The 72,089-nt window shown below is 42.1% G+C and overlaps 1 protein-coding gene across 4 annotated transcripts; it reads right to left on the reverse strand.

Moving 5' to 3' along the window:
• Window positions 1–13,166: 13,166 nt before the first annotated feature.
• On the reverse strand, window positions 13,167–31,652 carry NDUFAF6 (NADH:ubiquinone oxidoreductase complex assembly factor 6). 4 transcript variants are annotated; one of them, XM_044424270.1, is made up of 9 exons: window positions 31,104–31,652; window positions 27,297–27,396; window positions 25,030–25,152; window positions 20,102–20,158; window positions 19,372–19,474; window positions 17,555–17,688; window positions 16,681–16,782; window positions 13,488–13,544; window positions 13,167–13,311 (listed from the first exon to the last, which is right to left on the reverse strand). In XM_044424270.1, the coding sequence occupies exons 1-9, from the start codon at window positions 31,322–31,324 to the stop codon at window positions 13,183–13,185; spliced, it is 1,026 nt and encodes a 341-aa protein (XP_044280205.1). In that variant the 5' UTR covers window positions 31,325–31,652; the 3' UTR covers window positions 13,167–13,182. The 4 variants fall into 4 exon arrangements, with proteins under 4 accessions (XP_044280205.1, XP_044280207.1, XP_044280206.1 ...); XM_044424272.1 differs by lacking the exon at window positions 31,104–31,652 and having other exon boundaries at window positions 27,293–27,396; XM_044424271.1 differs by lacking the exons at window positions 27,297–27,396; window positions 31,104–31,652 and adding an exon at window positions 27,070–27,278.
• Window positions 31,653–72,089: the final 40,437 nt, after the last annotated feature.

Raw genomic sequence — 72,089 nt, forward strand, 5'->3', positions numbered from 1 at the left:
TGCTTGGCATATTTTTTGTGAGTTCCCCCCTCAGCTTGTAAGACCTGAGGTCCGTTAAAGTGAATAGCTGGTGAAGCCTGCATAGAGGTAGCCAGGCAGCAGGAGCGGTGCTGGGTACTGAAAAGCTGAGGAGCTCAGGTTTGCTGGACAAAAGTAACGTATAAATTTGCATATGCTAATTTGCATATGCTCTAAACTGTCGGGGGCTTTAAAGGACCATGTGTTCTAAGGACACTCAGACTTGTAAAAAGGGATGAAGAGACGTTTGATTTCAGGGGAAAAAACTGGAGGAGGGGAAGTGAGGCACATGTGGGGAAAAAAACAGTTAATTCAGGGGATCACATGGCAACAGAGATCATCTGAGCCCCAGTCCCTTTACTTTGGCAAGTCCTCATGGGCAGCCCCAAATGGAAGATTCGGGACTCAAGCCCTAGTAAGCCATCTCTGAATAGCACTTCAGCTTGGCAAGATAAAAACGTACAGGTGGCATGGCAGGATAAAACGGGGGTAGTTAATAGTGAGATATGCCCAAGTAACCACATAAAGAACTGCAGCCTTGGTGTATGAAGAACTGCTATATAGCCTGCTTTCTACATGTGCAGAGTTAGAATTGAAGACATTCAGAACTTGATACACAGCTGAGCTAGAAATGAGTTTGCCTTTATGTGGGATTGGGGTCGGTAAGTAAAAGCTACAGATGTTGGTGTGGTAAATGCAAATCAATTTGAGTATTGGAGTCAGCAAGTAAGGCTATGAAATTTGGGCAAGCGTGTTTAAAGCAACCATTATAGCTAACTTCTTTTAAAACTATATCTTACAATTCCAAACATGTTTGGATCATGCAGAAACCCACTTTAAAGGTGACAGTATATGGTTAAGTATCTGCTATGCCTTGCTTGCAACAGTAAAAACAGTGGGAAATTTCAAAATAAAGCAAGACTGGTTTTCCTATAGTATAGCCTAAGAATGTGTAGACAGATAGACACAAATTGTCATCAGCAAGACAATAAAGCTGAAAGTATCTTTTCCTGGAACAACCCATGGGTTCCACCCACCTCCCACCCTCACCGTGTTCTGACAACACAACAGACCATGCGTAGTGAAGGTAATTTGGCAGCACACACAGGGCAGGAAAAAAGCTACAATGCTTTATTTTCCTTCCCCATTTGTGCAAATCTAGGAAATGTGCTCAAATTCAGGCATCTTCCTAAGGAGAATTACTTTGATTTGACCTTCTAGCATTCTCCAAATCTTGATTTGGGTGTGAGTTTTCTACCTTCAGAATCGAGATGCCCATTGTTGCATAAATAGCACAAATAAAATACTATTAAAGCTATAATAAACATCTAGAGTAAAGCACAAATTAATAGAATCCAAAAATTGGCAAGAAAATAAAAACCTAGGAGCCAAGAACAAGCATACCCAGAAAACTATGGAGCAAAAAAGACTTATTGAAATGATACAATATTTTAAAAGTATATTAATTGTCCAAGTAAAAATAAAATAAGGTGCAATCATAAGTTACCATATACTGAGTCATACCATTCGTCCATCAAGCACAGGATTATTGCCATCAAGTGACAGCTGCTCTCTGGATTTCAGGCAAGATAGACATTCTTGGATTCAACCAGTGTTGGCAGGAAATAAACATAGACTTTTTGCATGCTGGTCACCTGGTCTACCACTAAACTGAAGCCCCTCACAGTATCAACAGTCACCTGACAGTAGGATATAGACAGATTTACTTTTGAATAAACTTACATAAGATTGGGTTTGAAATAAATTATATGGTAAAGCATATATGGGAAAAAGCAGAATATGAAGCATCACACCCAGTCAAAATATTAATCCTGGCTACCAAGTAAATGTGATGCATTCTCAGATTGTGTTAGTTTTCTATTACAAAGTAAAGGATAACAGGAAACATAAAAATTAACTTACATTAAAACAAAATGCAAGTATTTTCTCAAGAGAAGTGAAGAACTATGAATCCAGGAAAGAGGAAATGGTGCAAGAAAATTAACTGCAACCAGTCTAACCACATGTGGCATCATTTAGCCAGGATATCCTGTGGTACCTAAGTAGTCATTAGAGGAATTCTGGGATTGTCATAGTTGTTTGCAGGAAAAGATGGAATTATTTTTCTAGCATCTGGAAGAATATGAATTAACAGGCAGGTGTTTCATGGGAAAATATGGCAGGAAGAAGCACCTCCTAGAAACATTCGCTGCAAAAAGAGTTTTTCATTGATTATCCTTCCCTCACAAAACAATACAAAATAAGTTGCTTATGATCCCAGTAACATGAATTTGGCTTCATACAGTATTCACATGATTAAAACCAGGGGTAGATTACCTAATTTGGTTTGGAGGTAGTTGGTAGACTGGCTGACAGCTCTCATTACATTACAGGATCTGCCCCCTTCTACCCACCCACGATTGCTCTCCGGACAGAAAAAACAACTCAGCCAGGTTTGCAAGACCTGTAAGCTCCAGCTAGGTTATGCAGCTCTTTCTTGGTCTGCTGATATATACAGGCAATGTAGAAAGCACTTAACCAGGATCTGCAGGACCCAGTCTTTGCTGATGAGTGTGTGAGAGGCCTTTTGTTACCACCAATTTCAGATCAGAGAAAACAAAAGGATTCCCCTTTCTGTTACTTGCTTTCCCATTGGAAGAGATGGCACACAGGACATTATCGCCAATCTGGACATTCTCTACAGGACAGGGGGTAAGATTGAGGAAGGTCAGCCTTCTGCAAACCTGATTGAGCAATACCCTGCATTGGAGGTTGTCATCTCCTGATTTAAATCAAGTGCAGCTTTGTTCAATCAACACTATACTAACTGTGACTCACTAGTCGTGTACGTTCAAAATCTTTTGTTTTTGCAGTCCCAGGTAAGCAACAAAAACAAGGCTACCATGTGTAGTTCTTACTGGTTTGATGAGTCACAAATTATGTACTTCTGTTCAAAATAAACTACATACTTGGGGCCAGATAAGAAGTGAAATAGGAGATCTATGATTGCATCTCCCAATTTATTTTTTTCATTTAGCTAAAAAGAGTTACAGAAGAGGGGAAATTTGGATCAGAATCATAGTGCAGAGGAGAGCAGATTTTAAACTGGGGAACCAGGAATGAAACAGAAGCATTTATAAGTCCTTGTCCAGTGCCATACTTTATTTATTTATATTTTTCGATTTTATATCCTGCCTTTTTCCTACAAAGGACTCAAGGCAGCTCACATCATTCTCCTCCTCCATCTTATCCCCACATCAGCAACCCTGTGAGGTAGGTTGGACTGAGAGTCTGTGACTGGCCCAAAGTCACCCAGTTGGCTCCATGGCCGAGCGGAGACTAGAACCCAGATCTCCTGAGTCCCAGTCCCATGCTCTTAACCACTACGCCACACTGGCTCTCTACCTCAATCTGGTTTCCCTTGCTTTTAAGCAAAGATCTATTTATGGATCCCCTGTGTCACATCAAAAGATGGCTGTTCATATATCATGAGTCCTAGCATCTTGTTTCAGGTCCCACCTGTAAATACTCTCTGTTCATATTAGCCCTGCATTAGCACACATTTTAGCAACCACAGGCACATCACACAGCCTATACCACAATGACAAGCCGCACAGAGACTGCTTCCAACCTCAAACCACACTGAGCAGAGCCAGAACCTTACATACCCCTGTATGGCTCACCCACAAAGCCCAATTCTAACAGTATTTTTTAAAAAATGTCTACAATTATTTTGAAAATGGTCCTGATCCATTTGTCATTTGGACACTCTTGAAAAACACCTAAGAGTGTGATCGTTTTGCCTCCATGACAGATGCCTCCAAACTCAGAGGCTTATGAGTATTCAATGCAGGTGGGGCAACAGCAATCTCCACTGCTGCTGCTACCACCTTGTGCCCTACATTTTTTTAAAAGGGGGGGGGAGGAAGGAGGCTGGGGCACCAAATGGAGCAGGTGTAACTTTGCAGTCTCAACCTCCTTCCCTCCCCACCCTCTGGCACACCCTTTTTTCTCCCCTCCAAGGTGCATTTGCAACTTTTGTGGGAGAGTGGTTCAGTTCTTTCCCTGTTAGCTGTGAGGTGGCACAGCTCTGAAATCCTCCAATCTCAGAGGATCCCGTGGCCTCCCAGGCAGCATAGGACTGTGCACACACCATTTTGTTTGTTTATGGTGTTCTAAACCCATGCTGCCTTGCCTTCACATTGTTGGGTCTAAGCAGGGCTTCCTCTGTCCAGTGTTCCTGAGCTGTGTTCCGGTTATCACATTTGCTTTACGTCTCTCAGTAGCCTCTTTCCTTTCCCCACCCCTGCCCATATCTTCCTTTCTAGTCCCTAAAATGGGACATGCTAGGCACTATATTTTGCAACCAGAAACTATTTAAACAGATGGTGTTTTGCTTTAGGGAATGTGCACTTCCGTGTTGACAGTTCACCTTAACATTGCTTTAACAATCAGTTTAGATACCAGTTAAGGATTTTACCACCACTCTGCATAAGCGTCAGCATATCAAGTTGTTTCAAACAGCATTGCAATATCATGTATTATGCTTTGCAATTTTACTTTTTTCATCTGGTCTTCCGTTTCAGTTCTCTTCTGGCTTCCTTTGATGATTTCCTTTTGCCACTTCTTAATGGGCAAGATGCCACATCTTTCACGCTTCTATAACCACCTCTGACAGCATGCCATCTAGCAGGCTGTACCTTAAAAGTCTACTAAAGTTCATCTTTGAGCATAGTGTCATGAACATTGTTGTGGTTTGGTCTGTGATGTAGAGTTCAAGCTTGTCAGCCCTGGAGTCCATTGTGTTTGCCATATTTTGATCAGAGTTCTCTGTTGTAGCAGAAAATAGTTAAAATTATATTCAGCCTTAAAATCAAGCCCAGAAAATTGCACCATAGTGTAATGTTAAAGCTGAATACAGCTCACACTTTCTGCTGATTTGGGAAATAAATACCTTTTTAAATATATACATTGGATAAAACAAAACTATAGCACAAATATATAATGGTTACTTGTTTTGGTGGTTTGAAATGTCAGCTGTTTCTAGCATTTTGAATTATAGGTACTGTGCCTATTCTTTCTTTTGAGGCATCTGTAATAGAGCTAAGATCCCCCTCCTAAGCAAAGCAAGAGAAAGCTTTACTGTAATGTTAAAGGGAGGAGAAGGTTTAAGAAATAATGCCTTTAGATGTTGGGTAAGAATTTGCAATAAAATATGAAAGGGGTCTAATAAATGAGAAACTTTTTAAAATATAGCCAGAGCCTCCCTTAATGGAAAATACTGATAAAGATTCACTGAGCTGGTTCCCATGACATCACAATCCCCCCACCCCCATATTGTAAAGGTATTACTGCATCCATAAGGGCGCTACACTAATTCCAATTAGCAATTTGGTGTGTGTGGAGGGGGTGGGCAGGAGGGATTCCCTTGGAAGCTAGTAAGCCCAGCCAACCAATTGCAGAAAGGATGCTAATTTAGGAGATGAGAATCCTGCTGCAAAGCTAGATTAAAAGGCCTCTTTGGGGAAGAGTTGGCAGGTTAATCAGCAAAAAAGGCCTTGCTCCTTGTCAAGAGACTAGCCCCTGACAACACCAGAAGTTTGAACACAGCCTCCATGAATAGCCTCAGGGCACAGAGAGCCCCATACTCTTAACATAGCATCCCCTTGACCTTCGGCCATGTTGACTGGGGGATGATGGTGTCATAGTTCAGTGGCTCGGAACCCAAAGTTGAGAAAGATAAACTGAACCAAGGATACTTAGGGTGCAATCCAATGCCCTCCACCCTCCATTCACATCCATCCAATGCAACATAAAGCAATAGCCTCAGCTTCCTCCCCTTGCTGCACCTGGCATGGTCCTTTTCCCACTCTTTGATGGCTCTTTGCAACCTCTGAAGTTTTTTCTGCACTGGCTGTGAGGAGGATGCACAAGGAATCAGACTTCACAATCTTAACTCCTAGGTTGCAGGATTCCAGAGCTGGAGTTCCAAATACTCCTTTAGACCTGCAGACAGCACTGGAAGTCCATAGCATTGCATCTGTTAAGTCAGCCACTTTTGTCTTCTGAAATTGATTGGAAGCCAATCCAGATCTCTTAGCTCAAGTGTTAAGCATTACCGTCAACTCATACCACCATTGAAAAGGTATCTGTGTTACTGAAAATAAAACAGGAAACTCTGAAAATACAAATGTCCAACTCAACAGAGGAATCTTTAGCTGCTACCTACCACCCATTTTCCAATTGCTACCCCACTCAGGTAGCTACGAAGAGGAAGAGAACTGACCAGTGAGATGAAACCCACACATTAGCCAACACTGTCATAGATATGCTGGAAAGTATTTTCTGAACATAACCATCATAATTATTGATGGGTATAAAAATCTATCAAACTACAAAGCTATTGCCAAATTCAGACTTCAGCATATCTTGGTTCTAGTCTCACCTTGATCAACATTGCTCAGGCAATGTTGTGGAATTCTGATGGAGACGAGAGTTGTGGTCAGGTTTTTGGGACAAACTGAGATTCTAGCTAAGCTGCCAGTTTTTATTCTCAGCAGTCAGAAAGCATTCCAGCTCAGTGTCCTATTTTATTTCATTTGGGTGATACCACAGTTTGTTAGTTACTGTATCTGCAGAAGATCTGCCCAAGCTGCATTACAACCTCCATTTCAAAGTGAAAGGTGCTTTGGTAGCAGTTTGAACACTAGAAACATCAAATTTGGTGTTTTTAAGCCCTTGGAAAGTTTCTCTCAAGTTTCCAAACATCAGTGCGTCAATAGTATTACGCTGAAGTTAACTTCAAAATGCGTGTCCTCATAAAATATCACTGAGAGAGAAAAAACAGGCACACATTTGTGTATGTGCTGCTAGAGGAGAATGAGGGAGAGAGCAAGACTGCGACTGGAAATGAAGATGGGGTGGGGGGGCAGCTGCAATGCTCATTTGAATGGAAGGGGAAATTATACTCATCACTTTCATACTGATGAGTTTATGAATGAACCAAAAAGAAATACTCTCACTTGCCACCTGCTACATACACGCAACTATTATTGATGATTTCATTGCTGTACTGCCCAATAGTGCACAACAACTCATAAAATACAATAAAGTACAAAAATGCTATAAATCTTACCAAAAACAACATAAAATTTTTACACAGCTAAAAACATTAGATTTTTGCTGAGTTCTTCATAGCATCCCGGGAAAGGCAAGATATTTATTTCAGATGAGGTAAGGCAATCTCTACTCTCATGGGTTGAGGGAAAGGCCATAGCTCCAGCTGGAGCACAAAAAAGTCATTCCTGAAATCTTGGGGAGTGCTTACCATTCACGGTCAACAATATTAGCCTTGGTGAGAAATGGGCATCTTTGCAACCCTTCAGATGTTTTGGCCTACAACTCCCATCAGTCCTAGCTAGCACAGATGATGGCAAGAAGTCATGGGAACTGTAAGACAGAATATTGGAAGAACTGCAAACTGCCTTCTTCTGGGCTAGATGGAGCAATGGTCCGATAAGGCAGCTTTCTATATCTGTTATTGAGCGTTACAACTGCGAAAGCATTTCTAGCATACCACACAAGAAATAGATGTCTGAGTCAACTACCAGAAAGGCAATTTGCATTTTGAAACATTTTATTAGTCCATGTGACAATATAATCTTGCATGATTACACCCTGTTGTAACTCCTTGAAACTCACATCCTGTTTACTAACTCATTTCCAAGCATGTGCTTGCTCGCTCGCTCGCTCGCTCTCTCTCTCTCTCTCTCTCTCTCTCTCTCTCTCGCTCTCTCTCTCATAGGCTTTACTAATCACCTCTGTTTTCTCACATCACAAGATTCATTCATTCTCCCTTTTCCTTTTCTTTTGCAGCTCTGTCTTCCTATAGATGTGCATAGTGCAGACTTGCAAGTTCCCAGATATTATATGTCATCTGCACACTTTCTTCCATTTTCTGCTCCTCTTGGTTGATACAGTCCACACTGGTTAGCCATGACTAGTAGGGATGTGTGAGAAATTCCTTCAGGAAATGTGAATTTATCAAAATTGTGTTTCCTAAGCTAGAACGTAAGTTAGATGTCAAAATCAAAATTCGCAGTTTGCAAGAAAGTGCATTTACACGCCCCCCCACCTGCAAAGTGCACAAAGATGCATACATGAATAGTGCATATAAAACACATATAATTTGCAATTTGTGCACACTAATACATACAAATTTCTGTGAAGACTAAAAGAATTGCAACCTGATGCAGAAATGGGACAGAATGAATTCAGGAGTGAAAAGACTGATGCTCTGAGCAAAGTCAAGATTGACAGATTTGCCCATCCCGATTTAACAGAGTTTCAGGCTGGAGTCTTTCTTAGTCTTACTTAGAATTGAATATGGGACCTTTTACATGCAATATATCCACCATCAAGTCACAGTCCTTTCAAACTTCAAGTCTCCCACCTGATCAAGAATTAACAGCCACATTGGCCACACAGTCAAGTGCTGAGATCATTCTCTTGCACCAACTAGCATTCCTACTGCTGAGTAAGCTTTTGAATTACACAGAACTCAGAACTTCAGGCATTAGTGTTGCACAAGCAACTTTTTATTTAGCCTGATGTTACTACAATAAAGCTGAACACTCTGAAGAAGAAGAAGAAAAAAGGAAATGCGCAGGACTGTTTAAAACAAGAACTGCATTAACTTAATTTAAAACAACTTAGTTTCTTCAGAGTTCCCTGCTGAATTGCCCTGTGCAGAAATTTTCTGATACTCTGTTTCTAAGCAATAAGCAATGCCAAATGGGTACTATCTAAGGTATTTAAATATCTAAAGAATTTATTGATTTGATTTTTAAGGGGAAAGAAGGAACACGGTTTTTATTTACAGGTGTATGGTTTTCTATTTAAATCTACTGTAATGAATGCATTTTCTAGCAACCCACCCCTGCATAAAAACATGGCAGCAAGGATTAAAAATATTTTGACATCAATTTAACAAATAAGAACATTCTTGTTTCTGGTGCTACTGCTTACATTACTATCTATCAATCAATCCTGTTCTCCAGGAAATGTACAAATTGCAAAAGAAGCACATTTGAACTGCTTCAATCTCATTTGCACTATCAGTTATCTCAGGAAACAGCGCTAGTTCTCATCAACTGAAGATTTGTGGGAAGACCAAGGCCAGAACACAGCAAAGCCTCTTGGCAAGTATTCAGAATGGTTGCAGATAGTGACAGGGTAAATTTGCTTGTATCATCCTTCAAGACTTGCTGCTGGGAAATAACAGCTCTAGAATAAAAACTGTATAACCCCAAGCAAGTAAACAAAGTCACTGCATTTGTGTTTAATATTGGCAAGGATTACCATGTACTGAATTCAGAGTAACTGGTTAAGTTACTTGTCTTTTCAGCACCAGGTTAAGATGGTCCTTTATGCTGAGGCCTTTTAGACACTGGGGTTTGAAGGGGATTACCCATCTCTGGTGTTTTTGTACAGAGTCATTCATTGTTTATTTTGCTGTTTTAATTTTTTAAAATGTTTTTCTAATATGTTACTGTATTTTATAGGGTTGTTTTCTGGATTGTCATAAGCTGCCCAAGGAGCTTCAGCTCTGTATAGCTATGGAGCTATACAGAAATGAAATGGATGATGATGATGATGATGATGATGATGATGGAGGAGGTCAGAGGGCAAAAAAGAAAATGATCAGAGGATCGGAAACAAAGACCTATGAGGACAGATTGAAAGAGCTGGGCATGTTTAGCTTTGAGAAGATTGAGGAAAAATCTGATAGCACTTTTCAAATACTTGAAAGGCTGTCTCACAGAAGAGAGCCTCAGTTTCTTCTCCATCATCCCAGAGTGCAGGACATGGAATTATTATTACTATTATTATAACATTTCTATGCCGCCCCTTGCTGAAACCTCGGGGCGGCTTACAACACAATAAAATACATTGAAATACAATAGAACATAATAAATTACCATTAAATACAAAAATACAAAAAATACACTGAGTTACAAATATAAAATTAAAATTATCAGTATAAAATAAGTAAATAAAAATATAGGAGGAGAAAAGAGAAGGAAGAAGTTGCCCTGGCCAGATCATATGTTTTAACAATTAAAATGATGTTTAAATAAAAAGGTCTTTACCTGGCGCCGAAAAACCAGTAACGACGGTGCCAGGCGGACCTCTTTGGGGAGTGAATTTGGGGAATAATTGGTTGAAGTTGCAGAAAGCCAGATTCTGCGTAGATATCCAGTAAATTTCCTGTTAGAGCAATACAACAATGGAACCAATTGCTTGTGGAGGTTGTGGGCTCTCGCACACTGGAGGCATTCAAGGGGCCGTTGGACAGCCATCTGCTAGGAATGCTTTGACTTTGGAGCCCTGCACTGAGCAGGGAAGTGGGACTTGAAGGCCTTATAGGCCCCTTCCAATTCTACTATTGTATGATTCTGTGATTCCAGGAATTATTCACTTCAGTATTAATAACCATGAAACAATTAGCAACCAATTCCTAAGCAAAGTTTTATAAAAGGCCTTCCCATCAAGCAATTATTTTTGAATTTTCAAAGTTTCATTCAGAACAACAGACCTTCAGATTGAAACAGCAAAAGGTTCTTCCTCTTAGATGCTCTTACGCTGCACACTACCCTACTAAAAGCACAGGATACTGTTACACAACAAAGCAGCTGGAGAGATTAATCCTGATTAAGGAGACGGAATTACATGCAAAAATCCATCTAAAAGCATGCAGATGAGTGTAAAGCATTGTGAGAAAACAAAAGGTGTCTCGTTGGATTGCATTGTATTGAATCAAGGCATTTCATGCATTTGATGCTTTGCCTGCAGGCACCATTCATCACTTCCGAGATGCAACAGCAGCATCCCCCATCACACTCCCATAGCATTGGTAATACACCAATCCAGTTTTGGTAGCTTGATAAACTGTAGATGATAAATAAGAACTACTCTCATTTGAACTACTCCAGTATGAATATATGGCACGGTAGGAAACTGATTCAGCCAGATGCCAAGTAGCTGTTTGTCTAGCAGCTAGAGTCTAGCTGTTTCTATTCTCATCTGTATTTCTGCAATGTGGTAAACCGTATATGGAATGTGACCAGTAGATAGCTATATGGTAAAGTTGCAGCTTTCCCTAACCCTGTACCCACCAGACCCGTTGTTTTGGGTTACAACTTCCAGTTCTTGACCATTAGCCCTGCAGGCTGTGGTTGATAGAAATTGATTTAAAGTCCTCTGGAAGGCAGCAGGGTGAGGAAGGCTGGTGCCCTTGAGATGTGCTACAACTCACAAAATCCCAGTTAGCAAACCATCGGCCATATTGTCTAGCTGTAGTGCAGTGCTTCCTGAGGGCATCAGATAGGGGAAGGCGGCTCTACAGGATTGAGGTATGTATCACATTTTGCATTTACCAGTCTTGGGATATAATGAAATTCTAAGAGCCCATCATGGGCAAATGTGGAACCACAGATCACATGCAAACCATCCTGGGCCATTGCTCCTAGTGTGGAGCTCTAGCAGCAAATATATATATATATAGGGGACCAAAGTGGGAAGCTTCTGAACCCTACAAGAGGGCATCTGGTCATTCAGAAGTTGCACATGGAAACACACTGGCTTGTTTATAATTTTGGGTTATTCTCTATAGTTTTGAGTAATAAAAATGCCAGCTTAAGATTGCAGGACACATTAGCTTTGTTGCTTACACTACGGACACACAAAGGCAAAGATAAGTATAAAAATAATACTAAGGTTAACTTTAGTATTTTACATTGTAGTCTATATGGAATACACCGAATTCCTCCATTCGTGGGCCAATACACACATCTTAGCTCCACTTATCCAACTGTAAAGTATTCAATACTTCAATCCAGCAGGATATATCACTTCTGTACTGTCATTCCCATTTTAAGGACATTATACCATGGAGGTTTCCACATTAGCAAATCATGTTCAAGGAGTCCATGTGTGAATATCCCAGCACTCTTCTGTCTTTGCTTTCTGCTTCCAGGTAGTGACATTCTCTATAGTGGAAACTGATACTCAAGGAAGAAGAAATGCAGCATCCATTACCATGACGCTCAAAAGAGTATACAAGTACAGATACTGGGCAGCAATCCTCTTTAACCCTATGACTCTTCAACCCTCACATGCCCTTGTACCATTCCTATTCAGGGAAAGTTAAAGAACTTTGAATATTGTGTGGTGGTTAAAATGAAATATGACTGGAAAAATGTGACCCACAGACTTTTAGACTCCTCAAAACATGCATCATCCACTTCATCAATTGCTCTCAAATGGCCATTCAGAAATTACCCCCACCCCTAACACCTTGTCAATACAGGCCTTTATCACATCATTGTACCATTATTATTATCACAATGTAGTTACATTTTAGTTATTTCCTTCTTTTTTTCCTCTTGTGAGGAACTCAAGGCACCCTACATAGCTCCATTTTATCCTCAGAACTATTTTAATTTTAATGGTCTTCCACTGGATAGTTAAACCTTGTTTAGGAATGCTTTTAGGTAAATGGCTTTAAGCTCCTCCACTGTTTGTAATTTGTATTTTAATCTTCTGCCGTAATATGTTTAACTACTGAGGAATTAAAGTGCTTGAATGGCCACCTGTTTCTTTGTATTCTTATTTGTTTTCAGTTAGTTTATTTTGTTTTGATTTGTTTTAATCTGTTGCTGTTAGACACCTTGAGGTTTTAAAAGAAAAAGTAGGACATACATGTTTCGAATGAACAGATAACCAAGGTTTTTCATAGAGGCCAGCAGAGCAGATGTCAACGAATTCTGACAAATATTAAAAAGGTGAGAGGAGACAGGGACTGCAGCAGGAGAAAAGGGAATGTCCGCCTTCACTTTTTGTAGCAATGTATTTGCCAGCATTGGTGGTCAGTTTAACCTGGATGTGTCACACAGTGAACAGTGCTAGATTTGGATGGGAAGACTTTGGTTCAGATCCTGACTCATGATGCTCACTTTGTGTCACTGGCTTTCCTAACATCTTGCTGTTCGGAGGAGGAGTGAATGAAAACAGAAGCCATGGATGTTGCAATACAATGTGCAAAGTGATTGATATAAACATAGATGAATGATCAGAAAGACTCAATCTCATGTTAAATACTCTTTAATATGTTTTTTTCCATGATCTAATATACAAATGCAAAGGCAGTAAAGTACTCCTTCTATGCAAAACTGGATGAAATACATTGAAGTCAACCTTCTGTAATTTAATTAAATAATCCTCAAGAGCAGCCTGGAAAAGAAAGGAGACACTTTATTATTAAACTGAAATGCCAAGGTATTGACAAGCAATAGGGACCTGTGGGCCAAAGGATCTGGTGGATCACATCTGATTTAGAAAATCCATGGGCTACTGGTTATCCATTGCCAATCCAGGTTTTGGGGTAAAAATACAGCAGGATTACTTACTGTACAGAGAAAAGCAGGAAATGCTTTAACAGGGACATCCTTCCTGAAGGATCTCGCCTGGAGGGAGACCAAAAGCATGTTACAAGGAATACCACCAAATACTGAGCATACTGGTAGTCGCTGAGATTTTTATGTGCTGGATATCAGCAAATGTATTGCTATGCACCGTAAAGACATGAAATTAACAGATCCAGAGGCTCATCCAATTTAAACTTGAAGGTCTGGCTGACACTGAATGTCACTTCGCAAACTTAGTTTATCAATGCAGAGTAATGAGGATGCCTACAGAACCAAATAATGCTTATGATTTTCAAAGTGAATACATTACACTGGGCAGAGGAAAAACAAAATAACATGTTAGCAGTAATTACAGCGCAGCAGCTCTACCATTCTGAGGACATCCAACTGCATGAAAATTTGAGTCCCCAGAAAGAAGCTGAAGGTGGTTTATTTTGCCCTCTGCTGGTCATAAATAAGGATTGTCTATGAAAGTTTACATCAAGCTTTGTTGTCTTTGAAAGTTTACATCAAGCTTTGTAAACACCCATCAGTTTTCAACAATATCTTTTTTTTCATTTTCAACAACCATTCATTCCTGAGCATTACACAATGCTCAATCATTCATTCTTCCTAAGTATACAGCCCCTCTCACCTGTTACCCAAAACTTGTACTGACGCTAAGAATGGCAGAGAAATCTGCAAAATGAGTTTTGGATTTCTATCAATGTGACCTGCAGATTCCACAGCAGACTGGCTTTTTCTCAGTCAAGCAAATGTTGCACTCTTGTAGACCAATTATCACTTTTAATGTGCATCTGTGCTAACACACAGTAATGCAAGTAAAATGATGTTCTGGTACATCTAATTTAATTCCATCAGTGAGTAGACGATGGAACAGAAGATTCCTGGCAATCCACAAAACATGGAAGGAGTGAACCTAACACTATCCATACATTCCCAATTGACCCAACAAGGTACACTCATCATAAACCACATGTTCCAACTACAGCAGACAACTCTGAAAATCCGTATCTTTTGACTATTAAATGAGGATGATACCTCGCTATTTCCTTTGTCTTTGTCCATGAGGTGGTGCAGGGAATAGGAAGGGGATGAAAGGCAGAGCCAATTGATTAACACTGGCTGAAAAATAAGCATTCATTCAACAGGGAAATCAGCAGCAGAGCAGCTTGCAAGGGGAGGTGGAGGGCAACAAACCAAAAGTAACAGCTGAGCCTGCACAAAAGGTCCTGTCTGCACTGCATCACATTACAGTATAAATAGGACAAGTGCAGATCACAGAACAAAAGGAAACGTGTAGGGCACTGCCTAGTAATTCAGACATAGCCTGAATCAGAGTATCAATTATAATTCTGCTCTATTTATCTGTGTTTGGGCTGGGAATGCACTCCTAGAATCCTGAGGAGTACAAGAAAGAAATAATTTGCTTCACAACACCTGCCAGTGGCATCCTCGGTGAACACAGTACCTGGGCTGAAATGCAGACAGCACCAACTACTTGAAGCAGGTTCCAGGAGACATCTCTGAAAACCATCTGGACAGATGTTACTCAGGGACTAGCTTTGGGCAAAGCCACATCCAATGTTACTCTCTTTTTTTTTTTTAAAGATGGCCACTTTCATCTTAAAGAAGATGCTTCCACATGGTCCTCCCAGATTTTGACCATCCTCCCAATCTAGTCAGGGGGCCTGCATCAGTTTTCTAACATCTCCTGCCCCATTTACTTTTGAAAAGGCCATTTTCTGCAGATAGCATCTTTGGGTACAAACGGAAGCCAGGGAATGGCCAATTATCACCATGAGACTGGCACAGAGCCCTGATTTGGACAGCATTCTGGACTAGAGCCCTGCAGCTGCTTTTGCAGAAAAATAAAAGAAGTCAGCTTAAACAGGCTTTTTTAAAAGCACAAACACACAACTTTGTGTATCCACGTAAGCGATCCAGATCATTCCCAGATAAAACACATAAGTGGGCCAAGCCATCATGGATATAAGCAATCAATCACAGCAATTACAGAGACGTTTTTTCTAGTCGGTATGTTCACAGTTCCTCCAACTACATTATCAACAGTTGCTTAATTTGTTCACTGCATTTGTCCACATGTCCTACAGTTGCTGTACTGCTGAAAGTTGTGTGACCGGTGCAAAGACATCAAGTGAACTACATGGCTTGGTAGAGAATAGAACCCAGTTTTCCGGAGTCCCAGTCCTGCACTCTTAACTACTACACCACATTGGTTTACTGTAGAAGTATTTAAAAGGAGAATTTAGAAGCTTCTTTCAGCTTTCCACCCCAAGCAAATGCCCTTAAAAAAGTGCATTGTTCCACCAATTTGGAAGTGGTGCTCTATTGTTTAGGGAAAATCTGTGTTTTGATAATTTAAGGCCTTGTATGTTTAGCATAACTTGTGAAACTATCACACCAACAATCACCAACAATTTGATATACTATGTGTAATATTCATGTTCTGGATAGGTGTGATTATCTATAAAGTCTGGATATCTCAGAGCCTTTCTTAACCAAGTGCCCTGCAGGTACCCTGGGACTACAGTGCCTATCATTCTTTGCTAACATAACTTTGTTCAGTAATACCAAGCCTATCAGTATTCATGACACTCTTTATATTCTAAATTTCTGAATGGCTATTTCCACCCCGCTCACTCCTAACAAAATGAAAGCCAACTGATGCTCAAGCAGCTTTGTTATTATTTTCCCAAGGTTCCCACCCTCCCCCTGAGAGAGACCAGGAGCAGGACTGGGACCCACATTCATCCTCCCTTAGGGAAAAGCCAGAGGTGATAGTTAAAAGGATCTTTGAAGCTACTGCTTGCGCTGAGAAGAAATGCACCACTGGTGCAAAGGGGAATGTTAAGGGTTTCTTCCCAATGCAAAAGACAAATACACAAGAAAGGGTTAACTTCTCCTTTCCTGCCAGCTGCCATCCCAAAAATTATTAGCAACTACCCCCAGAAGCTGCCATCTGCAGTAAAAGAAACATAAATGTTAAATGCAAGAACAAACCTACTTTCCTAGTCCCCTAGAGCTATATTATACTTGATGTACCTAGCAATCAAAGCTCATACTGGTTATCAACAAACAAGTTGTACAGAAGCTTAAAGTAAGGGACCACTTAACATAATCAACACTGTTGAAGAAAAATCCAGAAACTCACGTGTTCCAGATGGACATGTGCCTGACTGGCTATGTCATATATGACATTTTTCACTTTCTTCTCCTGATTATATCGTATGAAATCTTCTTGAGAAACACCATGCTAATGTACCAGAGAGGAAAACAAGTTATACACTTTGTGGTAAATAAATTCAGAAGAAATCAAATGTCAATCCTGATGGCATATTACAAGCTGCAATTGTAATATTTAAAATTAACATTTAAGTATCATAAATACTCTACAAAGCTTAGCCTATATTAGACCTAAAGAGCTCCTTTCACAGAAATACCTTCTGGTGCAGTTTGACAGTGCTCTCAGAATACCTAAGTTGGTGCCATGCCAGGAAACCTTATCTCACTCTCCCAGATCTGTAACATACCCTTTAGAACATTCTACAATTTATTGATTATGTAAACACAGTCAGCCACTTCATTTAGCCTAACAGTATGGCTAATCCTGAGAGTACCATGCCTAAATGCATCTTAATTTAACAAGGCAATCAAAATGCGATTAATGTGTATATTCAAAAAGAGTTCTGTTTCAAATTTCACTTATGATTTTGCCTATTTCACACTGATTTTCTTCCCCATAACATGTAGCAACCACACCTCCTGAGGCCCCATGTCACAAATGCGAGCAGTGTGCTGTCAAAACATACAATAATATCTGCTTCAAGGTTCTGCTATTTGCTACTTCTTTATCTGACTGCCAAAATCCAGCTACATGGTCAGTCCTTCAATGAAAGAACCATAGTAATTGTCCAAACCCAGCAAAGCCTACATTAACACTCTAATACAGATGCTGTTACATCTGGAGTTAGAATATAATGTATGGGTACCAGTATGCATTGAATCTCAGCTATATTTAGTCTTACCAGCATACATATGTCCATCGGGAGAAACACCTTCCTTCTGCTAGCATGGAAAGGAGTTGCTCTTAAACAGGTTACAATGCCTTGAGCCTTCCCAATGTGACTGGCTGCATGGTCAGCATGGATGTCCTTCACACCTGGTCTTACAAAAATAATTTCAGCAAAACTGTGGAAGAAATCCTAAGCAAACTTATGGGAATGTACAATCCACTGAAGCCAAGTACACCTGATCAAACAACTAATCTAAACTAAGACCACAAACAACTCTAATACAACACTTGGATTTCCACATTTTTAAGATGTTTGTGGTAGGAATCCACAATGACCCTATGCTATAGGACAAGCAGAGGGTTTCCAACCCTGTATTTATATAAGAGCCCACAGCAGCAAAACCACATGGAATCAAGCACTAATACTGCCAGTGCAAACAATAAGAAGTATGAATGCCTGTGGTGATATTATATTCATTTTTGTACATCAGGTGTGGAAAATTCAATCAAGATCTCAGAGATTATAAATAAAGTCAAAGAATCCAAAGGGCCTCAACCATGGGGCCAAGCTCTCAGATGCAGTAGGCAGACTTCAGGCTTGCAGAACCCACTCTGGGGGGGGGGGGGTTGGTTTATTTTTTTTTACTACAGCTCCAAGATCCACCAACTAGAACTAGGTGCAATACAGTGGTTGGAGCATGCATGGAGGCAGATGCAAAATGACTCAAAGGGTGAAGCCAATGTCCTACCACACCTCTGGACCAGGGTAACCCACACTCAAGGGCCGAGTATACAGAGTGTGTGTTGTTACTGATCCATGGGTTATTATGTTGTCTGAACCCAGCTGAGAAAAGACCCATAGTTCACAACCAAACAACAAATCATGGATTCTCTTGAGGGGTTGCTTGTGGTTAAGCCATGGCTTGTAAGTGCAGCTGGGTTCAGACAACTTAATAACAAATGTTTAAACAACAAACCAGTTATTCAACCCTCAAGTGTGGAGATTGTGTTGTCCTGATTGCAGGATGACCTTCATAGACAAGTAGAAATCTCCATCAGAATTACTAAAGACCAGGGAGCCTAGGTTATTTTAAAAATTGGAACTGAGCTCTTGGTTATGTCAGAAATCCATTCATGATTTTAGCCCCAAGTTTCTTAATTTCAGCCACATGATAAACCCCAGTATCACTGCTGGTACCAGAAACTCTTGTTCATAGGTCCTCAAACTACAGCCCAGGGGCCGGATCCGGCCTGCCATGCCCATTTATCCGGCCCACCATGCCCATCTGGACCCGCTGGGTACGCGCCCACGCAGGAGCCCACCGCACGTGAGGGGCAGCGGTTTGCTTGCTCAGAGAAAACAATCTCCAAGTGAGCAAGTCGCTGCCTCGTGCGCCCACCTTGCGGCGCATGCCCACCCCGTTTCCCCTCGCCTCCCCTTGCCGCATGCGCCTGCCCCGCCTCAGGGCACGCGCCTGCAGGCGCCGCCCCCACCCCCGCCCCTCGTCGGCCCACGCACACTGCCAGTACCACCCTTCCGGCCCACGCCCAGCACCGGCGTCTCTCAACTGGCCCCCTGGTGACAGAGCGTGAGGACCCCTGCTCTTGTTGATCCACTGCACTTCATACTCAAGCAGTAGATTTCAGCCTGCCTTCTTCTCACCCCTGCTCTAAGCACATTATTAACTTTCTTGAAATAAGTGCAACAATTCGATTGATCTGTTGTGTGCAATTGCAATCACAGACAGAGGCTACAATCGAAATCCTGTAATTGTGTGTATAGCATCCATCTTTGAAAGGCAAGTGCCTGATAACCAAACCCGCACCTACCAAGTGTTTCCAGCACGAGATAAAGCAGAGTACTCTGTGTGTTTTCTGCATACATCTCAAGTTCACTGATATCCCGATATGGTCTATCATCCAGATTTTTTTCCTAAAAAACAGACAATGCACTTATTTTCAAAAAACCAGGGTGAGTTATTTGAATAGACATAAAAAACAAGCTCAATCATAGAAGAACAGTGCATACTAGAAAGCCATTTTTGTTCACAAGGCGTGCACACACACCCCTTCATAGTTCTAACTGCAAGCTTTCAGTGGCTTTACACTACACACAGATCTTCAAGTGGTGGGTTAAGAGCCACACATGGGTTATAACATAATTTCACAGCCTAGATTCCTTTAAAACAAAGAGAAAGGCAGAGAAAGAAGAAATGGGGAGAAAGCAGTGGCTAGGTACAGATGACAACAACATATCTTTAGCAGATGTGTAGAAAGCATTTCAACAGGTGACATGTCACCTGTCAAAATTCCCTCTACTACAAAGGTAGGAGGGAGGGAGGAGAATTCTCAGCATGGCTGGCTGGGGACTGATGGGAGTTGATGGACTTGTGTGTGTAAACATGCACAGAATGTGTCTTTATACAGTTCTTCTCAGTCAGCCCTAGTGTCTGTAGGAATGTCTAAAGTACTTCATTTGTTTTCCAGTTTTAAATATGCAGATTAAAAAGAACTAAAGTGACACGAATGCAGATTGTTATATTTGTAAAGAGAATCTTACCCTTTCATCAATAATCTTCATTAGCCACCTTTTGGTCAAGTTTTGCCTCTTGATTGCCTAGAAATGTTTAACACAATGTACTCATTTAGAAAACATGGAAAAACCAAAGTAGGACACTCAAGAGGAAGCAGATGACATGCTGGGAGGGGAAAAAGATTTACAGCAACTTTTATTAAGTCACATTTATGCCCACTTCATTGGCAGCTGCATGGGAGAGGGAGAACCGGGAGCGTGACCACCACTGCAGAGTGCTCGAGTGGGCTGAAGCGAGGGACACTGAAGGACGCTGGAGTGGGCAGAGGCAGAAGTCCATCACCAGTCGAAAGCAAGAGGTGGGGATGATCCCAGCAGAGGGGGGATGTTTGCAAGTGACTTCTTTCTGCTGGGATCTGAGCTGCATTCTCCTAGGCCTCCTCCCGAAGAGACTGAGCAGGACCTGGCTTGTCCCAGCCTCAGTCAAGGCAGATCCCAGGGCAACACATGCTGCTAGACCTCCTTCCAAGAAGACCCATCAGAATGTGTGTCTTCCCTGGCCAAAAGAGCAAGTAGACAGGGCAGGGAAGAGGACGTGGATTCAGCTAGCTGGCTGAAGCTCCCTCCCCTCCCCAGCAGCCACTAACAGCAGGTGGGGAGTGCCCTCACAGCAGTGTTTGCAGGAGCACTCCTGCTCACAACGTCTGCCAAGGCTGCACTGAACTGCCAGTCCAAGCGCAACGGACAGCGGAGGTCAGGGAGCCTGACAAGAGCCAGCACAAACTGCCGCCTGGGCACTCCATGGTAGCTGCCGTCAGAGACATTTTGCAAGATGGGCAAGTTTTCTATGCTGCTCTTGCCAAGAGGCTCTGTGGCAGTTTCGGCTACCTCGGGACTTCTTGTGACATCCAGGTTCAGACAACACGAGCCCATAGGTGACTGTGAACACCTACTAGCACCCATGGCTTGTTGGGGGAGCTTCAAAGCCATGCCAAAGCTATTCCAGGGGAAGCACACCAAGCTACTGTGAGTGGCTATGCAGCTATGAAGCCACCAGCACTTCCTGTGCTACACAAACCTTGTCTCTGTCTCCCCTCGGGCTTCCCCTCAGGAAAAAATAAAATGAAGTAGCAAACACAAGCAAAATGCCCATGACTGGTAAATCAAAACAACATATTGTTATTGTATTTATAATATATTGGATTTGACAGTTACGGAGAACAAAACAGTCCAGTTTATATGCTTCAACACCCAACGTTTATTGAACCTACTGTACTGTCTTTGTTCAACTCTACTACCACATAAGCCCAGAAGAGCAGCAACCCTCTGCTGCCCGAGTTTTTGTATATTGGATTGTCACAGAAGCCCAGAACGTTCAAGAAGCAAGAGGTGGTAACTGGTCTAGACAAAGCCATTTTCATGGGATGAAAAACTGAAATGAAAACGCATGCTTGATTGCTGACTTTATTGCAAGTGTAGTTTTAGAATGCTTAGCATGAATGTAATTGCAGCTATGTTATATTTTAAGTGCAAGAGAAATGTTACGTTATTTATGTGTTTGATTTTAAAAATCTATTTTGGGGATATGTTTGAAAATATTTTTATTCACCTTGAAAAAATGACTTTATAGTGAAGTCATATTTTCTGCACATCCAGAGTCCCACAAGTAGTGAAGTCGGCAGACATTTAAATTAGGCTCTGCAGATCACACAATGTTGAAATGAAACACTTGCAGTCCCAGTACAGTTACATCCAGTGCTGGAATCACACTTTTATTTTTTCCCCCCAATTTATATTCTGCCTTTTTCCTCAAAGGGCTCAAGGCAGCTCACATCATTCTCCTCCTCCATCTTATCCCCACATCAGCAACCCTGTGAGGTAGGTTGGGCTGAGAGTCTGTGACTGGCCCAAAGTCACCCACTTGGCTCCATGGCCGAGCGGGGACTAGAACCCGGATCGTCTGAGTCCCAGTCCCATGCTCTTAACCATGACACCACACTTGCAGGGATTATTGATCCCATAACAGCAGCAGAAATACTGGGGGGCCATGGGAAGGCCATGCGTCCCTCCCTGCTTTTCTCCTGACTGCCCTATCACCAAGGGGCAAGTTCTGTTTTGCCTGCAATGTTAGATCAGGCTGATGATCTCTTCCACACAGTGACCTACCAGCTGTCCATAGAAACCCCACAAGTAGAAAGAGGTGCCGCAATCCAGGCTTTATTGAGCATACATGTGAAAAAACCTGCATATCAGAAAATGTAACAAGGCATTGAAAAATTATTTTTACATATCCTGACCTAGAACTGTTACAGAAATATGTTTAGTATAGCAAGAGTAGACAGACTTTGGGCTTGCACAATCTGCTTTGTTCTTTCTTTCACTCTCTCAAACCTGAAATCAACCACCTGGAGAGTGGCGCAAAAGACCTACTGTTAGACTCAACTAAATCTGCACTCAGGAATTTGTTTTGAGCAATGGAAGTCAATGGATCTCACAGTCTTTGCTCAAGCAAATCTACTTCTGGTTACCCCAAGTATTCTCCATTTCAACCTTATAATTTCAGGAAGGTGAAAGTGAGGTGAGGAATGCCATTTTGCTCCTCCTATAATTAAACCATCAGAAGTAAGAAATCCTTGTGACTCTGCTGCAAATCACCCAGAGATCTACTAGTAAATTCAGATTTATGTTCTGCCACCCGTGTTATGTTAACCAAAAGTGCAGCTGAGGGTGAAAAATGGAGGAGGGGGGCATGGCCAATGCAGAATGAATGTCTGATTAAGTCATACCAAAGTAATAGCATGTTTAACTCCATATGTAAGTCAAGCAATAAAAACATAGTATGTAATGCGTATGACAGAAGAAAAGTTATTACTTGAGCAGCACCTCTACTTTGAGACACTGTCTGCCCTTTTTGACCCATGAAGAATAAAACCATGACTCATATAATGGGCGTTCAGAAAAACAAGCCAGGACAGGTCCACAAATTTACCATGTATGGTAAACAAGCTGTACTGGATTTGAAAAGGAAAGGGGGAGACAAAAGCTAAGCTCACAAGGTAGCTGTGCAGAAGGACTTTGGAACAATGATCAGAGTCCTTTCCTGGAGGGAGACACCAGTGACCACAAACAAAGAGAGGTGCTTGCTCACCGGTGTTCAGCCATCTGTTGCCACAGGCATATCATCCCACAGAGCAAAAGCGTGGGCAACAGCAATGCATAGTGATTAGAGCACTGAGTTAAGACGTGAAAGACCCAGCTTCAAGGCCGCTCTTTGGTATGACCTTGAGTCAATCATTCCCTCTCTCGCAGCTAAACCTACCTCAGAGAGCTGTTGTAAGAATAAACAAGGGGGTGGAAAACCATCCTTAGATGAAGACCAGGACTGACACTTCATATATAATGCATAACGTATTTTAAACAGAGAAGTATCCTCTCTGCAGCTAAGTGCCCTCATGCCCACTTTTCTCTAAGAATAGGGATGGGTGGAGTTTGCATGTTTAAAGCTGAGCCTCCTATACTGATTTGCTGCCCTTCCCAATGTCTCCAAAATTCCTCCCACCCCAACCCGTGCAACAGTTTTGCATGTTAAAAAACTGACAACGTAACCACAACAAGAGATGAATTACTAACTCAGTGGTACAGCACATGCCTTGCATGTGGAAGATCGCAGCATCTCCTGGAAGAGCCGAAAAAGCTACTGCCTGACCTGAGGAGCCACTGCCAGTCAGAGTCAACACTACCGGGCTAGATGGTCTGACTCAGTGTGAGGCAATTTTCTATGCTACTAATGGGCAAACACATGAATATCCACACTAAAAGGCAGCCACTTCAACCAAGGCATGTCAGTAGGAGTGAGAGGCTTAAGGCCAATGAACAAGTTCTTGATTTGCTGGTGTGCATCTCTGTACTTTCAGCTGTAGATCAGCTCAGGCACACAATGCAAGACCTGTTTTTATACTACATCCATCTTCACACACAACACAGTAAAAGCTCTTATTAGTTTTATATGTTACCCATGATCGTATATGACCAATGCTGTCTGTAAAATATTTACTACTGTCAGATGAAAAGAAGGATCAAACATTATACAGAAGCAGACAAACTACAAGATTAGGCAAATAAAACCAGCAGCATCAAAAAATATTAAAAGGGTAAAATTAAAAGCTCTTAAGATTACACTGCCTGCGAGAACAAAAAGGCTACACCTGGCATCCAAACACGCATTGCAAAGATGCCAAGTCAGACTCTCTGGAGAAGGCAGCATAAGCAAACTGGCCCTTGTGGAGTCTTTGGCATGGGCCTCTGAAGATGATCTTATGATCAGATAACCTGCCCCAAGGCCATCCAGAATGTTATAAGTTAAAAATAGCACTCTGAATTGAATCTGGAAAGGGGCCAACAACCAGTATGGACTTCAATGTGGCCACTGCTAAACAATCTCAAATTCTGCACTGAAGAGTCCATTATTCTTACAAGATCTTAATTGTTACAGCAGGCCTTTAATTCTATGAACCCCCACTGAGACCTTTAAAAAACATGCTCAATTTTTATAGTACTTGCTTTACAGTACAGCTTTCAATTTAAAATGCCCAATATATGCATCTCTAAGATTTGCTAAGAAGCATGTCCCAGGCATTTTTTAAAAATAGGGTCTAACTGCCAAGAAGAGCTACATATAATATTGCATTGCACTCCTACAATGTATTATATGGAAATCACAGTGATTTCAGTGGAACAAACTTTCACATTATGGTTTAGAACTGGGACACAAAACAACTGGGATGCAAAAGTGGCAGCTCAGTGGTACAACCTGCTGCAAGAGAATGTCCCTGGTACAAAAGCATGGCTGGAAAACACCCTGGAGACCCCAGAAAGCTGCTGTGAGTCAGAACAGCTTAATTTTCCCCAATATAAAAATGTTGATTTACAAATCAATTTTAATCCCAGTGTAATACCTTCCACAACTCTATTGCAACTGGTTGCTGTGGTGGTTTGTCATGGTATATGTCCTCTACAGCTTTCCTCCAAAACTGTATTCGCATTAAGCCAATGGTCTTCTGGGTTACAGAGTCTTTAATCTGGAATAGGAACATATGTTGGAGTGATGTGAAACTTCTTGATCTTATGCCACATTTGACGCAATTAGAAAAATAACTGAGCAAACAGAATGCTTTTATATATTTATTTAGGTCACTCCACTTACAGTTAATTTCAAAAGAAGGTTTCACATCCAAAAGCATTAGTTAAAAGCTGTAATTCAGAATATCCAAGTACCTTGAAGAAACTATGAGAAAGTCAAACTATTAAGAGAGTGACCATGTCTAGGGACATAAGAACGTAAGAAAAACCATGCTAGATCACAGCAAGGTCCATCTAGTCCAGCATTCCATGTACACAATGGGAAACCAGCTCTCTGCAGGATCATTCAAGCAGGATGGGTGCAAGACCTCCATCTGCCCAAGCTCCTCAGCAATTGATGTATGCAGGCATGCCACCTCTAGTGAAGGAGACAGCACTTAGCCACTAATGCCAGTAGTCATTGATAGCCTCTTCTTCCATGAATCTGTCCCTCCCCATCCAGATTGGTGGTCATCACTATCTCCTATAGCAGCATAGTTCAATTATACATTGTGTGAAGAAGCACTTTCTCTTTTTCTGCTTTAAACCTTCCCCCAGTCAGCTCCATGGGATGACCCTGGATTCAAGTGTTGTGGGACCAGAAGAAAAATCATGCTCTGATTCCCTCCCCACACTCATAACTGGAATGGGAAGAGCTGTGTAGCTGCCTCTCCAAAGACAGAAAATCCTCAGAAAGGAAGTAATGGAAGCATTTCTGGGGTGGGGAGGGGAAGAGGCTGGGGCAGCTTGGATATGGGTACCCAGATGGTGCTCCAGCCTTTCTTCCTCTGAAGTTGAAAATAGCCAGATGTCAAGATCAACTCCACCACTCCTTCTGCTCTGCAGTGGATGCTCATAAACCTTCAAACTTAGTGACTTGCAAGCATCAAGGACTCATCTGATAGGAATGCACCCTAGCGGAGCTTAGGAATGCCCTTTGGGCACTTACCCTATATACACCTACACTTATGTCAATAATTTCACTATTATGAGTGTCAAAATTCTACTGTGTATAAAACCCTGTTGACATGAAACTTGGCATCACTGATCTACTCAACGAGGGTTACAAGTGTGCAGAATGTCAAAATAATGATCCAATAAAACTGAAGAACGTTAAAAGGTATTGAAAAAATGAAACATTTCTACTTTTTACTCCAAGGAATGGCTTGGAATATCATATATTTCCTTCAAATTTTGATAAAAACTACTGATGTACTTTATGAAGGCATGTTGAACAGATGTTTTGCATTGTTTTGGTAAAGACCTGAGCAAGTTATGTTGGGCGTGCTGAGTTTCACCCAAGCAACCAAGGTTTTCAAGTGAAGTCTATTACAGAAGGCTTCTACATACACCGCACATTCCTTTCATTAAGTGACCAGACTATTACTACATGAATAGGCCCCTAGCATGAGGAAGAGCACAGGAAGTCTTTAATCTTTTGCTGGTATCCTAATCCACATGAGGTTCCATGAGCTCAAGCTGCACAGAGCCAGAAAGTGAGAAGCCGATTCTGATGCTTAACTAAGTTGCCCTGTGATCAGTGATGATGCTATGAATGTCAGAAATTGTGTTTGCTTACAATTTACCCTCCATGTACTTACACTGTTCCTGGGTCAGCAAAGGTTTCTCACAGGCTCCCTGTTACCTTACAAAGCATGCTAGAAGAGGGCACCCTCTCACTGTTTAAACCATCCTGCCACCATCCAATTCTTAAACCAATACTTAAATCAGATCCAGATGCTTTGTTAAGGGTGGTCCCAGGCACTCCATGCTCCCCCCCTGGACCTGAGACTGAAAGCTTAGGTTCAATTTGTAAACACACACAGTTTAAGTGGACAATCTAGGCTTATGCTTTATATTTAAGGGAAAAGTCCAACCTTTTATTTTTTTTCTTCCAGATGACATCCAGTTTAAATATACCTAGACATATGCCACATGTTAGGATTTCACAGATATTCTGGCCGCATCTGTATTGGCTAAGCTTGCAATGATCCAAAAGAGAGATCTGGGGACACAATGGATCACTGTAGTGCAGGAAATGGAAAATGCAGTGTTAGATTTTTTTTTTTTAATCAACATTTTTAATACATATTTCAATACCTGCCTGAGCCAGTTCTATATTGAATGCCTTCAGTGCAAATGCAGAAGAACGAGATCCTGCAGGCAACAGTAAGGAAGAGAGGAAGCCTTCATAGTCACGTTTCCTAGATGTGGAAAGAGAAAATATTTATTTATTTATTTATTTAAACAACTTATATGCCACCCCATCGCATGAGCCTCGGGGTGGCTTACAATCTTTAAAATCCCATATAAAATACAAAAAAATCATCAAATTTTTTCTTGTAGCAAGCTAAATGCCTGGCACCAAATGCCAGTTATAGAAGTAAAAATGTTCAGCAATTCTGAAAGATGTTCAGCTTGTGATACGGCAAGTCTCCATTGGAAGAACCTCCATAATTTAGCAATGGCTCTGTGAATAAGGAAGTTTCTAGGAAGGTTATTTTAATCACTCCTGTGGCTGGCATTAGTTGATGTTTTTAAATATAGGAAGGGACAAACACTGTCACCATCCCCTTTTTATTTCCTATTTTAATACTATTGTATCAATAAACGCTCCAGGAGCTAGCAAACACATCAAACTCCTCTTCTCAGAACACAAAATGACATCACATTATCACATTGCAGTGGCAGAATAGTATACTGAGTCATGGCAGTCATGACTGAATCATGAAACTCTTCACTTTCAACTTAGACTATAGTGGGAAGATTGGTATAATGCTGAGGAAAGGTTGGATACAAAAGTCATCCTGGCCAGAATGGGATGCAAAAGGAAGTATGGGGACACTGAAATAGTAGGTTGGAAGCATTTCCCTTTTATTTCCCAGGGACATGTTACCCAATCACTGCTACAGGAAGCTACAGATGAGGACTTAAATGAGCAGATAACTTTTCTTACTGCAATGTGAAAGCCCTGCTGAACAATTCTATTCTTGCCTAACATATATGATTCGTTTTGGAAAAAAGTCCCATAGGAAGCTCATTTAACATAAGCAAAGTCGTGCTTTAAAAAGTGTATCCTGTTCAAGTAAGACAGGATATAAGTTTCAAGCATGTTCCCTTCCGAGACCACAAAAGCCCCTTTGTGGTAGGGTTTGTGGTTCGTATTCTTAAAATCCATGGAATTGCTTGCAGTTCTATTCCCTGCCTGTCCTCTCACATTCACTCAGAACTCTACCACTGAGATAATTCAGATCTCTTCTCGCCTGGATCACAGGGCACTGCTCCTGAAACCCCCAAATTAGCTTTGCCTCTACTCCTGTCTCCAGAACAAGATTCTTGTCCTCACCTTCAAAGTCTTCCATGACCTTGTCAGCACCCCATCTCTTCACTTACGTGTCCCAATGACAGAGCTACCTATAACCTTTACGGCAATCTCTCTTCCCTCAAAGGACTACCCTTTTACCCTTGCTATTCTAAGCCTGGAGTTCTCTCCCCAGACACCTATGTGTTGTCACATCTCCTACTTCCTTCAAATTCCTCTGAACTCAAAACCTCTCCCCAAGAAACTTTAGGCACAACTCCTTAGGTTCCCCCAGCATCTACTTTAAGCTTAACACCGTGTACCAATAGTTGCATATCCTACTATTTACCTTTGCCTTCCCCTCCCACTGTTGTCTCCTGTATGTTACAGTTTTAGATTATAAGCTGCTTAGAACAGGCAGTTCTTGCACTCTACATAGAGTCACACACTTTGATGATACTGAATCAACTAAGCTAGTAGAATAAAGTGGGATCAACTGTACTAGGAGAAATAGATTTCCCCACCCATCATGCATAGGAGCCCTCAAGGCCCTGAAAATGCTACATAGAGCCAGGAGACTCTACTGAATGGGGCAAGCTGTACTGTGGTGGACACCTCTGAAAACTGGGCAGAGGGACTTTCTGCAAGATGAGCCCATTCTCTCATGCAAGACAGATCCTGGATCCTGCCCATTCTGTAATTTTAAACATCATTACAACATGAAGCATAGTAAACTCCCACATTAGTAACCCCTAAAACCTATTTTGTTTTTTACCTGCTATATTATCTGCTATTCTTTGCATAGCTGGACACACCTTGAATAAAGCTTTAATCATCTTATGGACACTTGGTTCAGCACTACAGCCTTCCTTTTACCTGGTGTTCTCCAGATACATTAGACTATACTACCACTCTACACGACTCTGGTGCACCAGCAATTGGAGTATTGTGTTCAGTTTTGGGCCTCTCATTACAGAAAGGATATAGCCAGGTTGGAGTCAGAGCAGCGTAGGGGCACAAGGTTGGTGGCAGGTTTGCAGGGGATGGGGTATGAAGCAAGACTGAGGGAACTGGGTCCCTTCAGCCTGGAGAAGAGGAGACTCAGAGGGGATATGTTGGCGACATACAGGTATGTGAAGGGATGTCACATGGAGATGGGTAGAGACCTGTTCTCCCCTGCAGAGGAAGGCAGGACGTGCTCCAATGGAGCAAAGCTCAGGGAGCCAAGGTTCCATTTGGATGCCAGGAAGCACTTCCTGACAGTTAGGATGCCAAGGGGGTCGTTGAGGCCCCATCGGTGCAGGTGTTCAAGGATAGGCTGGACGTCCACATGGTGGACATGTCATGAGTGGAGCTGGCTGGTGCCAGAGGTCAGACTAGATGGCCCGGGAGACCCCTTCTGACTTGCTCTGTTTCTATATATCCCATCAGCCACAAGATAGCCATGATAGAATAAAAACACGAATAACCATAAATTAATGTCCTGCTTTACTATCGGGCAAAACAAGAGATCTTTTCCTAGTTGGTTATTTTTCTACTGAAGTTCACATTTCACTGAATAGACCCAATTTTATTTGCAAATCAGAGTGTATTTACTGCTGAAATAACTGTGCTTTAATTCTCAGTGATGACTCATAGCGGTGGCTTTCAAGAATGGGGGTTTTTCAAGCAATAGGAGATGGGAAGGAGGTGGACTTTAACACTTCAGAGGGCAGTTGAGGGATCCACTTTTGAAAATCCCACACATTAAAAGAAAAATAACTGCAAATAAAAAATAAGCAAATAAAGTTCTAACATATCTCTGAAGTAGCTATGCTGGTTTTCTGTTTGCAAGGAAGATTTATAAACAACCACCAAACAAACAAAGGGGGATTGTTCAAAAAAGCAATCCCTACACTCTGAAATGGTGCACATGACATATATACACTGTTGCAATGGTACCTTCCCCAGCTTGCCAGCTGCCACTTCAAATAGCAAGGACTCCTACAGGCTGGAGAACAGCCTCAAGTGATGACAGCAGACTGATCCCAGAAAGGGCACTCCAGAGGATGCTGATGATACTGTTGTTATTAGAAGTATGTGTGATTTAGCAGTTAGCATAAGTCTAAGGCTGTGAACGCCTATGCTTTGATGCAGTTCTGCCATGAAAGTGATCCAGGGCAAGTCACTATGACAGCCTAGCCTACCTTACAGGGTTGTTCGGAGGCTCAAATGCATGTGTATGTGCAACCCCTATGCATTCTGAAGGAAGGACCATACAAAAATGTAAAAAATAATGGAATATGCTCGCCTAGAGAAGCTGCCAAATAAACAATTAAAAGGGGGGATATATATTCTCGGCTAGTCATTGAGTCATTAATAAGGGTGCTCCTTGTTCGTGCGAACGCTACACGTAATAAGCATCCATTCTCCGCGCCATATTTCACGATTATTTGCACACAAGAAGATAAACCTGGCCTGGTAAAGGCCACGCCCGGGCAGGTTCACATGGTCAGGGCTGCGGCTGCAAATCCCCCATTCCTGCAAGTCTCTTAAGAATTCCTGCTTTAAAACAAAAGGCCGCAGCAGAAAGAGCGGAGACCTCGCTGATCCCCCCTTTGCGGGACTCACCGCACCAAGTTCAGGCAGTAGCGCTCCTCCTCCGCCGTGCCAGGCCGGTTCGAGGCGGCCGCCACGGCCAGCGCCGGCGCGCTCCCGCCACAGCTTCCAGGACACAACAGGCCTCCGCGGCCGCCGCCGCCGGTGCGCCAGCCCCGCCGCGACCAAGCCGGTGGAGCCGGGCGCAGCCCGCGGCCCAGGGCCACCGCGCCTGCAGCTACAGCGGCCGCCATGCTGCCGAGCTTCGCCCCCTCTCGTCGCTGCAAGGCCGAATCTCTGCTCGCTTCCCCGCCTCGACCAACCGGAGGCGCTGCAGGAAGAGCCACCCCTGCCGTGGCTCAGATCCCGTCGGAGTTCCGCCCTCCCTTTTCCTTGCAGGGGGCTCGTTTAACACCACGGAAGCCGGAGATTACCCCGATCCAGCAATGTAGGAGCCACAATTTAATCCACGCTCAGGCTACAGTGCAGTCCTATTCACAGTACGTCAGTAGTCTCTCTCAGGCTTCTCCAACCTGGTGCCCTCTTGGACTACAAGCTCCATCTTGGCAACGCTGGCTGTAAGTGGTGGGAGCTGTAGTCCACACTCTGGAGAGCACCGGAGTGGGGAGGGCTGACCTTTCCCAACCTTGGCCTCTAGAAGGAAATACCGGAAGTCTTTCTGCCATTCTCTGAATGCAGGAATTAAGGCCCTGCAGCTGTGAGTGAACAACCATGTCGTCCCTGGTGAGGGGAGCTATTTATTTATTATTAATTATTTTATTTATTAAAACATTTTATGCCGCCCCATTCGCCGAAGCCTCGGGGCGGCTTACAACACATAAATAAAAATTAAAATATATATATTAGAATAATAATAATTTAATATATATATATATATACACACACACACACACATACACACACAATATAATACAATATACAATATAAAATAAGGCCACAGGTTTCTCATCTCAGTGATGCTGAGGGGCTGTAATCTTTCTGTACAACTCTAATAAGGTCAGGGTACCTCACCAGGCCGCCCATGGAAGGCTGTATGCCTCAAGGCAAGAATTGTATACCTGCAAAACATACATTTTTTTCTTCTTTCTGAAATTTTACCTAGTCTTGACATGTAGAGAACCTCCACCACCACCTTTAAGCTCCTCCCAGCCTTTCCCAACTCAGTACCTTCCAGGTGTGTTGGAATACAACTCTCATACTCCCCGCTCTGGCTGGCAGCTTGTAGTCCAACATGCAAGGAGGGCTCCGGGTTAATTGCTAAGTGCCTGGAGCCATATGACACAGATGTTTTATCACGCTGTCCTGCTGGGTATATAAATCACACCTAGAGAAGTTCCAGGACAGGCAATGAGAGATACTTAGGACACAGGCAGCTCCTTCCCACACCTCACAGGAAAGATATTTCTATGGACACAGTCCAGTCGTGTTGTGGGAGCACCTCCACAGGAGGAGTGCACATGAGGCCTTTCCTGAGCAATCTTCCTGCTTCATTCATGGAATGTTACAGGGGGCCAGGAGTCATCACCTTCCACGCATAACCCTCCTGCATTTACCCATGGCTGCAAGCAGGGCTGGGGGAAAGGGCTTTGCTCTGCATTGTCTTCTCCCTCACTATGCCTGCTGGAGTAGCTGCTGGGGATGACAGCCAAGGGAAGAGGAGACTGGTTTAGGAGGGCAGTCTTCAGCAGGCTGGTGAAATGGCTCCATCTCCCTCTCTCATCTCCCGCAATAAGCCCGCTGGAATGACTACTTTTTCATGAAATGAATAGGCATGCACTGTAGAAGAGTTAAGTCTTAATATCTGTGTTTAAACTAGGGCTTACTTTTGCAGGTATGTGAATAGGAATCCACTACAGAAGCCAACATGCGAGCTGGGGATGATGGCTGTGTAGTCCAATCCACTTGGTTGGCAAAGAATAACCCAGTCAATGCTTAAATTTTATTCCCTGATGTCTTTCTGTGAAGCCACCCAAGCACAGCAAACAGAAACATCATAATTAGAGCTACTCCCTACTTAAATAATACAACTATGCTTTATAATTCAATATAGTAGAAATCTCAGGAAAATTCTATTAAAATCATTTGAAAAATTATTACACTAAATTTAGCTAATCTCGGAATCTCTTCAGGTATCAATATACTAAATAGGTCAGGGCAGAAAGCACAGTGCTCTGAACTCCATGAAAGAAGGGTGGGTCAAGAGTGATGATGGTGATATTTTCCAACAGCTGGTAGCCACCATTTTGAGGCCTACCACTTAAGGTACCTGGTCCCTATAACCAAGCAAAGCAATGTAAAAAGAGCCCTGTTTGATAAGCCCAAAGGAAGGGTCCATCACACCCAACATTCTGTTTCCCAGAGTAGCCAACCAGATGCCTGTGGGTAGTCCATAAGCAGGGGATCTGGCAGTCTTCCTGTCCTGTTTTTGCCCACCACAGATATTCAGTGACATGCTGACTTTGCACATGGACATACTTCCCTGGTAGAGAAAGACTGAACAGCGGTATGTAAAAATGTCAGAACTGTGACAGTGCCCATGATCACCCATCCCTCGCAAGTGTACACAGCCAACCCCACCACCAGATCCCATTGCAATAATACAAAGAAAAGCTCCAGTCATCTAAATGGGGTGGTGTAACTATGTGTCCTGCAACAGCACGGGTTGGACCCAATGGCCTTCTGGCCCCTTCCAACTCTATGGCCCCTTCCAATTCTATGACTCTATGATCCAGCAACTGTGACACTGAATCATCACTACCATGTGTCAGCTGCAGAGTCCTGCATATTGCAGGACAGTCCTAGCAGGATCCCTTTCAAGCATCTGGTGTGTTTTAATATGGAAAGTACTCTTATCCCATGAACTACACTATGACTGCTCCCACTGAGGGGTGGGGATCATGCAAAAACATTTTTAAATATGACTTTTAAGAAATGGCTCCCCCCACGCTCTCTACAGGGGTGCAATAAGTGAAGACACACTGTTTTGTTGCCTCTTGTTGCCTGGGGTTACACACCACAAGCAGCAGATGGAATGAAAGAGAGCAACTGAGTGGCATTTATAGTGTTTGTGTTCCAGAAAAATGAGATAAGAATCATTCTGCCTATGTTTCATGCAAATTTGTTCACCAGAAATACTGTTGACAGAGTTGTCCTTTATCTTGCACCTGGTACTATTTGCATGTGATCCACTCAGTAGCACTCCTTCCAACTAGGAAGAGTTCCAGCACTCTAGGATGGACTGAATATATTAATAAGCAATACTACAGATGACCACTCAGAAATAAGTCCCATTGACATCAGTGGTACTAACCTCAAGGTATGTGTGCATAGGGTCCTATACACTTACCTTGGAATAAGTACTATTGAAGTCCATGGAACTGTCTTCTGAGTAAACATCTGTAAGATTGCAATGTGAATTCCCAGTTCTGGACAAAGAAATACCAATACAATTCCACTAGATGTTGTAGCCTAATAAAACAAGGTCTTGTGTTTCAGAACTTTTACATTTCAATACAATAGTTTACAATCAGTTACATCTACAGTTTAGAGAAGGGGTAGAAGATAAGGAGGGGAAATCACATACACAGTATGCTAGAGGCACCTTAGGATAAAACAATAGGACTGAAGACAACATAATACAAAAGGAGCCTTTAGGGCAGGTAAAGAATTAGCATGTCTAAGGTATATGTGGGAAGTAAGACTTGTAACATGGATTCATTTAAGTCTAAAGCTGCCCTTACAGTGTCAGGCTTGCAGCAGCCACCTTACATCAAAGCTTTTGCTCATTTTATCCTGACAACAGCATTTTATCCTGTGATTTGGCGTAGGCAAGTACAAAGTGATGCACCTTAGGACAAAAGTCCTAATTTCATGTTGGAATTTGAGCTGGTAATAGCTGGCTAGGAAAGGAATCTTGGAATTCCAGTAGATCTCTCCAGAATAATAGACTCACTTGGAGGCAAAGTATATGCTAGGCATCAAAATTACTTTTTAAAGGGCTGAAAATAAAACTGCCAATAACATAATACCTTTATACATATCTATGGTGTGATTTTTCTTGGAATATTGTGCACAGTTCTGGTTACAACTGAAAAAGGGAACTTTAGAGCTAAGGTAAACCAATATAATATTACATTTATTAGATACCTCACAAATTTCCTCTGTTTTATATTAGTGAAAAAGTAAAGAAAGGCTATGCTGTTTGTGACTTTTCAGTTTACAAAGGTAAAAGAAGACTTGCCAATGGTGTTTAAAATTTTGCATGGTTGGAGAACAAGGATAGTGATTAGGGGTTGTTTCTTGTAATACTCCATGGAACTCATATAGTGGCAGAACCTGGCAGAGGTGACCCCTGAAACTGAATAGTGGGAGATTCAGTTCAGACAAAAGGAGGTACTTCTTCACACAATATAGGAATTGCCTCCCACAAGAGTGGGTGATGTCCAATCATAGATGGCTTTAACAGGTGATGAGACACATTTATGACTGGCAAGGCTATCAATGGCCACTAGTCCCAATGACAATGTATTGCTTCAAGTATGAAGCAATATGCCTCTGCCTAGCAGTTGTTGGAAAACAATGGAAAAGGGATAGTGCTCTCTTGTCTTGATTGAGGACTTCACATACATGCCTGGTTCATCTTAGTGGGATGCTACGAAATATGCCTCTGGTTTGGTCCAGCAGGGGTCTTTCTATGTTCTTGAGCTCCATGGTTTTATCCCTACAAAACTAATGTTGAAATAGTATGTCAGTGTGCTGGAAAGAGAAGGCAGAGTTAGGATTTTCAGGCCCATCAGATCCTTATATCATACTCTCCACAATTACTGGAAGCAGTTAAATACAATGTAGACTTTTAAATTCATATAAATTAAAGAGGCTTCCACATGTCAGCTTTTATTGGTGTTCAATATATGGAGGGTACCACTGAAGTCAGTTAAAATTTTCTAACTGCTGAATTGACTCAACATTAATCCCTTGGATGTACTGAAATATTTTGTACCTGGTACGTCACATAAGCCACCACTCCACTTCATTTTGCCCCCTTTTTTGCCCAACCATTTTCTGCTAACTGATTTTTGAAAAGCCTTTCCCAGCATCGTTAAAATATCCCTATGAGACCCCCAAGCATTATGCTCTGTTCAGTGAACACTGTGAATGGCCTTCCAAACTGCAAGCAAAGATGGGGAGGAGAGGCTAAATAACCTAAATACACTGGTGACAAAACATCCTTAGAAAGCACAGTAGGGGGAGAAAGCATTTAAGTATATAGTGATTTACAGTGACTTGATTGGTACTGAAACAAACTATTGAATATCTTAAAGGAAAAATAAAGGTCTGCACTGGGAGATTGACAAACAAAAGCCACAGGGAAGTAATTCTTTCTTCTTGAGATTGGCAAAGTGTGCTTTTAGTCCTAGGAAGCAGGTCAATACAGGTCAATGGCTGAATTGGAAACAGCAAGCCAAGAAACTTCTCTGCCTCTTTTGTTTCACCTGGCCTTGCTTGTTCCTTAGTCACTGACTGAAAGCAGTTTATTATATTTTGGTGTGGTACAACCAAGCCCCTGGCAGAGCTGATTCAACTTTGAGAGTTGTTATGATTCCTGTGCCAAATGTGAGCATTTTATAGATAGAAGTAAAGGCAAATCATCTGCCTTTCTGCAATGAAAGCTAGCTCTTTACCTCTGGCTTTAGACTCCAAATGTTGTTCTTACAACTGGGTCCTTTTTCAGATGCTTTTCAGGGTAGCTTGGTGAGAAGATCAAGAAAGGGGAGCAAACTGCCAAAAGCACACACATGTTTGCTCAAGGAGTACATCTCACGAAGTTCAAGGGGATTTACTGCCAGGTAACTGCATAGGACTGTAGCCTTACCATTCGCTTGTCTGCCTGTTGTGATCTCCCTCCTGCAACATAGCATCTAGGCGATGTGGAGCCATGCAAACAGTGGAGTTATATACAGTCCAGAAAAGCGATATGTAGCCCAAGGGAAGTGGGGGCGTGTGAACAGCTGAGCTGTAGCTGGTGCTCCAAAATTCTCAGCAACAAAGGGACATCTCAGCAGGCAAATTGATGTAGAAAGACTTTCTTTCGAATACAAGGCAAGAAAATCACAGCCCTTCAGCAATAACTTTGTGGTCTCAGTAACTGCTGATTACTGATCACTGGGCACAAAAAGAAAATATGTGTTTCGGGAGGGAGGTGGGGAAAAAGGGCATTAGCCCAGATGTTAGACTTCTGAAAGATAACCATATATCATGTCATAAACACATGCAGATGAGTTCATGGAGGGTACGGCTGTCAAAGACTATATGTCAGATTCACTTCTGTTTCTAATGGTATCACAGTTGCCAGAGAACATGAGTAGGAGTCCTCACGTCCTGCTCACGTTCTGCTCACGTCCTGCTTCTCAGTTTCCCTTAGGCATCTGGAAGGCCACTGTAGGGAACAAGTATGGCTCTTTGCATGGACTTACTGCCATGAAAGATGGTGGGCTGACCTTCACTGGAGACACTGAAGGAATGGTTGGATGACCAGCTAACAGCGATGCTTGTAGGTGCTGCGTTGAGAAGTGGCTTAGGTTAGACCAGTTAGCCTTAGCAATTAGGATGGCTGCAATGTTGGCAGTAAACCTTTTGCTTAATGCATTGTTTGTACTGAGAAAATAATACAGTTTTCCTGATCTGGAGAAATTAATGCAACAATGACAAAGCTTAAAACCAACAAACTGTGAACTATGTACAGAATGTAGCCATTGGAAAGGCTAATTCAGGATGAGGATAGTTGATGTGCACCAAAACGTCATAGTGCAGCCCTCAAGGCTTAGTGTTACTGTCAGGCAGGACCAGCCCTACCATTAGTCAGAGTTTAGTAGCTGCCTCAGGGAGCAGATTCTGGAGTCCCAGTCTAGCCATCTCCTTCTTTTAGATGACATAGCTGTGTTTGGCAGGAGGCCTGCCTCACACCCACTAAGCTGGGCCATTGCCCACAGGAGTGGTAGAAGATACCACCAACAGTGCTGAACTGTCCATCTGTCCAGCTTCCATACATGGAATGGAGTGATGGCACCATCTTCTCCTTTGTCTCAAAGGAGAGCAAAATATCTTGGATCAGTTCTTTTTCCAGAACTGCCCATTAACCGCTATATGAAGCAACTGGGATAGCACAGCTGGAACTCTGGGACTAAGCGACATCCAGGTCCCCCTTGCTTTACTGAAGCATCATGCTGTGGCCGTCTTGGCTGTCAAACAGTGTATGTAAGCTGTGGATACATGAATGGACTAATCATCCACAGTAGATTATTAAGCGAACTGCTAATGCTCTTAGGGAGGTTGTTAAGTCTGATTTGCAACAGCAACCAGAAGTGCCTATGTGGAAGGCACCCACAGTCAAGAAAGGTTGCAAAAATTCTTCCCTTGCTTTTATTTCCATCCTGTATAAACACTGGCAGATGGAAGTATGGTGCATTGGGATGGAGAGGCAAAAACAAACAAACAAACAATCTGCAGGGATAAATGGAACCCCCTGAAAGTCATTTTTATCACATATAACAATTCATTCTTCATAAACCAGTTCTGAATATGAGAATCACACACATTGTCATGTTTACCCCATTGCACATCTGTGCAGTAGAAAGTTGGTGAAAGATGGCGCAAGGCAAATTAGAAAGTCTTCTAAGAGACAACTAATCAGTATATACTAACAAAGTCTACTGGTTTACAGACAAATCCCCAGAGGGAAAACTGAAGCAGTTAAATGCAGACTGTAGCAGGCCATGTAATAAATAAGAGAACCCAATGGAGTAGGGCCGCAGGTGGGCACACAGGTCACCTGGGCACAGTCTTCAGCACCAGGGGGAGAGGCATGTGTTCCTCTTTAGCCACTCTCACCCAACTTTCATTTAAACATCAACTGCACATTGTATATGACTTGGCACTCTCTTTGCAATGCATGACAGGCCCCATGTGCCTTTACCAGAGAGTAGGGGTTCTCCCCAGGGCCGTCTTAACAGCATTATGGGCCCCAGGCGAAGCAGTCTACTGGGGCCCCTACGACAACCACAACTACTGTTAATTTTGGAAGTTTTCCAATTTTCCAAGGGTTAACATACACAGATTAGTATGAGGCCCATGGGCAAGTGCCCATCAGGCCCATGCGTTAAGACAGCACTGGTTCTCCTAGTCAGCTACCCCTTCATGCCTGTTAACAAGCCATTTGCACTGCAAATTAGTAAGAGGGCAATCAAGTCAGTGCCTGCCCTGCTCTGTGGCTCACCATGCCTGAATTTCCTTGCTGAGACTTGCCACATGCCCTCCTCCTCCTCCTCCTCCTCCATCCCAACGCCCGCTTGCTCCCCGTTCTCAGTGCATGCATTCAGATACTGAACCAGGGCTGCCCCTCCTGACCTGAGGATTGTTTTATTCTGACAATGGTGAAAAGGATGGATTTCCCTCTCTGACCCAGCTGTCAGCCCTTCTTCCAGGGCCAGGTGGGTCAACTCTGTCAGGCCAGCTCCTGCCAGAGATCCCTAATTATGTAAACAAATCTCAACAATTAAGAGAAGAGAAATGGTGAATTCCCTCAGTGACCTGCAGCTAGGGCAATAAAGCTCTGAGGCAAGGCATGCTTTCTCTCCCTCCTCACCCTCTCCTTGCAGTTGGAGGACTCTGCTAAAGAGACATTTCTCTCTGCCAAGCAGAGAGAGAGAGATCTGGGCATTTCTTTTCATGCTCTTCCTATAGGGTAAATATGGTCAATAACTATTCTTGTATTTACAAAAAGACAGTGAGGAGAAGACAAGAATAGGGTACTTCACCCTAGATAAGCACTATAGCAGGAATGCACAGAAATGCTGGATTTCACAATATTTTGTGGACTTTGCAAGGGGAAGAAAAGTGATATATAAATGCAATGTGCAGAAATAACTGCCCCCTTTTTCTTGCTGTTCATTTTGCTTTGAACTTTCTTCCAGAATACCATTGCCATACTATTCAACTCTTCCTCCCAAATCTACAAAGCCTTTGGCACAAGTCTCCCAGCCCTCCTGAAGGTAACTTGAAGAAGTACTGTATATCAGAGTACACATATTATTCCCTTCTTTATCCCCTGCCTTCCCTTCCTTCTGTTGTCTCCATGATTTGAAAGCTAGGCTGCCAATTCCCTGGGGCAGGGACATGTCCTCTTTGTATCCTGTACCTATGTCCACTAATAGAGCAATTGCTTTTTAAATAATCAAAATATTAAAAAATAATGCAACCCTTCCAAATACATTTCAGTGAATCTGAATGCAAAATAAGCGTGCATTCTGAAGTATAATATATTTTACCTCAGTTATATTCCTCTTCATAGTTCAAATGTTCGTCAGTTCCCTAATAAAGATGCAAGTTGCGTTACAGCAAGATGTATGTTAGGTAAATATCAGCTCTAGAATTAATATGTCAGTCCATGGTGTACTTTAATTTCCTCTATGACGAAGGGCGTTGTTGTTACAAATCATTATAGTTATATGGCTGCTATGCACTCTCAAAATATGAGTCAGTAGTCCTTTTATTTCTCTTACAGATTACAACTGATGTTTCGGGATGTTCTTTCTAGCTAGAAACAAAAATTGAACTTCGAACAGCCAAGCTATCCTTTGGTCTCCAAGACAATATTGTGAAATCTGGCATGATGTGATATATTCAGGCATAAAATCGAAGTTTGATGTCTATTTTAGGTAAACTACATTTTTATTTTTTTAATTACCTAGTTTATTCAAGCAGAAGATATGAGGGTTTTGAACCTATTAAAAAGGTCAGCCTGTTTGTGAAGAGACTGTAAACAAGCAGTAGGGTCACCTTTTCAAAAATAAAATTAGAACTATGATCTGCAACAGGGAGGGGATCCTACCCACAACAGAGGAAGAAGTATGCCTGAGGCACTTTATCAAAGACTCCTCCCTTGGTGCCTACCAAAGTCTGCAGCCACTTCTGATTTTAGGGGAAATACGGAGTAAGAGTCAGCTGTGTTTAGGCAGATTCTGAAAGTACATGCTCGTGGTTTATGTGCATGCTTGCACGCATGGTTCTCCTGTGTTTACAAGTGAAGAGTGTGTTGTGCTTGTATGTGATGCGGGGGGGGGGGGCAATCTGCCTCTTAATTTGGGGAATATACTTGATGAAAAAATAGCTTTTGGAAGGGATTGGGGAAAATTAATTGGCTTGCCTTCCTGTGAAATGTTGGATCAGGGAGCTACGATCTCAACGGTCTAATGTGGTGTTCTGTTCAGACCCAGCCTCAGGTTCTTGGGCAAGTTGCTTGTCTTTTAGCCTCACCAGTCTGGCTTTCTGTGAAATCAGTGTTCCATGGCTTGCCACACCCAAAATAGTTGCTCTTTTGTGAATGGGTAACCCTCATAGTAAGCCATTTTCTTACAGTGCCCGTGACACTTTCCTTGAGGGGGAAAAAAGGACAAAGCTTGAAAAGGCTGCAGACTTTACCCCATTTTTGAAGGGCAGGGCAGAACCTTAGAGAGAAGCTGTAGGTGAGGTAGGGCAAGGGAGATGGGAATGTAACTGAAGCTCATTGGGCTTCTCTGAGCTGCTGCTCTTTTGTCAAAGCCCAGGGGACTCTTGACCTTGGACTGCCATCTCCTACTAGCCTACAGAAGCTACTTCTCCTTCTAGAACAGGATCACAAATTTAGCATCACTGGAATATGTACCCGGGAAAGAAATCCTCAACATATTAAAAAGTTGAATATAACTAGTCTAACAAAATTTGGGATATAATGGCAGAAATAGTGCAAGTTGGTTTGGGGTGAACATTATGTAACACATCAGTAAGTCAGGCATTATATTGCTAGTAAAGTGTAAATTCCTTGGCCCACCCCAGTTTCCTTGTCACTGTCTCTGTGGCTTAGAGTACAGGGCATGGGGTTCAAAAGATTTTGGTGTAATTCATCCCAGGCAATGCAAAACCAGGGTTCTAGAAAAAGGCAAACACATCCATACACAGAGATTTACTCTAACCTTGCAATCTTCACTGGAAGCATCATGTTACATGCATTGCTGTCTATCAATCCAAGAGTCAACACAGGGTCAAGAGTAAGCCCAGACAGGCACAGTGATTCCAATGACTAATAGCCTTTGCTTGGCATCTCCATGCTACACAGCTCTAGACACAGAAACATCTGAGTCTGGGATCATCAACACTGAAGAGATATCATCCACAGGAAACAGAAATTTAAGGTTTATGAAAGCACAGCAGTACTTTTCTTGGCAGGTTCTTGGCCCTAAAATCTTCGATAAGGCAAGAGTCCAAATGGGATGGAAGGTGAAGAGTGCTTCAGATGGTGCCAGTGAAAATAAGTCCAAACAGAGGGGATTCCAAGCAGGAATAATTGGAATGCACCTAGCAAAAGTGCCTAGGCTGGAGATCTGCTTGAAAGTGAAGGTGTGACAGTGATAGCTCTCTTCCAGAATAATTGATTGACAAGGGGAACAGCCTATCAATGAGTCCTCTGCCCATGCAGAACATCTCTATTCTGCTCTTCAGCAGTGATGCTTCAAACTGGGGAAATAACCCACCTCCTTTAAGTTCCCAAAGAGAAAATGACAGGAAGAGTTGGAGAGCTTGGAGAGTTGAAGCACTATAGGACAAGTTCTTTGCACTGTTGGAGTTGCCCTAATAAAAGTTATAAGTTTCATATTTTGGCACATAGAAAGCTTTGCCTGTCTCCCTTCACTCCCTCACAATCTGCAGGGTTTTTTCCCATAGAGTTCCTTCTATGGGAAAAGCAGCCCCAGGACGTGTGAATGATTCACAATGCTGGCTGATTGCGCTCAAATGCAGAGCCTGCAGGGGATGATGCCATGCAACTCGCCTGAATATTCAAATCCTGGGGCAGCCCCTCAAGGCCTTCTGGAAATTCCTGCCTCAGACTGTAAAAAGCAAACACTGAAGCCTGTTAACTTCTGTAACTTCTCATTTTTTTATTTGTTACTCAAGCTCTCAATGAATTGTCATGATGTTTCCCTGATGTCTCTGATGATTTCACAGTGTTTCTGTATTGTAATTTTATGTTTCTATTGTTCTTTCATATCGCTCATTCAAGTTTCACATCTATAAGGCTCAAATGGTCAGTTTCCTGCGAGGGCAATTAGGTTTATTTACAATTAAACACATGGATCCATGGGTGCCCAAGACAGGAACACCCAGTGCTACTTCTATTAGGGTTATATAGAATACACAAAAGGGGAGCGAATACAATACACAGGAAGGTGATTGGATACTTTGATATGGATAGGAAAGTGATTGGATAAAGGTCACAGCACCCTATAGAAAAGTTACATTTCACTCTAATTAGATGTCTTTGACAGGCCTTCTAAATTAAAGTGACTTTGAACAGGCTGGCCAAGTTAAGTAAACAAAAAGGTTACATGTGTGAACTTTACAGGGTTAGGGAGGCACTCTGGCAAGCCTATAAAACACAGAGATTACACTTTGACAGTTACCCACTAATGGAATGGGGTCACCACCAAGGCATCTTTTGATATGTTTATGGCAAGGCAGAGGGGCAGGATGGTAACATTTGTTTTTCTGAGTACACAAGGTCTCCTTCCCCCTCCTGGTAAAGCATATGTGACCTCAATAAACACCCAGTTTACCAGGTAACAGGACATGTACAGTCTTATACTGACTACCCCTTGGCACTGTTGTAATTTAGGCATTTGTTTGCTGTTAATAAACTATTGAGTACTTGATTGTATGCTTCCACTGAACACAGGTATTCATTCCAATCCTGACAGTACCAGACTAATTTCCAGTCGGCTCTCACTGGAAGCCCAGTTGTGATACTGCAATGGAGCAGACAGCTTGCAATGTTGCTCTTACTACACGCTGTCAGACTTATGGTGACCCTACACACGAGTGTCCTCCAAAATGTCCCCTCCTTCATTCCCCTGCTCAGCTCTTCTAAAGCCAACTTCTCAGCCCATCAGCGTCTCCATCCTCCTGATCTAGGACAATACCCAGCCATCCCTTGTGGCGCAGACTTTTATCCTGCTACACTAACTCCTCTTTCCAGGTAAACATGATCCTAACTATCAGCTGGTTGTCAGCTGTACCTGCTTCACCTGAACAAACTAGGAGGGATGAGAATAAATGGCCATCTGACCTCTTTTACAAAGCACAGTTCTCCAGTTGATGGTGTCCTCTGTTTGAAAGGCTGTCCTGTTCAATTCCAGTTTAAAGATAAAGAACCACAAGAACTGTCACCAGTCAACAGTGAGCAGCAGGCAGAACAGAGCTAGTATCAGTCTCTTGCACTGTGGTGAGAAACACTGTGTTTCTGTTTAAATTATAATAAGTCATTGCAAATTCACATCTATACATATCAATTAGCAAATGCAATTTTATGCAAATCTGTGTTTGACTTGCCTGATTGATTGATTGATTGATTAAAGCAAAGGCCTGAGCAAGGCCTCCTGAAATATCATTGGGGCTGGCAGAAAACCATGGATGCCTCTGAGAAGGGATGAAGGATGGGCTATAACTGCATGCTTGTGCATGGGAGGAGAAGGGAGTCAGGTAGTGGCACTATTGTGGGGTATGTTGTGGGATATGCCTTCCATGCAAGGCAAATGTGGTCCTGTGATTCCGTGAGCAGCATGATTTATGGCTGCTGGCACCGTCTGCAGGGGCATTGCAGGAGGGCTGCTGGTGCCGCTTCACTGCTGCTTGTTTCCACTGTAATTTTCTGCTTTCTACTTCCCTCCTCCAGTGTTATCTTTCCCTTTACTTTTTTCTTTAAAAAATAACACCAAGATGTCAGGACAGAGCAAACTCCTCACTCTTATCTCCTGGAGTCTCAGAAGTAAATAGATCTCCAGATGTTCATGGAAAGCCACAACATTTTAGTGAACCTTGGCTAATGAATGCAGAAAGAAGTTGGGAAAAGTTTGAAAAAAAGGACTTGGAGTGCGAGGTTTTCCTTCTGCCAGTCTTTAGCCTGCACTTTACACAGCCTTTTTGTCATTAAAATACTCTTATGTAAGCCTAATTGACACAGTTAAAAGAGCTATTACTCACAAATGTCTGTTGCTATAGTAATGGGGAAGAAAGGCAGAATGCTCCTCAGCCTTAGCAAAATAATACACATTATCATATGTAAAGGCATTGTGTCTTTTGTGTGTATGTAAGGCTCCTCTTCAGAAATCAGGCACTCTATACATGTTGTAACAAGGATGAACCCTCATTAAAGAGTTCATATAATTTTTAACACATGCCAAAGTGATGGAGAGGTGTTGCAGAATGAATTCAAATGCAAGTCATAATGTTCTTGGGTATGTCCTCATAGGCAGTGATCTCAGCCTTAAAAAATAATGTTTATGGGATTTCAGGAAGTGGGTAAATGTTCCCATGGAACTGAGATTAGTATCAAGCTCTCCAGACAGTAGCAGAGGGAACATTAACATTGTCTTAATTGTTATTGCTCTTTTCCAGATATTCAGAGTATCATATATGGCATAGCTGGGATTCTGGTTTGGGGCCAAGTAATCTTGCATCTATCTGTAAGCATACTACACAAAATGCACATTTATTCTTAAATATGTAACCTGACCATCTGCCAAAAATGGCACTCACAGGGCCATTCCTGAATGCTAGTTAGTCTGGACAGGGCCAGCCCAAGATGTTTTGCTTCCTGAGGAAGATGACAATGACATGGTGCTTTCCCATTCCAGCACAGAAGCTGACCAGACTCTAGGGTACACTGGTAATCCTCTCAGTTTAGAGATCTACAGGGATCTCCATTGGCTTGTGCCCTCCTTGAGCCTTCCCTGATCTGGTGCTCCCCCGGGCTGGCAATTCCCATCCTTCTGCTGGGAATGATAGGAATTGCGGACAAACACATCCGGAGGGTACTCTGTGGGGAAGGCTGTTTTATGAGGGCTTCAGAGCTTTGCATTAAAATCATGTAATTATGTAGACCTTGTCTGGTCTTTCACTTTATTCTGAGAAACTCCACAGATACATCGCCTTTTGTTTATTACTCAGATATCTAGAAAGCAATAGCTTTGTTCTAGCTCAGGTACCATATGTTCATGTTAAGTCTACACAGTGGCTCTCTAATATGCACGTGCTGGTGTCTTTTGACCTGGCAGGCATCCTTCATGGTTCAGTTTGTACTGATAGCAAGACAACATTTACTGTCCTTGCAGATCTGGCAGTTACATTTTGTTACATCATGTTGGTCTGATATTAACTGTTTTTTCAGTGCTCCTGCTTTAAATTAAGCACAAGAGAAGATTTCACAGTGAAGCGCTGCTGAAAGGCACCCAGGGAAATTTTGCTATTGGGCTGAATATAAATTAAAGTACGGTTTACATAAGACCTTAGAGATCACTTCTCTCTTAAAATGCATGTGTGGCTTTGCCATAGCTGTAATTGTGCCATTTGATTTTTACACACACACCCCTTCGCTGAAAGTGGGAGAGCATGTTTTGATTGATATGTCCATCTGGTAAAACATTGGCTTAAGCCCTGAGGTCCCACATTGACATCTCTACCTACTAGGGCTGGGGAAGCAAATTAATCTGAAAGCCAGTCCATGCTGCCAATACTAAGCTGCATATCCTCCTTCCCAACCAAAATGGTGCTGAGGGCAGCCAAGGATATTACGCTGAATCCCTATTTATGCTGGATCAGCAGTGCAAGTGGGAGAGAATCCCTCACCCCCTCTTCCCTGAAAATGCTGCACGGGGAGTCACAGGTGACTGAATGGGCTGAGCTGCAGTGGGTGGGGGTAGGGACCCCCAAAATCAGGCAGAGGGGACCTGGGCAAACCAAGCCCTTCCTTTCATGGATTGGAAAGGTTTGAGCAAGGATCTTATACTGAAGCCAATAAAAACAAGTATTTTTAAAAAATGCAAAGATAACAGGAAAGCAAGGGAATTAAAAATTTGATTTAAAATGCAATAATAACAGAATAAAAATGACAGTTGACCCAACAGAGTACTTTACATGTCAAAGACCTGCCTGAATAAAAACTGCTGGACAGGAGGACATCCATCCAAGTTTGTAGCTAAAACTACATCTTTTAAAATGGACCTGTACACATAGAAAGAGAGTGAGTCAGAAGCGGCCTCCTGGGCTATCTAGTCTGGCCCCCAGCTCTAGCCGGCTCTGCTCATGACATGCCTACCGTGTGCATGTTTAGCCTGTCCTTGAACACCTTCACCAATGGGGCCTCAACCACCTCCCGTGGAAGCCCATTCCATACCTTTGGGGTCCTAACTGTCAGGAAGTACTTCTTGGCATCCAAATTGAACCCTGGTTCCATTCCAGAACTCTTAGGAAAACATACCTGACCATGCAGAAATTATCAGTCACATTTAATAAGCGATGGCTGTAATAGTAAGATGGCTATGCTGAAAAAGTCTGTAATAAACACATTTGGCAGTAAGCATGGCACAATGGTTAGAGTGCTGGATTGTGTCAGGGCATCTCCATAGCAGCCATGAGAATGAATAAACGGATTCAATGGGGGAGACTCCGTGCACTTTGAACCTCAGCCGTTTATTGAAAGATCACTCAGGCATCCTCTGCAGAGAACCCATACTTACAACAGTGCTGTTGGGTAGAGGCCAGACCAGCTACAAGCTCCCAGAACATGTACAGAGTGTTTTATAGGTTCTGAGTTGTATGTCATAGGTAAATGATGACAAAATAAGGGGAACACAGTCAAGAGAATGTGAATGCTTTGAAGAGAGGGTTCAATACATTACCACTGATGACAGGAGATAGATTTAACAATCAGGAGTTGTTGCTGGTCTTCACTGTGAGTTGGATCATATAGGATGGGGATGGTGAAACTTTTAGAGACCGAGTGCCCAAACTGCAACCCAAAGCCCACCTATTTATTGCAAAGTGCCAATATTACAATAAAACCTGAAAACTGAGGTTTTAGTTGAGAAAAAACAACTCACAGCCAGTCCAAGCAAATATATATATATATCCTTGGAAGTGCACTGACTGGCCAGACAAAAGCTTGGATGAGTGGCAGCTAATGAGTCGTGGCTCGTGATGTAATTGCCTGGCGCCACTACTCCTTTCCGAACATGCACATGGCCCCTATGTGCGCTGTTATCCGATGCTCAGCGGCTGGGGTGATGCTGGAGTGGCTTGACTCGCATTCTGACAGAGAGGGCTCTGTGTGCCCGCTGTAGCACATGTGCCATAGGTTCGCCATCACTGCCCTAACCCTACCCTGGTGTACTCTGCCAAGCCTAATATAGGACTAAAGTTCCATTGAAAAGTGCATAATTTTGGAAAAGCCTTCCTTGCATAGCTTTTTCTGCACAGCTCATCATTTCTGCCCATTGTATACACATTCCAACCATCAAAATCATGCCAGGACACCACGTTTTTCTAACCCTAACCCTGCCCTGGTGCACCCTTAACCCTAATAGAGGGCAAAAGTTCCATTGAAAAGAGGGTGATTTTGAAAAAGCCTTCCTTGAGTAGCTTTTTCTGTACAGCTCATCATTTCTGCCCATTGTAAACACATTCCAACCATCAGAATCATGCCAGGACACCACGTTTTTCTAACCCTAACCCTGCCCTGGTGCACCCTTAACCCTAATAGAGGGCAAAAGTTCCATTGAAAAGAGGGTGATTTTGAACAAGCCTTCCTTGAGTACACCTACAAGAGAGGGAACCAACCTGGCCTCTCTTGGCAGGGAGTTTCAGAGCCTGAGAAAACCCACTGAGAGGGCTTCTCCTGTGTCCTCACTGGATGTGCCTCCAGCGGCCAGTGATGTTAAAACCCAGGTAGGCTCATATGAAAGAATGTGATCTTTCGAACAACTTTGTCTGAGCTAGGTAGACAAATGGGTCAATTTGATATAAAGAAGCTTCCTATGACCAATTTTACACAGTGGTGCTGAGGACCAGCAGCGTATTTGCCATTGAATAATACTTATGATGAATTGTCTGGGTATTCAATGAATTGATACGCACTGGAGATATAATGTAGTGTATTACCTAACTGATGGTGCCCAAGTGTTACTACTTATTGGGCAAGATTTATTCCTAGAGGCATCTGAGATAAGCAAGATACCTTTGAATATATTGATTAATGAGCTCTTATGGAATTTAGATACCTTTATCTGGCCATCTTTAGAGATGATTTTGCAGAGTAAGGTAAGTACACTCCAGATTAATAGTATGTTTCAGATTTTTATGAAGGATTCTTCTGTCCATACCTGGCAAATATTAATGAACTCAGTGCTTTGTTTTGTAAAAGTGTTGGCAGGTAAGGGTACTCCTCCCACCAAATATTTTTGAAAAGATGTATCTTCTGATTAAAGACAGTGAATTGACTTTCTGGAACTCACTTATATCATCAGGACAATTTGTTGACCTGTATTAAATATTGGTCTTTTCCACTTACATCAGATTTTCTACCTTGGTCAGTTCTGGAACCTCTTTCTAAGAGGATGGCATTATGTTCTGAGCACACTAAAGCAAATTGATTCCTCCTACAGTTACACTTGCTGGAGATGTGTGGTATGTTGTCATCTCATTTTGATCCATTTTCTAATCTTAAATTGACTATGGGGAAACCCAGTTTTAAAAATCAATACACAAATGCTTTTGTGACAGAACTGGATGGATAATTTGATTTATACTTTGGACCAGCCAATGGGTACTGATGATGGATGTGTCATTCTTGGCTTGCTGTGTCAAATAATGTGTCTGCTGTGCCTGAATGTCTTGCAGTCACTTCATTTGTTAGAAACTAGGTTTAGCTCTGCCATTTTTATAGCCTCTGGGTCCCCTTTGCTAATAGAAGCACTTATCAGTTATATTGACTCATAACTCATGTTTATCAGTACTTATTATCAGTGAATCAATATAATACATGGGGTCTTCAGCAAGAAGGGAATATGGGTCAGGATTATCTCAGTTTGCCTAAATACTGGATCATTGTTTTAGCATCTGTGATTCTTAGGTTATGCCTTAGTCAGCAAAAACTCTTGGTCCATGTCTGCTGGACAGCACAAAGGCTCTTCAGCAAGGATTTATCTAAGTCACCTAATTGCTGGTGCTGTATTTCAGCAAATGCTTCTTTTAAACATATGTTTTTGCAATGCTCAATAGCTAGGAAGGAGGTCACTACATGGATAAACTGGATGGGTGACTTAAATGTTGTGAACCACCCAGACAGCTTCCACTACACGCAGTTTAGAAATGCATATAATAAACTCTGTACTAGGATATCCTTTAATATTTACTTGTTCATACAGTTTAAATTATTTACCTACATCCTGGAAGTTGATACACTTCCTAATTCTATACATTTTGACAGCTGGAAGACTGACATTTCAACACTGGAAAGGCAAACACTCACCTCTGGTCATGCAATGGCTTGAGGTACTTACACTATCAGCCACTTCCAAATGGGTATTTATTGGATGTTTTTCTGTTTTTGTTGATGCATAATTCTTAGAAAACCATAGTTTCTTCATTTATATGTATAAATATATACGTCAACAAAAACAGAAACTTCATATGCATGCACTAAAGTTAATATATTCAAACCCTTTTATCTTCTTCTGTTTTGATGAAATTTCACAATAAAAATGAATTCAAGGGCAAATTGAAAAACAAACTAAAAATAAAGCACCTGCATGCATGTTTGTAGACTATTTTGTTCTTGGTGTGCCACTGAATTAATACATGAGCAAAACATGAAAATGGTTTTTTTTAATAAGTGTTATTCTTAATATATACCTAACAAAAAAAACTAAAAAGCATCAATCATCGAAAACATCAGACCTACTGGGTCAGTCCCCCACATTTTTTCTTTTTATGTTAAACTATAAACCTATGTAAATCTATGCGTAGTCTCGTTTCTCTAGCCAATGATAAAAAGAGTCCCAGGTTTGATAGAAAACAAGAAAATGTTGGAGATGTCTGTCTGTCTATGGCCAGGTTTAGGGTTATGCAAGGATTATTCAGTTCACATCATCCACGCTGATTGGGCTCACAGGACATGACAACCCCCCAGTGGGGTTTGCTTGTTCAAAATGGCAGCTGCATGCTGCCTACATGCAGCCCATTGCAGGTTAAAGAAGCCATGGTGAGCTGTGGCTCGGCATCTCAAATCAGCCATCACCTCTAGTCTCAGAAGCCACATGCCTCTATATGCCAGTTGCTGGAAACAGAGGGAGAGGGTGCCATTGAGCACTTGTCCTGCTTGTGGGTTTCTAGAAGGCAGCATGCTGGCCACTATGTAAGCAGAAAGCTGGATAAGCCTTTGGTCTGATACAGCCGCACTCTTACTTTCTTTATGTATTTATTTCCATTTGTATGTTGCCTACTACGCAAAGGTTTCAAGGCGGCTTACAGTAAAAAGTGTAAATATGATAACAAACAATAAATGCTTCATAATCAAAATTTGAAACCTTATAATAACAACAACATAACAAACAGTGAAAGGGAGCACAGGATCAGGATGATGTGAGCCGCCCCGAGGCTTCGGCGAATGGGGCGGCATAAAAATGTTTTAATAAATAATAAATAAAATAAATCAGTAGTGAACACAGGTATTAAAAAGGAATGTTCTTGCTTGGTGCCAAAACAATGATAGAGAAGGTGCAGGCAGACATCCCTAGGGAGACTATTCCAAAGGCAGGGAGCAGCCACCAAGGAGGCCCTTCTTCTATTTGCCATCACTCTTACCTCTTTGAAGAATGGCACTTGTAGGAGATCTTAAGGGATGGGCAGGTTCATTATGTCCAACCCACCCCTGCTATGCATCACTTTGGGGATCTTTAGTAGAAGATCGGTATAAAAAATATAGTGCCATTGCCATTTAAAAGCATTTGAGGGTCCCATAAGAGAGCCCCAGTGGGAAAATCAGTCCCTGGACCGGGGACTGAAGAATGATACCTTTCCTAGAGCATTTATTTTATCAGTCAGAAGCCCTGGGAACTTGCTTGTCTGAGAGAGAAAGAAGTAAACACAGGTTCAAGTAAATAAAGGAAATAAACACATGTGGACATTCCAAGGAGGGAAGCAAAACAAATCAGGTAGGGTAGTCAGCCCTGATCAGCCACAGAAACAGTTGTCTGTTCCTAAACTAACAAACTGTATGTACACAATTTAGTATAACAAAGTGTTTGTCCTTCAGGCCAGCTTGCTTCTATTAATGTTGCTTTTATAGAAGTCAGAGAAGTTAACCACAGTGCTCTGGTTGTTGCAGACCCTGCATAGATACACTAAATGAAATGGAAACAGGTGTCCCATGGCAGTGTGGAATAAATTCCACACACAGCTGTTATGGCTTGGAAGAGGAGTTAATCGTTTCATAGAAGGCACTGCTTACTGGGCAGTTGAATAAAGATAGTGATTATTGCTAATGCTTGCTTGATAGGCAAAGAGGCAGCAGCATCTGCTGCTTCTCCCAGGGCTGGCTAAAACCTTTGGTGGCCTGAAACAGAGGCCAAAATGGTGTGTGTCCCCCATTCCAACTACAAAAACTGACCAGAGTAGCAGCTGATTGGGTACCAGTAACAGGACAACATCTTCCACAGAGCCCAAAAGCAACAGGTTAGCTTAGGGGCTGAAGAACAGACTATGCAGTGCGCAGTTCTGTCCTCCAACACCTCCCGCCTCCCTCATTCTGCTCACGGGAGGGCCAGCCCTGGCTTGTCCTAGCCACCACCTCCATGGCTTGGGCCAGAGAGAGAAGCAGACAGGCAAGCACCTTTCAACAGGACACGGGAGCAAGTCTCTTGTCAGTGGAGCTACCAAAACCTCCCTACATGTGATGCAGGCCCATTCTGTGTATATCTACAAATAGGGGGACCATTTATGAATCCCTGGCGGGTCCGGGGCATAGGCAGCAGGTATCTACGGCTAGAATACAAGGATCTGAGATGATGACACTCTTTACAGAATGCAGAAGGACCAAAGACAAGGGCAAAATCAGGAACAATCGAGGCCAGCTACAATCAGGGCAGAGTCAGGAACAAGTGAAGGTCAGATATCCAGCAAGGCATAGCAGGTCCAGAGGTAGAGCCAGGAAAAAGCAAGGACAGATACTGACAAGGAACAGCAGAGGCAAAGGCAAGTACAGGAGCAGACAAGGACCCAGTACTGACAAGAAATCTCAAAACTAGAGATGACAGTAGGGATTATGTACCTGGTAAGGCAGGCGTAAAGGCAAGGCTGAAATCACACTCAGGAACACAAAGACCGTTTTGTAGCCAAACTAAGCTGGGCAAGGGAAGCCTTCTATGAAGCCTTACAGAGCTTGCAGCTGTGCCTCATGCCGCACAATCTCCAACACCTGCAAGTACCTGCCGGCCTGCACCTAGCCCTGCAGGCACTGACCGGGAGAATCATGCTACTCATCACCAGGGGGAGCTGTGCCAAGGCTTCAGACCCTGCCAGTCACCGAGAAAGAGGAAATGCATCACCCAAAAACTGGGTAACAGATGAGCCAAATTGGCATAAAGTGCACACATGTTGGTGTAGATAGGCACACATTTAGACATAATCATTGTAATTGAAATGGGAATGCAGTCCATCTGACCAAGTGCCTGAAGACTGTGAACCTTGCATGCCTCCCTTGTCCAAGTGCTAACTGCTGATGGGCAACAGTTCTCATCAGGGTTATTTATCCTTAATTCTGAATCAGACAGGATAGCCCTGCAAATAGAGAATGCCTTCAAACAGAGGACAGTATTCTATATAAGAGGACAGAAGACCATGTGAATTATGTGCTCTGTTTCTAAATTATGGTCCATCCCCAAAGCAGTTTCTAGAACAACAGAAAATGGGGGACCTCATGTTCTAGGTTGAATTTTTGGAAGAATTCAGAAAGTTCAGAAGAAAGTCACCTGCCCCAATCATTACCCTGTGGTCCTGTTAACTTGGCGATAGGAACCTGCTCAAGCTTTCAGGTTAACCTCAGAGGCATTTTCTTTCACTGAAGTTTGTTGGATGGAAATTTGAGACAGTCTTTGTGTTGTCATCCTTAGGGTGCAAGCCGTGGTGGCTGGGGCATGCTGGGATTGTAGGGCTGCTGCTTTTCTGTCTAAATGTCCATATGATTATGTTCCAAACTCTAGATCACCTTACCAAAGGAGGCCAGCTTGATTTTCTTGTGGTGGTCAATTTTGTGTTATGTGAATCAGAACCATCGGCTAACAATGAGTGACAGTTTGCCCATAAAAAGTAGTGTTTATGGAACCCTGCCAACTGACTAACACAGGTCACAGGTTCATCCAGATGCTGTGTGGCTCTGGAACATAAGTTGCTACAGAAAAAATAAATATATATTTTCTCTCTCTCTCTCTCAGAACATATCAGACAAAAACAAATACTGGCATGTACTTAGCAATATATAAGATATACCACATACACAAATGAAAAGATTGTACAGAGACTCTGCAGATGAAGTCAGTAAAGACAGAAAGACAAGATGTTTACAGAGTCTGTAGCTCCAGATAAGCCCTCTTCTTTCACACACTGATTATGAAGAGGGAGCTGCAGCCCAGCCTGTAAAATTAGGGAGACAGTCTATCAGCTGCAGGCTACAGGCCTTCTCCATTTTGTGGACTCTTTCCTGCTCCTGGACTGACCAAATATCTCCCCCCACCCCCATGAATACATGGAAAGATCTTCAGCAGAGTTACATTTATCTTCTGCAGGTTCAACCTGAATGGTCTCCCTTTCCCTGCCAAAAACAAAACAAAACCAAGCAAGCAAGAAAAAATGCTTCATATCCGCTGAAGGTGTGTTTATTCAGATATCATGAGTGTTGTGGTTAGGTTATTTATGTAGATAGAATTTCTCCCCCTAAAATAGATAGCTTCTTTGCCGTCTTTATTCAGAGTACATGAGCTCAAAGGAGAGGGAACCTGGGATATCTCCTTTCCTCTCCCCTACTCACTTGCAATTCATTTCAGTTGACCTGTTTGGAGGATAGTGGTCTTGTCAAGCCTCTTAGCAGGTTTGCAAGAACAGAACATCTCTCCACCTTCCGATGTAATGTCCACGTGCCTGTGTGTGCGTGCACACAATGACTATTCACACAGTTTGACTTTGGAATCTGTCAAAATTGCTATGCCTTCAATTGTGCAGAATGTATATAAAGCAAGAACAATTCCTGCTAAATTTAAAAGATAAAAAAGTTTCTTCCCCAAAGTATCATTTCTCCTGTCAATTTTTAAACACCTCCAGCCTCTGATCTGTAACTGCCCTAACATTGTGTTGCAAAAGGCATTCTATTTTCTAATTTGAAGGACAGAAGTATCTGGGAATACTAATAATGTTTCTTCTTTATTTTTACCCAAACTCCCAAGGAATAAAGTTAAAACATAAAATCCGTTCACTAGGGAACTGTTTCAAATATGGCATAAATATATGAAATTCTTAGCTCCTGCTCTGTTGCCATTATGTCCCATTTTGGAACACCTCAAATTCCATTTTTAAGCTAAATAAGTTCAACAGAAGCCATAGAAAAAAACAGAGTTTGATAAAATTAGAGATCTATTTGTAAGTAAAAATCCAGTATCTATAAGACAATAAAAAGATAAAACTGTCCAGTTAAGAATTAGCTGGTACTAGTTAATACAATAAATTTTTTGTAACTTCTCTGTATGATACAGGTTCTAGAAGAGTGCTTACAAGACATATTATTGTATTGATGAATCAATTACAAAAAAAAAAAAGATTATTCTCAGTTGTTTGGAAGGCTATTATAGAGGAAGAAAATGGTACTAACAAGGGAGCCAAGGTAATTTGGGAAATGAACCTAAATAGTAGCATATCAGAAGATAGATTAGTATATCATGGGCAAGAATTGATTGATTGATTGATTGATTTATATCCTGCCTTTTTCCTACAAAGGGCTCAAGGCAGCTTACATCTCCTCCTCCATCTTATCCCCACAACAAGAACCCTGTGACGTAGGTTGGGCTGAGAGTCTGTGACTGGCCCAAAGTCACCCAGTTGGCTCCATGGCTGAGCGGGGACTAGAACCCAGATTGTCTGAGTCCCAGTCCCATGCTCTTAACCACTACACCACACTGGCTCTCAAGAATATGACCGATAAGTCTGTATTGGCTAGGTCAAAGGGGATGGTATTAAAAACAGTTCATAGATTGCATTCATGCCCCACAATAGTACATAAAGTTAATGAGTTATCCTCTATATGTTGGAGAAACTGCAGCTTAAAGGAGTCACTTGAACACATGTGGATTTTCTCTCCAAAGAACAAACTATTCTGGCATGAAATACTAGAATGGCTGAATCATGAAACACATCAAAAGGTACCTCCTAATGAAACTTTATTACTGTTTACCAAGGAAAATGAGGGGTTGCATTATACAGAATTGTTGGTGATGCTAGTTTGGGGCTAGAGAACAGATTGTCAGAACTTGGAGAAATGCCGAAGGACTCTCATTTCAGAGATACTTTGGTAGAATATGGGCTATGGCACTGGAAAAAAAAAAAAAAAAACCTAACCAGTTGCTTCCATGCATCAAAGGGGGAATTAAAGAAAGATAATTTTGTAATAACTTGGTACCATTCTTCATGCATTCTCAGAATTGAATGGTGATGATAGACCCCCAATTAATCAGCTTCATTTCTGGAATAGCAAATTATAATTAACCATCCAAATGGACTGATTAATAATAGATATAATATTCTAAATGTATCATTTACAGATTTATGAATAAGATTGTGTATGTGACTGTATTTAACATATTATTACAATGAAGTATTTTAAATATTAAAAAAGAGAGAGCAGAGGGGGAACAGCTCACCAGCACATCATGCCCTTCACCGCAAAAGCAGGATTTGGGAAGGCTTCTGCTTAAAAGCTTGGGGAGTTGCTACCTGTCTGAAAATGTGTACAATGCTTCAAATAAACACATACATAAAGCCTGTGATGAGAATTGTGCTGTTCACAAAAAACCTTTCTTTTTTTTCTTTATAAAATAAATTATATGTAGCATGTAAATACTTGCAGTACACAGTAGAATGAGAAAGATTCCTGAGACAGTTGGTTACTTCTGTTTAGATTTTTCTGCAACAGCCTATCACACCCCTGCAAACTGTTTTCTAAACGTGCAAGAGACCCTAATGTGGTTTGTCTGCTTGACTGGCTGATCAAAATAGCTAGATAGAAACAGAAACATCCATCTGTGCATGCTACAACTTTTAGCATGCACACTACGAGCTGACTGATTCTAAGTCATTTCATTTCATTCTTATTCATTTTTATGTATTTTATTTATATTCAGTCTGGGCTTCCCAAAAAATTTCCTAGAAGCATCTTTGATTGTTTCCCCTTTCTTTTTTATAGCTTCCAAACATTATTGTTAACATTTTTTAAAATCCCACCTGCTTTTCCCAAGAAATTTGATGTATGTGGTTTCTTCCATTCTGCTCTTTTGTCTCACAGCAACCATGTGAGGTAAGTAGGACAGGGTGGTGGTGTTAAGACACAGACATAGTCAAGCAGGAATTTGAATCCGGTTATCCCTTGTTCTTCACTTGCTATTTCACCATCCACACTCTCAAAAATCAGACCCTTTCTAGAATTTGACTCTATGGCCCCAAGGAAGTGAGCTGAGGCAGATGATATTAGCTAAGCCACAAAGGCCGCTAAACACAAACATAAAGTAGTATCAGGCTAGAAGCTGGGCTGCATATAGAGCCAGTGTGTAGTGGTTAAGTCCATAGGTCTGGGACTCAGGCAATCTGGGTTCTAGTCCTTGCTCAGCTACAGAGCGAACTGGGAGACTTTGGGGCCATCACAGATGCTTAGCCCAAGCTACCACACAGGGTTGTTGTTGGGGGGATACGATTGAACACAGGAAGAGGAGAATTAGGTAAGCTGCACTGAGTCCTTTGTAAGAAAGGTATAAATAAATAAATAAATAAATAAATAAATAAGGAGATGGAAACAATGAAAGGAGACCACCTAGCAGTGCTGCTCTCCAACTATAAGAAACATCTGAAACTGCCTTGTTCTGTCAGTGGTTTTAAAGAACTAGAAGGTTGCTATGGAGAGCAAAAGGGGATTTTTTTTTTCAGTACAAGTCTGCTTTACACAAGTCTATATTACTGAAAGCCTTACCCAGGTGCTGTAACACTGAGCACTCTTGTTTGAAATAAAGTTTTGTTGGAGTTTATGATGCCACTTCTGTGAAACTATATAACATTCAATTGCTTTAGTGTTGACACTTACCCAGTTCTGAGATTTTTTTGACACTCTGGGAAGGATTCAACATGTTGTAAAATGTGATTGTAACCAACAACACACAAATACACACAGAGAAGGAAAATATATAGTGCATTGTAGCTATCAGTGCATGCTCCAATCACTTCCCATAATCAACCTGCCCAAGAAGAATTTCTTGGGCCTCACCAAGAAACATATCTTAGGAAAAGTACCCCTTACCAAAACTTCATCCAACGCTTATTCTGAATTAACTGTTTCCTGTTGGGAGGGCTCCTAGAATTAATACTCAAGGGGCTATTCCATCTTTTCTTTAACAGAGTTTTTTTGGTAGGAAAAACAATGGAAGTGATGGAAAAAATGTGAGAGCTACACATTTCAACACAGCCATTAGAGATCAATGGGCCTCCCCTACCCGCCAACACATTTGTCATAGGATTGTTCCACCTGTAGTCAAACTGTAACAAGTGTATATATTTATGAGATGTGAATTTTGTTCGTTCTTAAAATGGCAGCTCCCCGCCTTGAAATCCTGAGGTTGCCACAAGCTGGTAAGTTTGAGTAGCCCATTGATGAAAGAGAGCACTTTGCCCAAGGTTTCCTCAAAGCCAGAGCTGACCCTGAATACATAGTATATTGTTGCCAGTGTTGATTGGCATTAGCTTTAAAGACAGGCTTAGGAGGAAAGGAACCAAAACTTGTGTATGAAAATGCCATAGTCCTAAACATCTGTGTTATTTATACCAAGTCAGAAATTGCTGTCCATATGAGTTCGCTGAATTCTCTGGGTAAAAAGTGCACAACTCAAACAACTGTCTCTACACTCTCTGCTCCCAGGGGAAGATTTGTGGGAGACCATCCTGCAAGATTCCTGGGGCTGCAACATGCTTATCTCATGACATATTATTTCCTATCAATCGTATTGAAAATGCTTCCAGTGAATTAGGACAGGTGCACTGAGGGTAAAAATTGTTTCTCCCAGAATCTCAGTGACAGATTTACAGGTCCAAACCATGAGATGCTTTGCCCACTGATTAATTTTGACAGCTCTACTGTGGCAGGCCATAAGCCATTCCTAGATCAATGGCAATGAATGTTTTGGAAGTAGTCTAGAGTCAAGAAGACTACTTATTTTGGACTGCAGGGAAATAGTCTTGTATGTTCCATATAGTCAAAAAGGCCCTTGTACAAGTGTGTTTCTTAAGGAATTGTCTCAGGGGCTCACCGGATAGCAATATCAAGGGAGTGGGATCCTTGTTTTCCAGCTCTGTTGGAGTCAAGATTGTATATGCACATATCCTTCCATTAAATATTAGGTATCTGAGCCCTGCAGCACTGTCCAAAATTATGCTTGCTCTCATTTAAAGTACATGCCTCAGCTTATGTACTAAGATTTCAAGCACTGCTGAATAGAAACAGAAACACAGTAAGTATGAGGCAAGTACACATGGACTCTTCTGAATTGGCACAGGTCTCCCAGAAGCAGGGCCGTCTTAACAGCATTATGGGCCCCAGGCAAAGCAGTGTACTGGGGCCCCTACAACTACTACAACTACTGTTAATTTTGGAAGTTTTCCAATTTTCCAAGCGTTTACATACACAGATTAGTATGGGGCCCACAGGCACCATCAGGCCCATGTGTTAAGACGGCCCTGCCCAGAAGTCAGTGTTGCAACGGAGGCCCTGACACCTTCTGTGAGGAGGAGGTAGCTCACATGAGTTGCAAAAAGCTATCAAGAGCAAATAGAATCTAGAGGCATCTAAAAGATACTTATTGCTACTACTGCTAAAAGGAGATATTCCTCCTGTTCTAGTACAATGATTATTCAAATCAGATGTTCGCTCAATCCAGTACCTGTGAAGGAAAGCCCAACATGGCTCCTTCAGGCACAACACAAAACTTGTATTTATTTTTCCCAGTTTTTAAAAAACGTGTACATGAATTTTATTTATTTATATAAAACTTTTCTATACTGTCCCATACTTAATTTGTATATATCTGTACCAAGGAATACATATGAAAAGCATATTACTTTGTGGCGATTATATGTAAGTTTCAACAGGAATGGACTATGGACTATGTATCCAGAGAAGTATGCATTTGAAGGTGGTGTCTTTATGCCACCCATTCAAATACTGAAAGCACTGTAAGGGCCATTGCATTATAGAATGTGAGTGTTTATCACTCCAATGTTGTAATATCGGTCTTTGGACTGTCAAAAGAACATTGGAAAATCCAATTATGACCATTTGTTAATATCCATGAATAAATAATTTTGAAACGTGTACCTCAGTAAAAATATTAAAGGGATTATCTGTGTAGGAATCTCCCCTCCTGATGAATCAACTGCTGGGCACTGCCAAAGCATATGTTTAAAAGAAGCATTAGTTACATTGCACTGCCAGCAATTAGCTGAATTAGCCAATTCCCTATTAAAGGGATGCTGTGATGAGCAAATGGCACAAAACAAAGGTTTTTGCTGAGTAAGATGTAGCCTAAGAGCCATAGACGCAATAGGTAGATGCCAAAATGGTGATCTGCTGATTAGGCATGTTGTGGTGGGGGCCCACAGCCATTTCTCAAATTCCAGATGTGCCCAGAGCCCCTAATGGGCTGGGGACTCTGATTTAAATACTTTCCAGCCAAACAACATTCGCTCTGTTTTTTATGTTCAGGCTTATGTTGAACATAAAAAACAGAGGTGGACATGTCGTGAGCGGAGCCGGCTGGTGCTGGAGGTCAGACTAGATGCCCCAGGAGACCCCTTCTGACTCACTTTGTTTCTATGTTTATATGTTATGTGCCGATGCTACTGGCACCACCCAAATGGATGAGGAATGTTAGCAGACTTGGAGAAGTGCAAAACAAACAAACAGACAGGACAAAACCATAAAGAGTGAGACCTTTGAAACAGCCAAGTTGGATAGAAAAAAACCAGAACTGTTGGGAAGGAAATAGGGTCTCATGGAGGAGGGCATGTGACTGACTGGGATTGGATACAAAAGCACTCCACACTGCACCAATTTGTTGCTGGCCCCACCGGTTGTGAATGTCCAAATGACTATGTTAATAGGTCAAATGCCAACCTTAAAACAGTTTGTGTGTGAGAGACCCAGACAGACAGGGTGTGTGTACATTTAAAGCCAGTTAGGAGTACAAGGTTCATTCTAACCTAAAGGTCAAGGCCCACTGGTCAAGGCTGCCAAGGTGTTTGATAAGTTCCGTGTTTGTTCAGCCTTAGGGAGTCCCAGAGAGGACGGCTAGGTCGCAGACAGATCGCTGGTCCACTGGCAAGTGAACAGGTATTAATAAACCTCTCTTTGCTACCTGCTTTAGACTACAAAAATAGGGTTGCATTCAAGATTGGGTCATCAAGATGGTATTCTGGGAAACCATACCAAATCAACTTTCATGTAGCAATTTTTTTAAACAATTGGCACAGTACTGGAATCTATATGAAATTACGTAAATACAAAATGACCCATTGTTTTATATTGGAATAGAATTTTAAATCACCAGAAGGCAAAAAGAACATAAATAGCTAGTTGGTGTAACATTGCTTTCACCTGGCTCTTCATTTTAGTACATTAAAATGTGACTCAGATGTCTGGATAAACATATTGACAGCCCAGTCTGATGCCTGCGTTTTCAAAGTAAGTTCCATTGAGGTCAAAGAGGTTAAATATTGCCAAGTAAAAACAATGCAACATTCTTTGACAAATGCAGATCTGGTACTATCAGACCTAAACTGCTGAACTCCATTTTGGATAATCTGAGGGAAGGGGCACCTTAGTGGTGGGTGATTTTGATGGTCAAAAGAGCGGGGTCAAAAATTCTGGCACATTCTAGCTTCAAACACTTACTGACAGTATTTATTTATTTCCGCTTCTATACCATTCCATAACCTGAAGCTTCTCTGAGTGGCTTACAAATGCTAGAACAGCACACAATACAGTTGATAAAACAATTAATAAAACAGATAAAATAGAAAAAAAACAAGAAAATAGCAGATAAAAACATAGCATGATAAAATATAAACCACATGATAAATGCAACCAATTAACAAATCAAAAATTAAATAATCCATAACAAAATATAAAAGTATAAATTAAATAAATTATGTTAACCAAAAGCTTGTTTGAACAAAAACAATTTCAGACGGCATCTAAAAGAAAGATTTGGCAGCAGCTGTATGTCTGTGGGGACTGAGTTCCATAGTGTCAATGTTACTGCCTCATAGCCCTTTCCCCCTTGATCTCACTGGGGGTGGGTATCAGAGGAGGAGTTCCATGGAAGATCGAAGTGGGCAGGTAGGCATATCTGGAGAGAGGCACTCCCTCAGGTACCCCGGTCCCAAGCCATTTAATTAAGCCATAGGAAAATAATTTAAATCTGTTGGAATGGGTGAAAACAGTCTAAAAACCAGGCAAGCATCAAAGATTGGTTGTTGGAGGAAAAGGATTGGCTCACTTCAGCATCCCAGAGGGCTGGATTGGGGTCTTAGCCAGGCCAGATTTCACTCGTGGACTTGAGGTTCAACACCCCTGCTAGTGAAGCCCATAGCTCCTCTTCAGCTCTGTATGTTCATCAGTTATTTTCCGTTTTGCCAAATACCTTTCTCATGGAGAAGTTTTGAAAGAAAATAAAAAAGGAAGTGGATCCTGTCATTCTGGAAGTGCAAGTTATGACCTTTCAAGGAGTGTGCCCTCAAATACCAATCATCCGGTTTGCACAAACCAACTACAGACCAAAGCTGTGAAGCACAAGTCCACCAAACAAACCTTATCAGCCATGAGATTTTCCTTATCTCAGTAAAATAACCCATTCCCACATACCTTTAGTCCCTCAATTTTTTTCTTTTCCTTTTCTTTAGAAGGCAGCATTCACAAAGGGTGGAGCTCAGGGACAGAACTCATGCTTTGCATGCAAAAGATCCCTGGTTCTACCCAGGTATCTCGGGGCAAGATTGGAAAGTCCCACCTGAACTCTTGGAAGATCACTGCCAGAGAAGGTAGCACAGGGGAGGACAGAATGAGGCCAGAGCCCCACCTGACCTCCAGTACAGCTACCCACCAACTCCCAGTGTCCCTGGCAGCAATTACAACTCCCATCCAATGCTATAGAACAGTAAATAAAGCAACCATTTCGCTCTCTGTAGCACTAAATGTAGCTTTTACATTTGGTGGCAGGCATTTGGCCTATGGCCTATGGGGAAGGGAGGCCAACTGAGCTAAAATGGAGCTCTGGACACCCCCCAAAATTTCCAGCCCTGCTTATAGCATCTGCATTGTAGTCAGTACTGAGCTAGAGGGAGGATGATCTGACTTGGTATAAGCAGCTTCCCATGTTCCTAAACCCTATTAGGAACTTGGAAGCTGTAGAAGGGAAGGGGTATCACCTGGACAAAATTATCAGAGACAAAAGAAATGTGATGGGCCAGCATTCACATGCACACTTATCAAGTTGGAAGATCTTTATCAGGAAAAAGGAGGAGTTCTGAACCCTTCCCTCTCCTTTGTCATGCCTCCTAGATAAAATACAGAAATGTTGTATATGTGCTTCTTACCTGTTCACAGTCCATTTGTTTGCTGATACTATAGCTGGCCCAATCCCGTTCTGCTAGACACATTTGTTCTTAGAGAACAATCTACCATTTTGTGTCATACACTTAGTCCTGCCTGGCATGTTCCCAGCTAGCCCCTGCTGAGGTAATTTCAAATGATTCAGATATTTGCTCCAGGGTCCGCTGATGTAATTCTGGCAATGGTGGGGTGGATCATTAAAATGTGTTAAGAACTCTAACAATCTCTGCATGTTGATGATTTCACACTCCATTCATGGGGCCACTTCTAACAGGAATGAAACCACAAAACTGGAACTGCCTTCCCTCTATCCAGTAGTGAAACAAGTGGATGACAAACTAGACCCTTTTCCCTGAGCACACTGGGACATCAATCTGCCATGACCATAAGGAAAATGTCTCAGCACTGACATCCTGGCTTCCAAATTAGCTCTTTGATCATTGCAGGATCTATCCGACATGATGGGTAACATACAAATATCACTGTAACCAAAAGCTTTAGCTGATGTAATGTACACAGTGGAAAGTTTAGATCATTGTTTCCCTTATTTGCTAATTTATGATGAAATAAAAAGAAATATATGCTTTGGCTGTGAATACATAGTCATAAGGAAGATAGGCCAATAAAGTGTAAATTTATTAAGTATGACTTTAGTAATGTAGGGATCTGTGTGATAGCAAGTCATCCAGGCCAGTACTGCTGATATTGACTTGCTATGGCTCTCCATAGGCTGCTATTATGGCTGGCCAGTATGTATAGTCTTGTCTACCCTCAGTCTACACTATGAGTTTGTACTGACACTGTAGACATGACCTGACCTGACCTGACCTGACCTAGTGCAGGTCTAGTCCATGATACTCATCCCAAACCATCTTCTTCAAGCTATTTCTTCCATTATATCCTGGATTTCTTCAGGCCAGTTATATTGCAACTTTTTAATATGTCACCATTTTTCCTTGGTATGTATAACAATGCAGGCTAAACTTGTGGTACTGTTGTGGGGCCAGGAGGCATGGCTTTAATGCTGGTGGGCTTGCATGGGAAAGAGGAAGTGACCTCTAAGGACTTTGGCAAAAGAGTGGCAAGTCCAAGAAGGAGATCCTTCATTCCCTCCCTCCCTCCTTCCCTCAACCCCATGACTTTTTTCTCAGGGTCCACAGCAGCAATGAGAAGCCTGTGGCCCTCCAGATGTTGTTGAACTACATATCCATGAGTCTCTGCTTTTAGTCCAGGGGAAGGCCCACAAGTCAATACCAGCAAGGAAGTGCTATATGCCAATCACAGTGACCATACATGTGGATTGCCAACAAGAGGATATGCATTACCAAAAGAAGAGAACATCTGTTTGCATAAACTGTGCATATGCTAATTTATATGTACAGATGCAAATGGAGAAATGTTTGTTGTAATTTAAATGGAAATACAGTACATCTCACCATAGTGTGAAGGTCTGTGACCAGATGATCTATGGACCTTGTTCAGTCTGCTGTCCAGGCACTGTTGATAGACAACTTCAAGGTCTAACTCTGCCTTCTGATGACTCTTTAGCTATTAACGGACTTAGACCAGACAACCTTTCAAACAGAAGATGCCTTCAAAATGGAGGACAGTCCTCTGGCAGTTCTCAAGTGGAGAACTGTCTTGTATAAAAGAGGACACATGGCTACCCTATGAAGAGAACAATCACCTAACAAAATGGCTGAAAATGGCCCTTATTTCCCCACACTTGAAGTAAGAAAGAAATATATCTCCAGACTGTTACTAAGAAAATATGAGGAAAGTTCTGCAACTCTAGGACAGGTAGGATATCTGCATGCTAAATCTCAAAGATATAGATAGAATCATGTCATATATGTAAATTTTATGAAAAAAATTTGAAGTTTAGTTCTAGTCTGTTCTTGCCTGCAATACAGCAAGAGCTCCTAATTGCTTTCTCCACCTTTGTTCCACTCTTTTTAGATAATACTTAAAAGATTCTCCAGTAAAGCATTCAGATAGGTCAGTGTGACATTGGTAAAGTTCAAGATAACATTTGCTTAAAAGAAATCAGGTACATCCAAACAGAAATGTCGAATTAGCCTTAGTGATATGGCACTTATCCCTGGAGGCATTTAAGAAGCTATTGCTTTTGCTACAGCCAAGTTAGGGTTGCAATCCTAGCCACAGTTACTTGGAAGTAAATCCTTAGCAATAGTGGTGTTAGGCACCAAAAAGTTCAGGGGCTCAGACCCACAGGGCCACGCCCCCCCCCCCAAAAGGCACAAAAATGCATATGCTAAATCACATGCTCTAAAGTCTGTATATCTTTGTATTTTTAAAGAATCTGTGCAGCAGAGATAATCAAGGTTTCATACCTATATTCCAGCAAGTGCCTAAGGACAGTAAATAGCCTTCAAGAGATTTGGGGCTACAAATAAAGATTTGTAGCCTAACCCTAACCCTAAACCCTAGTGGGCTGTTGCTTAATGCAATCTCTGACCCTACTGAATTTATACCTGAATAAAACATGCTGCCCATGTGCTCTTTTCATATTGAGAACTAGGTCAGGCTCTGCCATTAGGCAATCCAAGATTCAGAGTTTCCATTAAAGGATAGCAGATTGTTAAACATTTTCTTTGTTATTGCAGTTTTTGCTACCCTGGCATGAATCTTCTGGATTTTCTGTTATAGACAAGTACACTGAACAGTCTTCACTAGGAAAACTATTGCTATGATAGTGAGCAGAGAATTATTACTTTATACCACTTTTGTTCCATAAAGTGTTCTACAATACTTACTTATAACAGCCCTGAGAGGTAGGTGAGGCTGACAGATGGTGTTTTAATGATGTTTCTGCCAGACCAAGGATTTGTGATGTTGGGAAAATTTGGATAAATCCTGTCTGAAAAGCATTACTTCTGTGCTTTTTTGCATTGTGGGATCAAATCCTGTACTCTTTGCTGTCACTGTTTAAAATGGCATTCATTCCCCCACTCCTTTCTCTCACCTTTAGCTGTAAGCTACAGTACACAGGCCATTTAGTCCAAATTTACATTGTATACCTTCACAATGATTAAATAATCGTTGTTGGAATTCAAGGAAGTATCTTCCTAGCCCAGAGGCTCCATGTGCCCTGGCCAATTCAGAATGTCTAGAGTCTAGATAAGAGTCTTGAGCTCATGCTTAGTTTGAATATACATGTCTAGGCAGACCTGGAGATGGGTTCAAGCTACTGAACTAAAGTGTCAATACAGGCAATTAGAAATATTGTAATCTCATTGTTACTGTGTGATTGACTGACATTTCTTTATCTGTTCTGTATGTGATGACCTCAGAATCTTATTATAATCTCTGCATTCTGTCATCAATTGCCCTGCACCTGTGTACCTATAAATGCCCTGTAATGGAATTGAAGCTTTGCAGTAGAGTTCACCTCTACCGGCCCAGTAATGCATGCATTATCGTGACTACCATGGGAATCTTGGGGTAAATACAGTAAAGCCTCAGATGGTCTGAACGCTTGATCTTTCCAACGAACCCAAGTTTTATTCCCTCTTCTCAAATTGAGATTCTGGGATTCTGACAGTGGCCAAATCTCTATGGCCCAGCATCTTTTCTGCTGCCTCACAACCACCCTCAGGGAGCAAGGAGGAGCTCACTCATTGATTAGAAGCAATTTGATCTAATTAAGTTGCTATGCCACCTCATACACAGCACCCACTAAACCTGTTTCTCTGGCCAGTCAAAGAACACTCACAAAGAACACCTTAACAAGAAGAAGATAGGTAGTAGAAATGCATGAACCTAGAACATTTAGGATACCCCCACCTCTAGCCAGCTCAACTGCAGATGATGGGGTTCATAGACCAACAGAGCTGGAAGGCACCTTCCAGAAAAGCTGGAAGCTATTCTAAAAGCTGTGCTGTTGTAACTGAAGGGGCCTGTGGTTAGGAAAGACTGCAGTAGTGAGGAGGGCAGCGGAAGGCAGCTGCAGGGCTGCTACAATTTCGCCCCACTGTCTTCAAAGGATTTCAAAGAGGCCTTTAAAAATAGGAGTGCCCTTTTTAAAGAAGGAACCATGGCCATACAAAGCAACCTGCTTCATGCCACACTATGAAGTGAGGCACATGAAGAAAGTAACTGATAATCTGAACGTTGCAGTAAGGCATTTTAATTGTCGCCATTTGACCTCTGCTTCAGGTGGTAAAATGTCTTGGACGGCTCTGAAATGCAACCAATTTTCCCCAGGCAGCAAGAGGCATTTCTGTAGGAGGAAGCAGCCAGAGCCCTGCTGGTGTTTGTCACTTGAAAGCAAACAAGCCAGCAAGTTAGCAGGATGCCAGCCTGGCACAAGTCTTCAGTGGGTAGTCTGGTGATGGCAGCGGAGGATTTAGTCTTGGGACATCACTCAGCTTTGGTCAAAGGGAAGAACTGCATGACAGAAAACCAGGTAAAGAAGTCTCCACACAACAACCTTCCCTAGCATGCCCTCTCCCGAGGTTTTGCCTTTCAGCTCTCATGAGTCTCCGCCTGCATAGCTAGCGGTTGGGAATGCTGGGAATTGTAGTCTAAAACATATGGAATGCATCAGGTGGGAAGACTGCAACATATCTGGGCTTAAAGCATTTACTGCCAGTAACTAAGTCTTAGGAGAGTCATCTCAACCTCTTAGAAATGGCAAAATACAAATGACTGGGGGAAAGGGTATTGCATTGGGATGGGGGTTGCACTGGGATGCTAGTAACTACTACCGTGCTTACATCCCCAATAAATCTAATCACTGAAAACTCTCTCTAAACAACAGTATTTGCTTATGTATTTGCTTCCTTCTCCACACACCAATAAAGACCAATAACTCTGGGGTCTCCAACATGGCCCATGTGTCTGAGATACCTCCCTTGGTGCTCACCAGGCTCCCTGCCCCTTCTGAACATTTAAAGGTTTTTTTTTCCTTTCAAAATGCCTCTTGGCCCCATGTATGCTTCAATGAGAGTTCTAGAAAATAAAATGATGGGTGGCAGCAGCCTCCTGGGAAATGGGTGCTTTGTGACTGGCTGCAATCACTGAAGTAGCCATTTTGTGGAAAGGAAAACTTCTCTTATGACAGCCATTTTATGAGAGTACCCACATGCTCTCAAAACTCCAAATGTGCTCACTTGCTCCAATACCTTGGGGACTATTCTGTTTAAGAGATACAGAATCCGTATCTCCATCATGTAGCAGAGAGAGTTTGAGAGTGTTCTTTGAGCATCAGGGCATGTTTGCTGGTGCTTTCCATGCGGGACTAATGTAAGGCAAGTGGCAGCAGATTTTCAGAGCTGTCAGTTTCAGAATGCTGACTCTTAAGAAGTTACCTTAAATGGAGTCAAAATCTTCGGTCCACCAAACTCAATATTACATACACTGACTGACAGTTTCTCCAGTGTTTCCAATGTGAACCGTTCTCAGCCTTGACAAGGTAGCTGGACTGGCTGCCTATTTGCTACCAGGCCTGCTTAATGGTGTGTAAATCCAGATGGTTCCAGGTGTATAAATCCCTAAAAAACTTGGATGAGGGTAGTTCAGAGAGCATCCTCTCCCTTACCAGCCTGCCCAGTCATCAGATGAGGCACTGCTGGTGATTACACATGGACTTGTGGTCTTCTTGGAGTCCAGTCAGAGTAGAGCTTTTAATGTACTGGGCCCTACCCTGGAATTCTCTCCCAGCTTGTATATGGCAGTTGCTAAGGACATTTTTATATACACAAGTTTCCCCTGAACCAATCATGCTTTGATTAGTATAACACAAATATTAAATATTGTGATTTTATACTTTCTTTTTTCTTTACTGACCTTTTGCATGCAAAGTATGTGCTCTGCCACTGAGCTGCCATGCTTTACCTTGCTTCAGCGATTACTGGGCATTTCAGTTTTGCTGTTTGGCATATGTAGCATTCCACAGGCAGCCCAAGCCTATAGCCATTAGACAGCATATAGATGGACCACAGGATTTTTCCAGTTCCCAGCTAGGAGCTTGGAAATTGCACTAACCTCATGACTGGTCATCCAGGCTTGAATCCTCTTCCTCCCACTTGCGGCTGACACAGAAAGAACTCTGCTGGCTGCTTCTCTGAGGTCGTATGTGTGACCTTGGAAGGAGACTTTTGGGGATGTTCTGGGGTGGCAAGGGTAGACCAGCACTATGAAGCTATGATGCATCCTGGTGGCACCTCAGCTTTCTTCCCTCCCACTGCAAGGCATTCCCCTTAGGCAGCCAAAATCAGATAACGGTTTTGCAGATAGGAGTGCACAGAAGCAATCCTAGAGAGCCACAGGATTCCTGATTGGATTGTGCCCTTACAGAATTGTGTTTATTAACAGCCATAGCCAACCCTTCCTCCACTGATGTCAGAGCAACACATGTGGGTGCAAGTTTGCCATACTCTATCCCCACAACACCCGTGTGGTACACTGAGAGGTCCAGGGTCATGCAGTGAACTTTGTACTGAATAAGAAATTGAACTCTTATTTTGGTAAAGTGCAAGTACTGTAGCCGCTGCACCATACGGGCTTTCACACTGGCTGGTTCCATGGCTTGCTAGAAGAGAGGATCTGTATTTTTCCTGGAAACACAGGAAACTAAACCATTATCAGAAGCCTCTGGCAAACCTCATGTGGCATGCAGTTCATTGGTTCAGAGTGTTTGACTAAACAAACAAGAACCATGAATGTGCTGGCACATAAATAGGCCCCAGACAAAATTAAGCATGAATGCAGAAACCAGTATTTTTCCTAGGTTTCTGTGACCATCTCTTTTGAGCCCAGATGCTTTAAGGTTGCAATATGCTACAGAAAATGAATTGGAGGAAGTGGGTGAGAAACAGCAGTGCAGAGGTGCCTACTGCCTGCACACACGAGTGCACACTGCCCTACTTCTACAGTTCTTATAGCCCCAGTAGCTATTAAACCTCTTCTTTTTGACATCATGTCTAAGGATACGCATATCATTTCTTCCAGTACCAAGTTTGGGTGACAGAGTGTCTAACAGTTTAGAAACAAACAGAAATGCAAACAAAATTGTGTTCTCCGGATAACCTGTGAAACTCTCAAAACAATTTATAAATAAAAAGAAAATAAATATTTTTTAAAAGAAATAACCTTGCTGTTTCTGAACCTTGTGAGTTTCCAGGACCTAGGGATGGTTGAAGGGGTCTGCTGAAGAAAAAAAGGAAGTTGTGGGGAGACAGGCAGGAAACTGGCCTCCTCAAGGCCCTAACAGTTTATAATCATGTACTACATTGGAAGGTTTCCCTTCCCATATGGTACACAGAGAGTATTCAGAGGCGAAAACAGGAAAAAAGACACCTTTAACCTTTTTCACTCTCTAGAACAGCTCTACCCCTACTATATAGCAATAAAGGCTCAGGTTTAGACTGGAAGTCAGCTCCAAATTGGAGCTCTTTAAAGCTTTATATTACAGTAAGTGGAAAAGATAACATACATTTTCTTTCCACTCCTAAAACCTCCCTCCTGTCTGCAAGTAGTAAGGTATACCAGGAGGAACATTCGTGTTAGGATATTTACTTAAAATTCAGGTTGCAAAAAGGGTTTTAGGCTTATCGGGTCCTCAAGAGCACACAGCAGCTGTGTGCTGCAAAAATAGGTAGCTTCCAGACACCCTCCCTGACACGAAACAGAACCAAACCCAAACAGCCTAGGTCAACTCAAACTAGAAGGAAACAAAAACTATTTCATTTTTTGATCACAGCTTTCCTAGTTTATAATAGTTTTGAAACACTAATAATATGATTGTTGTGGGAGAGTAGTGGACAATAATAAAACATGTACACACATAAGATCTTTGTATTTAATTTCTGTGGGGAATGTAGACTTGGAGTTTAGGATATTCTTTAACAGGGGTGTGCCAGCAAGTTCAGGGCCAGTATTAGGTTGCAATAAAGGAGTAATGGGGGTGGTGGGGGAGATGTCCTATTAAAAGATCTAAACTGGACTTATTTGTAATGTGATCCTATGCATGTTAGACCGACAAATCCTACAGCACAACTGGCTGGAGGATATTTGGAGCTGTAGGACTTTCTTCCTGTCTAAACCTGCATAGGATTGCATTAGACATGCACTGTTTTCGTACCACCCACAGAGGGTACCACTTGAATGTTTTGTCTTCGGCACCAACATCATGAGACGTAGCTCTG

This window comes from Varanus komodoensis, unplaced genomic scaffold (genome assembly GCF_004798865.1).
Source record: "Varanus komodoensis strain SLA01 unplaced genomic scaffold, ASM479886v1 scaffold14_1, whole genome shotgun sequence".
Lineage (NCBI taxonomy): Eukaryota > Metazoa > Chordata > Lepidosauria > Squamata > Varanidae > Varanus > Varanus komodoensis.

What these genes read in the sequence shown, in the direction of transcription:
- NDUFAF6 (XM_044424270.1), bottom strand. Translation starts at nt 31,324, where the DNA reads ATGGCGGCCGCTGTAGCTGCAGGCGCGGTGGCCCTGGGCCGCGGGCTG. An exon ending in TGAAGATTATTGATGAAAGG is followed by an intron (nt 19,475 to 20,101) that starts GTAAGATTCTCT and finishes TCTGTTTTTTAG; the next exon opens with GAAAAAAATCTGGATGATAG. An exon ending in TTCCTGCTTTTCTCTGTACA is followed by an intron (nt 13,312 to 13,487) that starts GTAAGTAATCCT and finishes TTTCTTTTCCAG; the next exon opens with GCTGCTCTTGAGGATTATTT.